Source organism: Lactuca virosa, chromosome 1 (genome assembly GCF_052849685.1).
Source record: "Lactuca virosa cultivar CGN04683 chromosome 1, Lactuca_virosa_CGN04683_v6, whole genome shotgun sequence".
NCBI classification, from domain to species: Eukaryota; Viridiplantae; Streptophyta; class Magnoliopsida; order Asterales; family Asteraceae; genus Lactuca; species Lactuca virosa.
Window position 1 is genome coordinate 125,469,250 of NC_136426.1, and position 72,089 is coordinate 125,541,338.

General features: G+C 38.3%; 5 protein-coding genes across 5 annotated transcripts; 4 read left to right on the top strand and 1 right to left on the bottom strand.

Annotated features, from left to right (window-relative positions):
* Window positions 1–27,093: 27,093 nt before the first annotated feature.
* EMB1379 (embryo defective 1379) lies at window positions 27,094–29,316 on the top strand. Its single transcript, XM_079076788.1, has 5 exons — window positions 27,094–27,426; window positions 27,965–28,161; window positions 28,304–28,597; window positions 28,697–28,774; window positions 28,848–29,316. The coding sequence occupies exons 1-5, from the start codon at window positions 27,312–27,314 to the stop codon at window positions 29,139–29,141; spliced, it is 978 nt and encodes a 325-aa protein (XP_078932914.1). The 5' UTR covers window positions 27,094–27,311; the 3' UTR covers window positions 29,142–29,316.
* A 552-nt stretch (window positions 29,317–29,868) lies between these two features.
* Window positions 29,869–33,707, top strand: LOC145120191 (uncharacterized). Its single transcript, XM_079056006.1, has 3 exons — window positions 29,869–30,250; window positions 30,412–31,377; window positions 32,086–33,707. The coding sequence occupies exons 1-3, from the start codon at window positions 29,869–29,871 to the stop codon at window positions 33,705–33,707; spliced, it is 2,970 nt and encodes a 989-aa protein (XP_078912132.1).
* A 7,146-nt stretch (window positions 33,708–40,853) lies between these two features.
* On the top strand, window positions 40,854–43,309 carry LOC145157802 (E3 ubiquitin-protein ligase SINAT2-like). Its single transcript, XM_079076796.1, has 4 exons — window positions 40,854–41,281; window positions 41,665–41,907; window positions 42,188–42,574; window positions 42,751–43,309. Exons 2-4 carry the CDS (start codon window positions 41,704–41,706, stop codon window positions 43,072–43,074), a joined length of 915 nt encoding a protein of 304 aa, XP_078932922.1. The 5' UTR covers window positions 40,854–41,281; window positions 41,665–41,703; the 3' UTR covers window positions 43,075–43,309.
* A 1,764-nt stretch (window positions 43,310–45,073) lies between these two features.
* Window positions 45,074–47,162, top strand: LOC145157809 (P-loop containing nucleoside triphosphate hydrolases superfamily protein). Its single transcript, XM_079076801.1, has 3 exons — window positions 45,074–46,365; window positions 46,452–46,619; window positions 46,742–47,162. The coding sequence occupies exons 1-3, from the start codon at window positions 45,139–45,141 to the stop codon at window positions 47,111–47,113; spliced, it is 1,767 nt and encodes a 588-aa protein (XP_078932927.1). The 5' UTR covers window positions 45,074–45,138; the 3' UTR covers window positions 47,114–47,162.
* A 527-nt stretch (window positions 47,163–47,689) lies between these two features.
* On the bottom strand, window positions 47,690–49,332 carry EDA3 (DnaJ/Hsp40 cysteine-rich domain superfamily protein). Its single transcript, XM_079076806.1, has 6 exons — window positions 49,195–49,332; window positions 48,800–48,900; window positions 48,539–48,692; window positions 48,324–48,416; window positions 48,105–48,235; window positions 47,690–48,015 (listed from the first exon to the last, which is right to left on the bottom strand). The coding sequence occupies exons 1-5, from the start codon at window positions 49,274–49,276 to the stop codon at window positions 48,105–48,107; spliced, it is 561 nt and encodes a 186-aa protein (XP_078932932.1). The 5' UTR covers window positions 49,277–49,332; the 3' UTR covers window positions 47,690–48,015.
* Between the last annotated feature and the right edge of the window lie 22,757 nt (window positions 49,333–72,089).

Sequence of the window (72,089 nt, forward strand, 5' to 3'; positions counted from 1 at the left end):
GATACCATATCACAATTGGTCCTCTAAAGTCATCTTAGTGCATTCTTATGACTAAGAAGAGGAGTCATGAATTGTTGAAATGGTTAAATCAAAAAGATGAGTCATACTTCGTTCCAAAACAATTCTTAGAGTCATACTCCAAGATTGTAACTTGAGTGACATATCTTAAAGAGGGTTTGTTAACACTAGTCAAATGTAAGAGTAAAAGGTTATCTACTCTTGTACATTTGAAATTGGTAAGTTGTGATGTTTTGGATAAAACAGAGACCAACTTAGGCCAATTATGTAAAGTGTTAGTCTTGATAAAGAATCCGCACTATCTCTTGAATATTTGACAAGGGAGTCTTATATGTCAAGAGGACAGTGGGAGTCTTAAAGCTCTTGAAAGTTTCAAGACTTAATCAAGAATAAAACCTAAAGTCCTTCACTAGCACACGACTTGAGGTTTATAACCTATCGTGTTGAAATTTTTGTGCCTATTCAAGTTGGCTTTACATAGGAGTTCTGAGAGTTCTCAATTGGTTGCACAACTACTTGGAAGCAATGGCAGGCACCTGGGCTGCGAAATGGCAAGAATTTAAGATTGCACAAGTTTAATCAATATGAGTTTGGATTTGTCACTAACCTTGTCTTGAGATTATGGTTTTGACAAATTCACATGGATAAGAACACATACACTATTAAATCTAAGTGTCATAAGGTTTCTCTCCGATTCATGAAAATGATGGTGAGGAAACACTTTCACTAAGTAGATTTTAGCTAGATAGCAATTGTGATATTTGCATTCTCAAAGTCGTTAGTGGAGCGTGTGTGGTTTACCGGCACACTAACATGGACTTGTGAGAAGTGGCAAAGGTCTAAACAATTGAGACTATGATTACGACATCCCTTTTCATAGTTCTAAAATTGTTTAGACACACATGTTAAGTTGGAAAGATGAGCTATGGGCTAGATCTGAAGTTGTAACCTCAGATATGGACCCTCCTTGGGTTTTAGAATCATAAAGTTGTTGTATTGGTTGTGATTGAGGTCCCTCTTGGACTTGAAGCTCCATTAAGAACTTAAAATGGACATTTAGAGCCTTTATAGTCATGCATGCACGTAAAGTTTGTAACTTTACGTGATAAGTGTTGGATTAATGTCTAAGTCCATAACTATAATTGGTAAGACTTGACCCGACCCGGCATGGTCCATTTGGGTTGCATGGCATCATGCATTTGGATAGACTATAATGAGAGAAATAACACTTAAGGTTGGTTAATATATTATAAGTTCTAATATATTAATAAGGTTATTTAATTAGTATTGATCAAGAATTAATTTGGAATTAATTAAGTGATCAAAAGGAGACTAATTAAATATATGGGTTGATTGTGTAAATCATTCATTCTTATATATGTGGGCTTGTGATCCAAGATTCCTTATGTTGGACTAAGTCTATGGGGTGACCCATGGATACTCCATGGAGGTTAAAATCCATGGAGCATAAGAAATGAGTAAAGTTATGAGTTACATGGTGTAACCCTAATAGCCACCATATAAAAGAATCTCATGGCTCAAGAAATCGTGCACTAATGTGTGAGTGTGAGGGCTAGACGATTTCAAGGAGTGTTCAAGTTTCTCTCAAGTTATTCCAAGTGTATTTGGTGTTGTGTGAACCATTTGAGGTGTCACACTTAGGGCACTAGGCACTCAAGCTTCATGAAGACATTCTACATCAAAGAGGTATGTATTCTATCTTGTTATATTTATTATTTTGTATGCTAGATTAGGATAATACCTTGGATGTTCATAATTGTATGTATAATAGAGAAAACATAGATCCAATGTATTTAGGGTTGCATGTACACTTAGGAGTGTTAGAATGCTCATAACCCAACAATAAGTATGCCCTAGAAGCTTGGATCTGTGATTTGGAACCGGTGCATGGCTCAAAACAAGTCTGTATGGAAAGAGGACTGAATGGACTCGGCGAGTCGCAAGGTTAACTCGGCGAGTCACATGAAGATAGTCGTGAACTCGACGAGTTGGATGAACAACTCGGCGAGTCCGATGAAGATCACCATAAGACTCGACGAGTTGAAGAACAACTCGGCGAGTCGGATGAGTTTTCCCTAGGATATGTATGCGTGTGTGCCCATCGAGTGGCAAGGAGGGAACTCGACAGGTGGCCTTAGAGTTTGAATGGGAATCGAAGGAACTCGACGAGTCACCCCGATGACTCGGCGAGTGGAATGTGCTTCGAGGAACTCGGCGAGTAGCCAAGGGTACTCGACGAGTTGGGGGTCAACATGGACTGTTGACCTTGACCGAAGACTTTGACTTTGACCAGGGGTTGACTGGTGGGTTATGGAGTACCTTATAGACTTAAGGACTTATGAGTATTTTGTACTATGGTCATAGGTGGTGGAGCCTGTGTCAAGTGATCCGAGAATTGGAGTTTACCTTTCGAGTCGGCATCTGTGAGGTGAGTTATCCTCATCATATCGATAGGGTCTACGGCACCAAGGCCGGCCCTTTAGTTGTTATTGTTATGGTATGCTACATGGTTTGGTCTGCTAGATCGGAATCAGAGTAGACAGTATGTTATGCTTTATGATCCGTAAGGATTGGTATGTTATTGACCTGCTAGGTCGGTACTCTAGTTATGAGAGGATTCTATGGTTGATGATCAGTATGACATATATGTTTGATGTTTGTATGTGTCAGTATATGATAGTTATGCGAACTTGGTTATTTGCTTATTGGTTGGGATGAGGCGGTCCTGCTTCGTGCTGAAGGCCAACATACCCTACGAGCGGTCCGGGGAGACTGCAGGCCCACGAGGCGGACCAGTCATGCCGAAGGCTCGGGATAGATTCTGATAGACTGTAGGCCCGGTAGGGCGGTCCAGTCAGGCCGATGGCCCAGTATGCAGGGATAGATTCTGATAGATTGTAGGCCCAGTAGGGCGGTCCAGTCAGACCGATGGCCCAATATGCATGTTGAGTGATTGATTGATTGATTGATTGATTGACTGGTTGTTGCTGTCATGGTATTGTCAGTGTAGTATTGGTATTTTGGGGGTAGCTCACTAAGCCCTCGGGCTTACAGTTTTCAGTTTATTGTTTCAGGTACTTCAGGAGATCGTGGCAAGGCGAAGGCGTGACTGTACCACTCCTCATCCTTATGTTATGATTTTGGGACACTCTGATGGACATTGATTTGAAAACATTTTGTAAACAATACTATTTGACTTTTATTTGTGATTTAAAAAGTTTGAATTTGGTGTAAAATTTTTGGACGTTACAAGTTGGTATCAGAGCCTTGGTTGAGTGAATTGGAGGAACACTCGTGTGAATCCAATCTCAAACCAAGGAGATTTTTGGGAAGTAAGTTTTAAAAATGGTTTTCAAAAGAAAGGATGGAGGATGCAGAGGGTACGATCAGCCGGAGCCTGTAAGTAAACCCCAAAATACCATACAGTTATTTGATATTCTGATATGTTAGAACAGCATGCTAGTGTTAGGCTAGGGATCTTCAGGAATCGCATGATAGATTTGCCTGATTATATGATACCTATTAGCCTAGGGTTTCTTGTATATGGGATTGACATCATAAATGTAGATGTTTAGTGTATGCATCACGGCCGTGTATAGTTAAGATCTTATAGCCTGAGAATGTCTGACTCGACCTTAGGGTAGGGTTGGATATTCGAAGGTCTATCGGGTCCAGCGTTATGTGCGGCTAGCATACACTAGCGCTGCATGGGCTGATGGAAGTTCCATGGAGGTGTGAGTTGTGCAGAGCTGTGGGATCAGTAGTGAGATAGGCGATGTTCCCTAGTAGTGAGGGTTGAGCGCACGTTATGTTGAGTATAGTATTAGGGAGTTGTGGTGATACTTGAGACAAATATGGGTAGGTGTGGAAGGTAGTATGAGCCCGTACTACTGGAAGCACAGGACCCATACACGTAGCAAGGAAGTCACAACCCCTAGGATCTGTGAGTTTTGGTATCCCGATATTATGTTGTGTATCTGATGTCTTGAACGTATCTTTCAGTATGGTGGTGACGAGACGTTTTGCTGCCGGGTCCGGATCAGGATCGGGATCCGGATCAGGGTCAGGACAGGGGGACAGATGGCCAGAGGTGCCGGTAGCACCTGCGCCCGTGGTTCAGATGGGGACTGAGGAGCTGGATGCCAGGATCCGGGAGATTCTGCACGATGAGGTCGCTGCGGCTTTCCGGGCGCAGCTACCAGAGATGTTTGGGTCGATCAAGACCGCAATGCTCGAGTATTTTGATGAGCGGTATGCAGCTCTGGCAGAGACAGCAGCCGTTGCAGCCACTTCGGCTGTAACTGCGGCATGGGTTGGAGGAGGAGCCGGCAGGGCTTTCCAGTACCGGGACTTCGATAATACGAAGCCCCGGACATTTGATGGTACTCAGGATGCGATCAGGGTTATGCGGTGGTTTTCTGACGTGGAGGGTTGTTTCTTCACGTGCTCATGTCCTGCTGACCAGAAGGTCAGGTGTGCTCTGAACCTGCTTAGGCTCGGGGCAAAGGACTGGTGGAGATTGACGACAGGTTCATATTCTGATGATCAGCGGGCTGCTGTTACTTGGGAGCAGTTTCGGGATATGTTTCGCACCCGCTACGTTCCGCGCGTGGAACGGGAGCGGCTTGCTCAGGAGTTTTTGACACTGAGACAGGATGGGGAGTATGTGATGGAGATTACCCGGATGTTCACAGAGAGGGCTATGTTTTGCCCGGAGTTTGCGTCGGAGCAGTCTCAGATGACTCGTTATCTGAGTATGCTCAAGACGGATATACGACAGTTTGTGGCTACACAGCGTTGTGAGACCCTCCTGGATCTACAGGAAGCCGCGAGGCGGCGTGAGTTGGAGATAGAGCTGCAGCTGAAGGAGCAGCATCAGGCACCGGCACAGTCTCAGCCGGCGCCTAAGCGGTCTAAGACCGCTGATCTAATCCATCTGGGAAATTCCGAAATCCAATCCGTGGATTTCCATATCCTCACTGCTACACCCAAACTGGTGGGTACTACTGTTCCTCTCGCGTCCTAACCAGAACTCTAACCTAGTTCCCGAAACCTGTTATCACGTGACCCCACTGTATCAGTATCGCACCCATTCCCGTGATCAAAGCGTCACAGCAAACCACGAAATCATCTACACCCTCTGGCAGGGTGAGAATCGGTGCCTCGCACCACCGCTATCTGAGAGTCTCGAAGGCTGCCTGCTGCTCAGGCCCCCAGCGAAGGGCCACTGATTTCTTGGTCAGTCGGGTCAAAGGAACCGCAATCTCGGAGAAGTCCTGTATAAATCTCTGGTAATAACCTGCTATACCCAAGAAACTGCGAATCTCATATGGAGACCTCGGAATCTCCCATTGCATCACGGCCTCTATCTTGGCCGAATCGACTAGAATACCCTTCTGGTTGACAAGGTGCCCAAGAGATTGCACCCCGCGCAACCAGAACTCACATGTGGAGGACTTTATAAAAATCTCTCTCCCCACTTAGATTCAACTAAGTCTTCACGGCACGTGAGAATTGAAGGATTCCCAATCCTTCTCGCTTTCTAGTATTCCACTGATGACAACCTGAGCTTACCAATGCTAGCGATTAATCGCTGGTTAAACCTTAAGATCGCCCATACTCGGAAATCTTGATGAGAAATCTTGAAATCTGGTCCAGTCTGACACCTCAATCCACCTCTTATGCTAACAACTAGAGGCCTTAATCTTTACTCTGGCTGACGAATCCTCGTCCTCACTTCCGATCTTGCAGCACTAATGAACTCTAACTGACCACAACCCATGCGAAAGTACATTCCTCTTGAACATCCACATCCGAACACTCATGCATCTGACACTCGCAACTGGATTCACTATCTTCATGCTACCGGTCTTTCCCTAGCAACGGTAGTGCCTTGAACTCCAAAGTTCATCCATAGACAATTATCGACCACACCTGAACAATGATAGAACCCCTGAACGCTGACTTCACTGGAGAACTATCACTCTAACCCTGACCGAGTATCCTCTAAATAGTACTCCTGCACAGATCCCGACAAAATCCGGAATGATAACGATACACGCAAAACCCACTCCGCTAGGTACGTCCCTCTGTAGGTTCATCAAGGACCTTTCGGCATGCAGGATGGCATATAAGATCCTTGATAACCCAAACACTAATAGAAAACCGACCCGAGATCTGACTTATCCAAACTCACTCACAATTCCAAAGCGATACGTATTCCCAACATCCATCTAGCAGCAGTAGAAGATGACATACCGCACATCTGGAGGAACACTGATCACCTTCAGCTGACATGATCAACCCCGCTACTCTTGTAGTAGCCTAAATCCTTGGAATGTCAACTCCCTTGTGCACTTTCTCGTGCGCGCTGCACTGACTCCGGCCCTCCTGGCCTGTCACCCGCTGATCAGAAGTCATGGGTCTCTTCCCGAGACCCTTTACTATACGCACCTGTCACGACCCTCTCTTCACAAGGTGCTCTAAATCGATCTCGCATCTGCAACTCTTGGAAACCATATCCTTCAGGGTCTGACACCCTGTCACACTCATTAGCTCACTTGCCAATGGCTAAGCTGCAACAACTGGAACATCCTCTGTCCCCAAACCAGGTCACAAACTCCTCCCATAAGCTTCTCAGATTCTCCAAGACTCTCACCGATTCGAGTATGGATCCTGTGCTTTTAGTAGTATGGGCCCAATACTACCTTCCACACCTATCCATACTTTCCTCAGCAATCCTCCCGAATCCTCCAAGTCACTTCCTCAAACTGGTACACCCAGTCTCACTAAACCTCACTACTAACCCACTGAAACATATCCTAGGATTTCCTAGGTTCCCGTACTCACCCAGTCCTCAGCTGCTGAAAGATTCCCAGTAATGTCAACTAGCTACCTCATGAATATATCTAGCTCAAATTACTAAGAGTCCCACAAAGCACAAAGCAAGCAACATTAATACAATGGAAAATCTAACCATCATATTCCAATCAAACCATTCTATCCTCTACTCAGGGATCTGAACATGCAATTCAAAGGTTCATACAATCAGGCATAACCTAAACATGCTATACTATCACTGACTGATCAGTACTATCATGCAGCTCCTTAAGCACATACAGCAGGCATATAAGGCATCCTTCCTAGATCCTTAGCCCTAATCTAGCATGCAGTTCTCATACACATACCATATCATAACATGTATGGGTATCTTGGGGAAAACTTACTTGAGCTCGGCTGATTGCACGCATCACACATCTTGTTCTTTTCTCTTTTCAGATTTCTTTCAAACTCCTTTTTATAAAATGGTTTTACTTTTGAAATTTTTCATACCAAGTCCTCAGTTTGAGTCCAAACACACCCGAAAGTGTGTCTGAATCCCTCAAAACAAGGCTCTGATACCAACTTGTAACATCCCAAAATTCAAGGCCAAGAATTTCATTTTAATTAAGTTATTGCATAAAACCGATCAATATAAAAACTTTCATAATAATATCTCATGTCAAAACCAAAGTGTCAATAATCAAAACATAGTATCATAAAACCATATCAGAGTGTAATCCCAAAGATCCCATGTGCGGAAAACATAGTGTGATGCGCTGCGACCAAGCCGACTCCTCTCCTTTGAAACAAAGTACCTGAAACCAAAATTGTAAACTGTAAGCACGTAGCTTAGTGAGTTCCCCAAAATACCACGTACACATAATTAGCCACTCGAGGCTGTAACTTTACGAGACCTTCCGGTCAATGTGTCTCAGTGGAGCCTTCCGGTCCCACAACTCTGGTAGACCTCCGGTCCTACCCATGATGACCTTTCGGTCCTAAATCTGTAGACCTTCCGGTCCTACTCTGTTGACCTCCCGGTCCAAACTCTGTTGACCTTCCGGTCCAAACCATGCAAACTCAGGATATAACATATACATATCACATAAAAACATATATCACATAACCCTTATAAGCACATAAGACCTTCCGGTCACACATAATTACCACTCTAGGTAAGGTATAGTGAGAAGACTCACCCCACACTGCTGAAGTCCCGTAGACTCAACCCCAGCTGCTGGATGACAGATTCCCGAACTGTCAACACCAAAATAACACCCAATTAATAATTGGGTTCAACTACATAACCATAAGTAACTACTTTGGATAATTACTACATTACCCCAAGCTTGGCTTATTCAAGCCCAAGGCCCAATCCATAGGCTCATAGTCGACTAGGAATTAAAGCCCAACATATGGCCCAATTTTCCAAATTGGGACCAAGCCTTTACATGGTCTTATTCTAAGGCCCAACATCAAATTATCATTAAGGCCCAAACTATGGCCCATCTATGGCCTAATTTTCCAAATTGGGCCCAAACCCCTTACGTGGGCCTTACCCTAGGCCCATTAAATTATTATAGTTCAATTGCTTGCTCTTGGATGGCCCATTATTATCCCAATCATCTAGGCCCAATAGAAAGGCCCAACTTAAAGCCCAAGTGAAATTAGGGTTTCACATAAAATGATGATTAGGGTTAAGTTTCCTACTTATCCCATTAAGGACTTAATCCATTAAGTTAAATATTGCTTAGATTAATCTTTACCAATGATTATTATTCAATATTTCAAGCTATTAAATAATTCTTGTGTGTGTCCCCCCAATTAATTCTCAAAATTAGGGTTTTATTGGCATTAGGGTCTTCCAAACCCTAATTAGGGTTTCCAACCCAAATACTAGCCCATTTATCAATTTGTTGGGCTTTTAGGTCAAATAGGGCTTTATTGGGCCTATTAGGCCCACTAGAATATCATTAAGCCCATTAGACTTCATTGGACCCATTATGGCTTACAAGGCCCATTAGGGTTTCAAGCACCCCAAACGAATCAAACTCAACGAGGTAAGCACACCGCCACCCAACGCGGCGGCCGGTGGCGGCAGCCACCACCTCACAGTGGTGGTTTTGAGTTTCATTTCATTATTCTAGCCACTATTACAATTTTACAATGCTTAGCTCAAAATAACATATCAAAAATAACATGCACGAACAGCCACCTTGCGGTGGCCGGCGGTGGCCGGCGGTGGCGAGTTGCGGCTGCCACCATGGCGGCCACGACGGTTTCTCCTTGAGCTTCTCCGATCAGCAACAACACACACACTCGCTCCAGGAACACGACACCACCAGTTCATGTACTCGATCGGCGAACTTGTGGCGGCGCATGGTGGTTGAAGATGACAGCCACCACCCTACGGTGGTGGTGGCGGGTAATCTTGCTTCTCTACCCAAAATAACACCCATACACCATTGTTAGCACCATAAGCAGCCCATAAAGGCAGATACGCACACATTCAACCACCTACAGGGTGGCGGACATCGTCGGAACGCCATAGAAATGGCGAACAACGGCGGTTACGACCCCAACACGACGATTACAGTCCCGGACAACTAAAAGGGATGAAAGAAATGAGAGATGGCCTCACCGTGACCATTCCGATCGCGCACGACTCGTGTTTTTTCCATTCACAACTCCGTCTTCATTCTTGGTGAAGTTCCCGGTCGTTCACAGCTCTCCAGGCGGCATCAGGTGGCGGGACGACGGTGTTCGTCGACAAGGCAGCAGGCGGAACCGGGTTGTCGGGTGTCGGTGACGCAAACGGTGGCTGAGGAGCTTCAATGGTGGCAGTGGTTACCGAAAGTGAAGAAGGATGTGGCGGCTACAGTTGCTTGTGTTAGGGTTAGGGTTAGGGTTAGACGGGTGGTGATAGCTATATACCCCCGTCCCATTTCATCTTTTTCCATAATATCGCCTTTAGTCTCTCCCTTCCCATATTCTTTCAAAAGGGAGCCCATAAATTACGATTTAAACCCTGCCTCTTGAAAACCTTTACAAATTAAATCCAATTTTTACCAAGTAACCCCTCCCTCTATATTTATCTTCAAATGAAGTCCATAATTTACTCTTTAGCCCCGGACTTCAAAATCCTTTATAAATTAATCCGAAAATTATATTGTTAACCCCTTAAACTTTCAATTATAACTTTTTAACCAACGAAACTAACTCCTTGCTACATTATTCCTCTTTTAGGGCCATTATACATTCATTAATTTACTTATATATTTATTAAATAAATGGGGTGTTACACCCCAATTCGATTCATCTAGGAAAACAGGTGTTACAACTCTCCCCCACTTAAATTAGATTTCGTCCTCGAAATCACTCCTTACTATCTTCCTGCCACGCCAGACAACTTGAACACTTCTTCCATAATCCAGATACGAGCTGAGGAAACAACTCAATCATACAACATTCCAAAACTGCAACCGAACCCAGCCTTAGCAGGGATCTCAAATCCTTACGACGAATGGATCCTTAACCTAGTAGCGCTAACCACTAGAGAATAACCATTACAATGAGATCCTAAAACCCTGTCTGACTCACCGACAGACAACCCACTCTGAATCACTGTCAATTCAAATCCACTTCGTATTCCAATCCGATCATAACACTTCCAACCCTTGATTATCTTGTTGTTTCCATTGGAAAACAGAATCCCTGGCCATTTATTGTTGTTAAAAACTTCTCACTTGGAAAAAGGCTTAGATAATCCTTCGAGTAAAAGAATCATCCCTACAATGGTTAGATTCAAACGAGAGCTTCACAGTAAGGTTAAATCAATTACTCTGAGATTATTTAACCCATACAACAAGTGACTTAACATATTCACTTAATAACAAGGCAACTCCCACTACGAGTCCCAAACACTAGTACCACCTTAGGCTCAACTTGTTGCCCCATAATTACATTCCAGATGCAGCCGAGACCCCTCTCCCCTACTTGCCTACTAACTAACCAATATACCGGATTTCCATCCAGTTGTTGAGACTAATCGTCTCACACCATCGCACCACACGACTTCTGAACGAGGGTCTTATCTGGAAAGAGTTCGTCACAACTACCATTTTAGCTAGGAAATTCTATTCTCGTGTAATCATTCAACTATTATAAAACATGTACTCTAAGTAAATATCACTCAGTGCTTATTTAAATGCACCTCTCATGTTCAACAAAGAGTCTGAAACCCTAAGAACCCTGGTTTAAGTCCATTATGGAGTAGGATCTCCTTATTGGGCCTAAGGGACCAATGAGCTTCCAATTTGACTATTTTGGTCTTAGGACCCTTAAATGGGCTCTAATTGGACCCATATTCATAAAACTTAACATTTTGGGCCATAATGGGTTTTAAATGATTTGGTTTACCCTTAATAGGCCTTATTGGGCCATAAATAAATAAATTACCTTAATTGACCGAAAACCCATCCCTTATCTTATGATTGGGCCGTAAGTACTTCCAAGGGCCCAATGGGCCGAAAAATTTATGATTAGGTTCCCAAAAAAAATCCTAACTAAAGTTTAATGGGCTCAAACTATCCCATTCCTATTTTCTTGGCCCAAGCTCTCGGCCCAACACCATTTATCAAAAAAAAAAAACAAGATGAATTGTGCACTTGCCACCTCATTAGTGCATGGGGGATATCCATGCACAAACCCACCATGTTCCTAGGAGACTAATACTCACCAAATATCTAGGAAACATCCTCTCTTCTCTCTCTTTATTACCCTCGGCCGAGAGGCAAACCACCTACACACACATAAAAATCAAACACTCTCTAATAACACCCAAGAACACCCCTTCCTTTCCTCTCAAATTTTCGAGATCCTCTAAGCATTTTCAAGAAGGGTTATCAACAAAAATCATCCATCATTGGTAAGATCTTGTACACTTAAGTTAGGTTACTTCATTCTTTAGCTAAATCACTCATTGTCAACATCTATTTTGTGATTTTGCTTCCTATAACTTCTAAATTCGAAGTCCACTCAAGAAAGCTTGCTAGGATAAAAAATCTTCTTCCATTCTTCTTCAAAACCGAAACAACAACCCCAAGGTGAGTTCATACCCCCTTGTTTTCGGTTTTTACATGATTTTTTGGGGGATAATACAAGTAAAATGTGTAGATCTATGTGTTATATGTTGGATTAGGTGTCTAAGCCCATAACTATAGTTGGTATGTACTTGAATTGATAGCAGCACAGTCCTTTTGAGTTGCCCTCAAACCTAGCAATTGGACAAGGAAATTATGAAATGAGAGATATTGATTTATTATAGGATTAATAAATTAATATAAATGATTTATTAATATTTTAAAAGATTAATATATTAATTAGAAATCACTATGTCTAATTAATAGTTAGCCAGAAATTAATCAGAATTAATTTTGGGGTTAAAAGTATTAATTATAAAGTGTAGGGACTAGTTTGCAATTATCTAATAGTTGAGTGGAAGGCTCCAGAACCTCCTTGGAAGGAGGTGGACGAAATCTATAGGGGAAACCCTAAGGATTTCGTCCAAGGGGCTTTGGATAAGGCCTTTGGGTTAGCTTAGGCCCTAAGCAAAGGAGTATTAGGGTTTTCCCTAAATCCTAGATCCCTCAACTATATAAGGAGCCTCCCAGCTCCTAAATTCGGCCACTCCTTCCTTGGAAAAACCATAGGGCCGATTTTGCATACCCTACTCTCTCTCTCTCTCTCTCTCTCTCTCTCTCTCTCTCCTTCTAGTTTCCTTCTTGCTAGCTCTTGGGTGTGATTCCATTAGAGGCATTACAATTGTGGTGCTAGGCTTCTAAGAAGATCAAGTTCAAGAGGATTATCAATTGTTTACTACAACAATTGAAATGTATGTAACTCTTAAACCCTAGTTAGTTATTTTCGAAAATAGCCTCTCTCCTCTAGGGTTCTTGTTTTGCAATTCAAAGTTATATGTTCAATAGTTAAAACATAGATCCAAAGTAGGTTGCATGTGAACTTAGGAATTGTTTTCTAGTTTATTTGTTTTACCTAAAACCCATCAGTGGTATCAGAGCCATTGTTTGTTTTAAATTGAATTGCTATAATAGTTGAATTGCAAATTAGGATTTATAGCCTCCATAAACCCTAATCGAAATTAGGGTTAGGGTTTTGGAAACCCTAGCCTCCTCCCTTGATTTTCGAAATATGCTAGTCTTTTTAGGGTTTTTTTTGTTTTGGATAATAGTTGCCTTATTGGATAATTGAGAAAAATAAGGAAATTATCCTATCCCCTAATTTTCGAAATCTAGAAGGGATATGGATTAGGATTAAATTAATTTTTTAATTTAATTAGATAATCCTTACAAGATTTAATAAATTAATTAAAAATTAATTAATAGATAAATATTAAATCTATTTATTTGGTTTATTTTAAATTTAAAATTAATGGCTTAATTTTAGAAATTTATATATAAACCTTAAAGTTTTAAAAAGTTTAAAACACACCTTATATATGTATTATAATTAAAAGTTTAATATTGAATATGTATAAGAATATGGTCAGTCAAATCGCTAGTATGCCTCATTCACGAAGCTAGTCTATAAGGGGGTATAAGGAAACTGTCTATAAAATGGTAGTTGAATGGGTGTCCACTCTCACCCACCGCTTCCTTGATTAGTGGAGGGTCGTTAGCAGAACGGGTTTGATAGGACAACTACATCTCATTAAAAGTATAATTTTATTAAAGAAAGTACTAGAACATTATTTTACAAAATCCCAACTCTAGTTACTTTAGGAAAAATGTGAAAAGTATGCCAATCCATGAAATTGCACATTATGCTTTATTGGTCGTTAGTGGAGCGTGTGTGGTTAACCAGCACACTAAAAGGCACTAATAAAGAGTAGTAATGGGTATCTCATAATTGTCATTTTGATGGAGCGTGTGTGGTTTACCAGCACATCAATAGTTAATGATAAAGACAATGAGGTTACCAAGCACATTTGCATGGTTATTTACATCTTGTTTGTGATCCTCGGCATCCCAGTCACAAATAGAAGAGCATAATCCGAGATTAAAACATGCCATTGAATAGTTTCAATGTATCTCAAAAGAATTAGGAATTTCACTTCGTTTATTTCGTCTAATGGTGGAATTGGTGAATCGTCATTCACCTACCTTTATGAATTTTACAATTGGATCTCGGCATCCCATTTCTAAGTTGTGAATCTTCATAGTTGGATCCTAACCTTAATATTATATCTTTGGGTTATTATATTGAGGTATCTTGAAATCTAACTAAAACTTTCTTTCTTTTCAGATGTCTACTCCTGGAAACACTTCTGCTTCATCATCCTCCAACCACAACTTCTCTTTGCTCAACATTTGCTCCAAAGTCGTTATGGATGGCTCTAACTATAACGATTGGATGCGCAACATCAAGATGGCCCTTCGTTTTAAGGATAAAGAATATGTCCTTGAAAGAGAGCTCAAAGAAATTGATGAATCTAAAGCTACTCCTGAAGAATATGCTGCTTACAAGAAGCACTATGACGATGCCACCAAAGTGGCATGCATCATGGTCGCAACCATGTCCCCAGAACTGCAGAGGTACTATGAGGACTACTGGCCCTTTGAGATGAACAAGGACCTTATGGAGAAATACCATGAGCGAGCTCGTCAAGAAAAGTTTGAGGTAGTCAAGTCACTCATGGCTTGCAAGATGAGGGAAGGGGATTCGGTTGTTAGCTTAAGCCCTAAGCAAAGGAGTATTAGGGTTTTGCATACCCTACTCTCCCAGCTCCTAAATTCATCCGCTCCTTCCTTGGAAAAACCCTAGGGCCGATTTTGCATACCCTACTCTCTCTCTCTTTTTTTTTTCTCTCTCTCTCTCTCTCTCTCTCTCCTTCTAGTTTCCTTCTTGCTAGCTCTTGGGTGTGATTCCATTAGAGGCATTACAATTGTGGTGCTAGGCTTCCAGGAAGATCAAGTTCAAGAGGATTATCAATTGTTTACTACAACAATTGAAAGGTATGTAACTCTTAAACCCTAGTTAGTTATTTTCGAAAATAGCCTCTCTCCTCTAGGGTTCTTGTTTTGCAATTCAAAGTTATATGTTCAATAGTTAAAACATAGATCTAAAGTAGGTTGCATGTGAACTTAGGAATTGTTTTCTAGTTTATTTGTTTTACCTAAAACCCATCATTATATGCATGTCTTGTGTGATTTCTTAGTTTATTTTGTAAAAATATGTTAGATCTTAACATATCTCGACCTCTTAAGCAACTTTAAGTAAAAAGTCTATGAACTAAGACATCTTATACATCATATTATCATGCTAAAAGTGTTTATATGTTTAAGACATATAAACTTAAGGCAAAAACTTTGTTAAGGGTCAAAATTGTCAAGAAAACAAAAGATAAGGACAAAAAGTGACATTTATGTTTTCATAAGGATCAAACAGGTTCTACTTGTGTAAAAATGGATTTTTACGATAAACATGCTTTCCAAAGGGGCAAAAATGTAAATTTTAGCTTAATGGGCCAAACATTCGGGCCTCACGGTTTTGGGGCCAAATTTGCGAAAAAAATGAAAGTTTTGGGATTAAAAATGTTATTTGACCAAAGTTTGAGTCATAAATGTAAATAAACCAAATTTAGGGGTGAAAATAACATTTATTTCTAAATGTGACCAAAAATGTAATTTTTATCAAAATTGGGCAGAAAGTGTCAATTTTTACAAACAAGGGGCTGAAAATGCACTTTCTACAAAACTGGGCCATAAATATCAAAATATAAATTTTGGACCAAACCGAGAATTTCTAAACATTTGGAACGAAATTACAATTTTTTATAAGTTATGGACTAAAGTGTTAATTTTTACAAAACTTTTGGCTTTAATTGAAAACGTGAGGCTTATTGGCCAAGAACGTCGTTTTTACAAATAGAGGACTTTTTGTAATCAATTTGGCAAACTTTGAGCTAAAACAAACAACGAAACAATAACGAATGAACGAAATACGTCGATAACAATTTTATTGGGTTTAATATTCACATTACATGGCCAATGGGCCTTAAGGGCCCATTCCATTGTATATTGAGCCCAATATTTTCCATGACATGTTTATTGGGCCTTGCAACCCACTTACATGTTAATTTGGGCCTGAGTTATGGGTCACATGTTTGTTGGGCCTTAGTGGTCCATTTACATACCTATTGGGCCTAAATTACCCTCTTTCATGTTATTGTGCCTTTGTGGTCCATTTACATGCTAATTGGGCTTGGACTGAAATTCACATGTTTAGTAGATCGTAACTATACCTTTACATAATTATTGAACTTCGTATACTTATATATGTACCTTTGGATTTGATATCATACAACATACATGTAAACATTAAACATGGTACGAAAGGTTGAGAATCTAGTGAGACGTGTCGGTTGGCACCTTTGAGTGTACAATCGTAGCCTGTAGTTATAACCAGAGTTTCCTGGAGGGAGAGCGGGAGTTTGTGTATAGATCTATACGGGGTGACCCCCCACGCCTTAGTTGTTCGCTACAGCTAGACTAGGCCAGTCTAGGGCGACAAACCTTACCTACATCAAAACCGGCGCCTGAAAACGTCAAGACAGGGGAATTAGTCATTATCAAGCATGGTTGTAACGGCTCACTTAGAGACTAACTTCATCAAAGATTTTGGTATATTTATACAAATATAGACGATACTAAAAACATACATACATCGATACTCGGTCATGGGATTTTATGATTACGATACTTTTATATGCAGAAAATATCGGATTTTCTGGGATAAATACATTTATACATTACCTTCCACTTACAACAGAAAAATATAGGGTTTCTATCTGGATTACATTTTTGTTTATTTATACATTTCAAAAGCAGTAAACACACATGCATTAATACTTGATTTTGACACATTATTTTCAAGCCACTTAATAGAAAATATCGGATTTTCTGGTGCTTTACGAACCATACAAAACTTTTCAATCAAACATGCTAATGAACTCACCAACATAATATATGTTGACGTCTTCAAAATAACTTGTATTATCAGGGACTCGTTAGGCAGAAGAATCATCAAGAATATGGGATTTTGTTTTGTGTGCTATTAAACATCATTCAGTGAATGTTTTGGTCATGTAATTTAAAAGATTGTACTTGATTTACACAATGGCAGTTGTATTAAAATATTCATGGTGATGATGATGTTATGTTTCATTTATATTCAATGTAATGATATTTCAAGATGAAGTCACGCACAAGCCCCTGGACGTTTACGTCGTCTGGTTCGGGGGTGTGATAGAGTTGTCCTAACTTGCTTGTCATAATGGTTGGAACAGTCCTCCTGATCCAACCAAACATAACCAATCATCAACCTTATGCAACCAAATTCCTCCTGCTATAAATGAACGTTACATGCCCAGCTGTAGTCTTATATCACAGTCGGCCTCATACGACTCACAACCTCCCTTCATTTCACAAATGTTGCGGCCTTCCTTCAGACTCACTACTTGTCATGTCATTGACTAATCCCGCCTAGAGGAAACTACAAGCCAAATCATAGATTTACTATGCTCTCACAACTACAAAAAGAACCTGGTGAATGCTATGGGTCACCCTACAGTCTTACAACACTATCACACTACCTGCCAACTTAGTGAATGCAACAGTCACTCCCGCAGTCTTACATCACTTCTACCACTACTTTCAATTCTAGTGAATGTTACGACCACCCCACAGTCCTACAACACTTCTATACAGCCATGGTCACCGCCCATGGTATTGCTGTTCATCTACCATTCCAACCATAATCATCCTGAGTCGAACCCACATCCGACTATATCCCAACCAGGTGTTTGGGTTATGCTTTGAACCCCAAAGCCTTCATCAGACAAGAACAAGCAGAGAGGCTCTAACACAACCCTCGACCTGGATCCATCCGCATACCCTTCATGCATTACTACTGATGTTAAATGAAACCCGAATATCCATTCTTGTGCAATCCCTTATACCAAATGATTCCCCCCCCCACTTGGATTCAACTATGCTCTTCCAGTCTGCAAGATTTGATGGATTTCCAACCCATCTCGCAACCTTACTATTCAAATTGTCGACAACCCGGACCTACAAGAACTAGCATTCCATTAATAGCCAATCTTCGCGATCACACGTGCTCCAAATCGGATGAATCTTTACTGAAATCTCAACGAGCTCTACCATCTCAGATACTTCATGTTGACCTCACTACAAGTCCTTGGCGAATTACCGTATGACAAAGAATAACACCTCAAATATCGCAACGGGTGCCCCAATCGATTCCACTACTGATACTTTATCCCTTTTGTAACATGCTGAGCATAAGGGAAGTTTTTAACATTCAACCATAATTGCAAAGTTTTCAGTACAATACATGAATCGAATACATAACATACATGCAAACTATAGTATGTATAGTTTAGGATTCAACGTACAGTTTTATCAATTCCAGAGCTTATACATTAACAAACATATAAACTATGATAGATATAGTTATGGCATACAAAACTAGTTTCTGAAAACAAGAGTACAATACTAAATAGTTATTTAAGTATAATTATTTTTACTTACAAGTATACATACAGTCTCAAGTACAAGAGAACACTACAACACTACACGTAAACTAGTTAATACCGGGTTGTGAGGCACTACTTCAGTTGTAGCCCTTCGGGGTGCGGCACTAAATCCTACCACAGTATAACCAGAGTCTCCTGGAGGGAGAGCATGAGATTTGTGAATAGATCTATTCGGGACTGACAATCCCACACCTAACCTGCTAGCTACAGTTAGGCAGACATGCCTAAGGTGACAGATGTCATAACATCTGACGCCTGAAGAACGTCGTAGAGGTCACTAGGTCATATCAAGCATGGTTATATCAAACTCACAACAGTATAAACTAACCATTTGTTTACGGGATTTCAAATCTTCAAATAGTTTTATTTTCATTAATAGAACTATCATACACTACAACTGGAGGATTCCATGGAATACAAATACATAGTTTTATTTTAAGTAATAAAACTACTATGCATACTGGTGGTAGCCAGTGTTTTCATACAGACACATTATACATTACTAGTGATAGCTAGGGTTTTCGTACAAAACACATTATACATTACTGGTGATAGACAGGGTTTTCCATACACAGGTTTTCGTACAAAACACACTATACAATACAACTAGTAGTAACCAGGCATACAAACTAACATTATCATATACTAATACAGGATACAGTAATGAACGTACATTCTGGTCTTAGGTTTTAAGACTACTTTTCAATACTAAAGAAAATATTGGATTTTCTTGAAAACATGCAAACATTTTACAGATTCACAGACAGGTTTTCACTGCAAAAACATACTTATGAACTCATCAGCTTAAATGTTGATACTCTTTCAAAACCGCTTGTATTCTCAGGGAACCGGTAGACAGGTACACCCGTAGGCTTTTGAGAAGACGGAGCTTTTAGAGTCGCGTCTTTTATATTTTTGTTATACTTTTGCTGTATACAAACTATGTATCAAACAGATGTAAATACCTTATATATTCAATGTAATGGTTGTGTTTACTTTGGTTACTATGATGCAATTGTTGTGATACTGTACATGACGTCCTCCACCCCCGAACGTTTCCGTCGTTCCGGTTTGGGGGTGTGACACTGCTGGCCCCTCAACTGTCGGTCTGAAGTCTTGGCTCTCTTTGCAGTACCCCCATCTGTATGCACCTTCTTTTGACTCCTCTTCCCCAGGTGCTCCAAATCAATCTCCCGTTCCTTGGCTCTAATAATCATATCATTCAGAGTCTCGCCCTGACATACTCAAAAACTCCCTGATGTCATCCTTCAACATATCATGATACCTTACCTTATTCATTTCTTCGTCTGTTGCATACGGCGGAACCAACAAAGCCCTCTCTCGGAACTTGGAAGTGATCTCTGCCACAGTCTCAGTTGTTTGGCGAAGGTCCTGAAACTCCCTCGCCAACTGTTGCACCTTAATAGCTGGTGCAAACTCGACCCTAAATCGGGTCACAAACTCATCCCAAGTCATCGTCTCCAGGGCTTCACCTCCCAAGGAGAAGTCTACCTCCTCCCACCAATCTCGAGCTCTGTCTTTCAGTAGACAGGAAGCAAATATGACATTCGACCACTCGGGGCAGAAACTCGTCCGGAAAGCGTTCACTATATCCGCTAACCACCTCCTACTAGTAATAGGGTCCTTCTCCCCAAAGAACTCATGAGCTCGACAAGCACGGAACTCGCGGAAGGAAATAGTGCAAGCTCCAACAATAGCCATGATCTGAGTACGGAATGCGCCCAGACGCTCATCCAATATTTCCATAATCCCCTCCATGACTAAACTAAAGATCACCGGAGTCTGCTCCAAAATATCGCGAGTAATCTCCGACAAGATGAAATCCCGCATCCGCTCATCAATCGGCTCAGTACCTGCACTTGAGACTGAACCAGAACCCGAACCTCCTCCACATGTGCTCATCACCATTCTGAAAAACAATCATACAATTAATCAACACATACCCAAAAATCCTCACCCCATAAGTTTCTTAGATTCTCCAAGTATGGGCCCAATACTACCTTCCACACCTATCCATGCTTTCCTCAAGGATCATCCCAAATCCTCCAAGTCACCTTCTCAAACTGATACTCTAGATACCTGCTAATTAGCGCAACCAATCCACTACAGTACGTCTTAGGCTCTCCTAGGTTCCCGACCTCACCCTGCCAACAGCTGCTGAAGAACTCCCAATAATATCAGTTAACTACTTCATGAATACAATCACATGTAACAAAGCTTAGATAATCCTTCGAGTAAAAGACTCATCCCTACAATGGTTAGACTCAAACGAGAGCTACACAGTAGGGTCAAATCCGTCACTCTGAGATTATTTAACCTATGCAACATGTGACTTAACATATTCACTTAATAGTTATTTCACATCATCAAGAGTCCCACAAATCACAAAGCAAGCAACATTTATGCAGTAACACTCCAAGCCACAAAATAACTAGAGAACATCCAAGCTCACATACTACAACTCATGCTAGGAACTTCCACTCTAACTGCCGGTTGCCTTATGCATTCAAATTATACACAATACAAGATCAAATAGACTGTCGAATAAAAGACTCTGCCCTAGGACCACAACCAAACGAGGAACATGGAATAAGGCCAAATCAGTCATTCTAAGGCTATATGATCCTAACCGAATATAATTTTTAAAGCATACACTTAGCAATTACTTCTACCAATACATATTTCCAAATCTAGCATGCAATTCCATAAGCTCAAACAATCAGGCACATAAAGGCATCTCTCCTAGTATTAAATCATGAGCAGATCCTTAGCCCTATTCTAGTATGCAATTCTCATAACATATAATAATAACAAACATGCATGAGTATTCTGGGAATCACTTACTTGAGCTCGGTTGATTTCACGCACCACCCCTTTCTCTTATTAGAAAATCCTTTATTAAAACATTATTTTATGAAAAATTCACCAAACCCTCAGTTTGAGTTCAGACACACCCGAGAGAATGCCTAAATCTGTCACACCCCCAAACCGGAACGACGGAAACGTTCGGGGCGGAGGATGTCATGTACAGTATCACAACAATTGTATAATAGTAATCAAAGCAACAACAATCATTGTATTAATAACATAAAGTTTACATTGTGTTCAAAACATTGCCTAATTTACATTAAAGCTATAGCAAAAGATAAGATGTAATACTACTATGCTCCGTCTTCGCAACACCTGAGAGGGTACCTGTCTACTAACTTTCCTGAGAATACAAGTGGTTTGAAAAAGTGTCAACATTAAAGTTGGTGAGTTCATAGACATTTTTGTTATAGAAAGTACATCCTTTGTTCTTTGAAAAATGTTACTGGGTTCCTCCAGAAAATCCTATATTTTCTTATTAGTTGAATGGAATGTAGTCTTAGTACCTTAAGACAAAAATTTGTATAAGTTTCTCACACTTAAAGAATGATGCTTTGAAATTATGTAAGTAATCGTATCTATTTTCAGAAAATCCTATATTTTCTATAGAGGTGAATTGTGGTCTTTAATGTTCCAAGACCGAAAGATGTAAGTATAAATGCCATACTTAGTTTGATAACATGTAGTTTTATTAATTAAAACTAGTTTGAATACGTGTTTGCCCTGTAAAATGATGTATATCCTGGAAAGTCCTATATTTTCAATGAGTTGAGTTGTAGTCTAATGTGATCCAAGACCGAAAAGTACAAGTATTTTCAATACTTAAAATAGTTATATCTAGTTTTATTTATATATAAAACTATTTGAAGAGATGTGTTTTCACATAAAAATCCATGTATAGTCGTTTATCATGTGAGTTTTCATAACCGTGCTAACAAATGATTTGCCTGTCGCGACGTTCTTCAAGCGTCGTTATGTTTGATATTTGTCACCCATAACCTGTCGGTCATGCTGTAGCTAACAGCCAGGGTGTGGGGTCATCAATCCCGTATAGATCTATACACATGTATCACGCTCTCTGGAAGGAGACTCAGGTTATAAAACAGGACTTGCTGGTATACCTTGATAGGTACGACGAAGACATTGGCTCACAAATTTACAACGAATTTACGTGTTTTTGACCTGTAAGTGCTCGTGTTACCTTTTTTGTTGTGTTTATAAAATATAAAAATAACTGTATTTTATATAATTGTTTCTTTGACCCGAAAGGGTAAAATGATGTGAATGATTCTCAAACTATACCTAATATAGTTTAAAAGATATTATTCCGTTGAAAATGATATTTGTCTCGTTTGAACGTGTTTTGCATGTAATCGTTTATAAATAACGTTGTTTCGCATATTTGATGTTTTCACGTAATAGATACATAAAACGTAAGAAAACATAAACAGTGGGTTGTATTTTAACACAAGTTTCCTTGTGTTTTACCTGTAGTCCCCCCCCCCCCCCTTAAAACATGGAAAAAGTTATAAAAAGTGTAGGGGTATAAACTCACTTGATAAGGTCGTGATTCGGATAGCATTTCGTTTCTAGAAATGATTTTTCTTGACGAAATCGTGAGTTTCTGTTGAAAACCGGGCTTTACGCGGGCCGAGTTTCAAACCGAAAAGACTCTTTTCTCGGGGACTTCAGGTGCTCCCGGGCTTGCTTCGGGTGTTAGGGAGGTTCCCTAGGCTTCGGGGGGGGGGGGGGGGGTGTTACGATAGCTTGAGAAAGAGTTTAGGGTGTAAAAGTGTGAAATTTAGTAAACAAAATTGGGAGGTCTCGCAGGGTATTTATAGGGAGGCTTCTGACCTCGGTGCGCAGGGCGTTCCTGCGAGGAGCGCAGCGCGTTCCGGAACGCATGGTGTTCCTTCGGGCGTAGCGCGTAGGAGCGAGGCGCGTGTCTGGTAATCTGAGGCTCATACGTGTCGTTCATGCGAAGGTGCTAGGTGGCTGACTCCGGACAAGGTGGACCCGCGTTCCCTTCGGATAAGCTTCAAAATGTGTGCCACAGACTTCAAAAATTCATAACTTTTGCATACGAGCTCCATTTTCGACGTTCTTTATATCCACACGTAGGTGAGACCGTACTCTACGACTTTCGTTTGAAATTCGTCGGCTAATTTTGAATTTATTTTTAATGTTATATTTTTAATTGGCCGGGATAGGAAAAGTCCGTTAAAAATTCATAACTTCTTCATCCAACATCCGTTTTCATCTGCCTTTTTTACCGTTGAACTACTATTGACAAGATTTTCGATTCTCGTTTAGGTTGTGCTGACTAAAAATCGCTCGATCTATAATTTGAATTTTTGGTTGTTCTTTTTATGCACGCTCTCGGTTTAACGTATGTTACAACTTTTGTTTAGATACCTAAGGCTAAAAAGCATTCGATTGTAAAATCACTTTTTACGTCACACAGCGTTGTGTCGGTTCTGTCGCGAAACTTCGATAGGTCATAACTTCTTCGTTATAACTCGGATTTGGTGTTCTTTATATTTCTGAAATCCTTGTCACGACCACTATCACTTTATTCATACAAATCAAGTTTATCTAACATTTTATTTTTGACGTTTATTTTCATCTTATTTGTTTGATATCTTTATTTCTTCAAAACGAGTTACAATGGTTGATCTAGACTTTAACATTGAAAATTTACAGGTACATGATTGAAGTTTGGACCTTGATTGTTTTAGAATTTTTCCAGTTGTGACAAAATCTCTCAAACCAAGGCTCTGATACCAGCTTGTAACGTCCCAAAAATTATGAGGTAAAATTTTTATTTTTAGTTCAACCAAAACACCAATTATCTTTTATTTAAACATTTAAAGTGTAACATAATAAAATAGTCATCAGAGCACAATCCCAAAATCATCATATTGCGGAAACATGGGTGGATGCGCTACGATCACGCCGGACCCTTCTTTTTCGAACCGAAAGTACCTGAAACCATAACCATAAAAACCGTAAGCATAAAGCTTAGTGAGTTCCCCAAAATACTAAATAGCATACATACAATAGAGAATGATATGTGTCAACCATGGTCTTGTCATTATGCCACGAGTTGTATCATGGTCTTTCCTTGCCAGGGTGGGGGCCAAAACCATGGGTCTTACAGACAGGTGCCAAGAGCCACCTCCTGGTCTTCCATGCAAGTATCACAAAGACAACTAACATACTATTTATATATAACTATCAACCTATCTGCCAGGGTCTAATCTCTAGTCTTGCATACAATTTGCTAGGAGCCGCCTCCGGGTCTTCCATACAAATGCCAAGGGTCACCCCTAGTATTGCTATAATATATAAGCCAATGGGTCGACATTGGTGCCTTCGACCCATCATACAGTTAGGAGGCTCACCTCAAGCTGCTGAATATCTCAGATAAAAGCTCAGACTGTTGATCCAGAAAATCCCCGCACTAGCATCATCTAATAATACCCAATTAATAATTAGTCTACAACCCAGAAGTTAAAATCCTAATCCGATTGTCCAACACTCATGGTAAAAGTCCATTTTACCCTTTCCTCACTTGGTCCAAAATTTGAGGCCCAAACCACTAACACTAAAAAGCCTAATACGACCCAACTTCCTAATCGGGCCCAAACCCATCATGGGCCTAATCCAAGAAGGCCCAAATTCCTAAAAGACACCCAAAGCTCCAAACGGGCCCAAGCACAAGAAGGCCCAATGACAGAAACTACAGCCCAACAAGGCCCAAAAGCCCAAAATCACATCTCACGTCGTGACCAGTCCTTGGTCACGTGGTGAGAGCTTAATCGATCTGATCCCAACTCATCATGACTCAACCTAGCCAACTCAGTCAATGAATGACACCTGAGCTAACCTCACGACGTGGGCAGCCTTTCCTCACGCAGTGAGCCCCAATAAGCTCATCAGAAACAGGATCAACCACTCCTCACGTCGTGAGACCTTGTGTCTCACGTCGTTAGAACAGTCTGAGGCCAAAATCCAACTTTTAATTCCTTAATCCATTAAGCATTGAACCCTAACATTCCAGAAGGTCTTATAACCTCTTGATACACTATAAAGTCGATGCCTTTAAGACATATATGTCCAATACATGTCTAGATCTCATTTAGATCCAAAGTTGAAGAAAAAGGCATCAAACTTTCATGCAAGGTTCCAAAACTCAACCATTCCCTAGATTTGAATTCCAAGACATCCCTAAGGCCCTCATAACCCATAAAGTTGCCAACTTTATGGTTTCCATTCATTCAAACATGCACATCTAAGAAGAAAAGTGAGACTAAACTTAGATCTAGCCGTATATAACCATAAAGTTAGGAGCTTTATCACTTACAATGGTCCAGAAACAATGTAAGACGTTGTTGATGATGATTCCTTGCAAGCCACAATACAAGACCACCTTCTTCTTCTTCTTTCCTCCTTCTTCTAACCCAAGAAAAGCTCTAAAACCACCAAAGATCAAGCAAGGATGGGCACTAGGGTTTTTCTGAGGTGAAAGAGGGTTTGGGGCTGATAAGAAACCCTAACATGAGGTTAGAGATGCTTAAATATGAAGGAAACCCTAAAAGATCATGGGCTTGGGCTGCATCGCTCCTCACGTCGTGAGCTCTTATTGCTCACATCGTGAGCTCAGTCCCGTACAAAGGTCTTCATGCAACCCATCTCACGTCGTGAGCCTCTATGTCTCACGTCGTGAGGCTCCTTTTTCTCCAAAACTCAACCTTTTGACTCCTTGAAACCCCAATCTGATTCGTTCAGGAAAACAGGTGTTACACAATTGTCTTCTTCGGGAAAAATGGGTCATCATGTTGGAACCATCATTCACATCTTTTCCTCCCTAATATCTTTGGTGACACCTCTGCCACCAACCACTATTCACTTATGGCTAGTCATTGTCGTTCGCCTCCGACCAGCCACCACCGTTCATCACCTCTAACCAACTACCATCGGTTACCATTAAATCAGATGAAAACATAACCAAATTTTAAAACAAAGCAAATCAAATCAAAATAGAAAAAACAAACCCCATGTAATCTAAATTAGAACCCCTTTCAAAAAATGGTTCCACATTTAAAGGTGGACTACAAAACAAACTAAACCAAAAAAACCCCTCCAAACAATGGTTTTAAGAATCAAAATCAAACCCCCTTTTCGTAGTCTAGGCTTCTTTTTGCCGGTTATGTTTAGGTTCTTCTTCAAGTAGATTTGAGATTGATGGCAGTGGTGTTGTTAATAGGGCTGGAGCTGGATCTTAACAGTGGCGACGATGGATCTTAACATGGGTGATGTTGTATCTTAGAACAGTGGAAAAAGAAAAGGACGATGGCGGTGATGTTAGACAATGATGAATAAATGGTGGCTTGCTCGTTAGAGATGTCGTCGACGAGTATGGCGATGGTGATCGGTGGCTGCTTTTGCCATGGTAGGTTTATGCCATAGAGAAACACGAGAGATAAAGAGAGAGACGCTGAGAGAAGATGATAAAGGGTGTGAGGTGAGGCCCACCCTAATTTGGTCTTTTATCAAGGACAAAAGACACAACAAAATAAAACTATAGGGGGCATTTGAAATGCAAAAAAAAAAAAAAAAAAAAATTTGACCAAACACACAATTTTGTCAAACGAGATGATTTTGGATAATTTTTTCATTTATTATACATACTTCAGCCTTGTTGAAGCCTATGCATGTAAGAATGTTTGTGTTCCCCAAAACTATAGAAGATGCGAGATGGTTCTCCATTGTAAATTGCCTATTTTCCCGCCAATATTTCCAAATCTTCACTTCTCCCAAATTCGCCTGATTGTTCACGAAGAAATCTAGGGTTTTCCTCACGGTTGTGCTCTTCTTGTTCAAATTAGGGTTCCAGGAATTGTTCTCCTACTGCGGAGAAATGCCGCCGTTAAGCTGGAGACACCATACGCTGATTCAAGCTCTGCTATCCCGTGGTCCACTCAAGGAAAAGGACTTTGACGCCATATTTTCCGATGTCACCGGCAAAAGCTTAGGTTCTTACACTGTTTCCCCTATATGCGATATCCTTTTTACTTAATTTTTGATGGATTTCTATCTTAGGTTTACGCGTATGTTTACTTGTGTGTAGGAGGTCATTTTTTTGATTTGTATGCTCACTTTATCGGTATGAAATAAACAGAATTAACACTTTCCTACTACCTACAAAGTAAATTTATAAGAAAGTATTACCTTCCTGTAGACGTTATCGACGATTGAAAATCTCTTTAGCAGAAATGAACAGGACACTTTCTCATTTGATTGCGAAATGTTTTGTGTTCAAGTTCAAAATTGTTGTGGCCTTTTAACTCTCTAGAACAGATTCTTAACTACTTCAAACATTTAGTATGGACAGACTAAGAATTTGCAGCAAAGTTCATACCAAGTTTAAGGTTGATTTCAAAAATCAAACTACTGTCTCTTCTGTTGATAACAGGAGTTATAATCATCCCATTTTCAGATTTCAGATGTGTGTATGGAACAGAATAATAACTCATCTGCTATATATAAATCACCTATTCATTCTTCTTTCAGATTCCCATCAACAATTGTTCAATGAGTATCTTCGAAAGATAAACATGGAGCTATCTTATGTCCAGTTTGAGCTACGAGCATGCAGAAACCAATATGACAGTGGTGTATTTTATGGAGTGGTCAACACTGTTGCAGATGAGCAGTCAAAGCTTGGTTCAAAATATACTGTTCCTCAAATTGCTTTCTATAAAGCCATTGTAAGCTGCCTTTCACTTCTAAATTCACCAATTTCCATTGCTGAATCTCATGTATACTTCATTGCATCTTGTGAATTATAGTCTTTGGGAATTGTGTATGAATCATGAGGTGAAATGACATGTAATGATTGGTTTAAAACAGATTGAAGCCATTGTTCTAGATCACACAGCTCAGGGTACCATTTCCAATATCAAAGCCCTCAATATTCAGCTAGAAAATCAGGGTTCTTCTTCATCTCAAGTCCCTACAGCTTTCAAGAATTTTTCTATGACACAAAAGGAAAAAACCATACGGGAATTGGTGCATGACCAATGGTTATGTGCCACGTCAGATGGTGATATTGGACTTGGTGTTAGATCATTTTTGGATCTCAGGAGTTGGTTTCATAACAATCAAGTTCCTCCTTGTGATGTTTGCAATGAATCTGGAATTAAGGTTTGTTTATTCATTTATTTAATCCCTTATTCCCTTTTTTATAAAATCATTATACATTTCTCATAATGTAAAATTTTTTATTTTTTTTTTAATCATCAGGCTGATTTGTGTCCGAATGAAAGCTGTAGTGTTAGAATTCACAAATACTGTCTACAAGCAAAATTCTCTCAACAAAGGGTATTTATAATTTATTTATTTATTTATATAATTAGTTTGGTATATTAATATTAAGTTATTAATATTAATTCAGATTGAAAAAGTTTGCCCTGGATGTGGGACCCAATGGCCATATGTAGTAATGGCAAAAGCAGAAGTTATTGAAGAAGAGGAGACAGCTGTCAACCAGCCTCCTCCTCGTGGGCCCCACATGCGAAAGAGGCAAAGAAGCTCGAGACATGTTGAAGAGGGAGAGAGAGAGTCAAATAGTCAACCCTCCGGGAGACAGGTGGCTGTGAAGGTTGATTATGATGACAATGGGTTTGTTCCATCTCAGCTGCCCGGGACAAAGCGGGCAACCCGAAATTCTGCCCGGTTACATCGGTGATTAGTTTGTATGAATGAAATGTGTAGTTTTTGAAAGACTCAAAAAAACCATGTCAGCTTAAGGTCTTGTTGTTCTTTTTGTTCTCTATTAAGTGCTGTGTGGATTAATTGTTGAATGGGTAAATGATGTCTTGTGTATGTTTGTAGTGAGTACTTATGGATGTGTTTTTTTTTTTTTTTTTTTTGTATATTTTATTTAAGGTTTAAGATTGTTTTTGGGAAATGTATTATTTCAACTGTCTTCGTGTTGTCAACAAACCTAAAAAGTGTTATAAAAAGGTTAACAATCTATGTTTTTTTTTTTTTTTTTTTTTGTATTTCATATTTATATTTTTTGGTCCAAACTTTAAATTTTATTACAGATATGGTACAAGTTATTTCATGGGTCGTATATAATAATGGTTACCAACTATTTCCTCCCATTTTTGGAAGTTTTGTTGTTTCTTTTATCATCGTAAATAAAGGAAAAATTATTAGTCGATATATATTAGATATATATTATGTTTTTATTGTAAATATCTTTTATTATTTTGATGTATACGTGTTTCCATAGTTATAGATATGATTGTATTGTATATATCCCTTATGGGAAATCAATGTAAATCAAGGAAAGAGAGTTTCTGACTTTCATGGTATCAGAGCGCAGTCGCCCTCTACCCTAGGAAACACATTGCCGCTGCCTGTTCGCAAGCCGCCACTGCTACCTTTCCTTCCGGTTCTTGATATCGATGGGTGATGGTTCTAAATCACAGCCGTTAGCGGCTACTCTCCACCCTGTCTATTCTGTAACTAATATCCAACATAAAGTCAGGATATTGGATGGATCAAAGGTTTCTTATGCTACATGGGTGAAGCTCTTTCGCCTCAATGCTACTGGGTACAAGGTACTCAATCACATTGATGGAACACCTTCACCAGCTCCCACCGACCCGAGTCACACATCATGGAAGGAGATTGATGCAATCGTTTTACAGTGGATCTATGCTACACTGTCAGACGAATTGCTTGTACGGGTGCTAAAGACTGAATCTACTGCATACCAGGCCTGGAATAGAGTGAAGAACATCTTCCACAACAACAAGGGATCAAGGGCTGCTGCACTTGAACAAAGTTTGTCAATCTCACGCTCCGCTCCATGCCCTCCCTCGAGGCCTATTGCCAACGATTGAAGGAGATTGCTGACAAACTCACCGACATAGATAACCCGGTTACCGAGACCCGATTGGTTCTTTAACTTGTTCGTGGTCTTCCCCCTGAATTTGATGTCACAGCCTCTCAAATCAATCATGAATTGCCTTTATGGGAAGATGCTTGTGATATGTTGGACCATGAACAACGACGCCAATTGGCCCGTGACTCTGCTCATATCCCATCACCTGTCATCGCAACCGTCTCGCGGGACCAACCGACACCGGCTCCTGCCCCTGCTCGTCGTGACTCAGCTCATCGCAACAACCAGCGCCGCCCCTCCGGCCGCCGCAATCAGCCACCATCAAACCAATTTGGCTCACGACCTTCAGGTCCCAGGTCTGTTGCTCCTTATGCAGTATCGCCACCACCTTGGGCAGCCCAGTACTCCCAACACCAACAGTGGGCCCCATGGTGGGCAGCTCCACCACCATGCCCATATACTACTCAATCGGGCTGGGCTCAACCTCCTTGGGCCGCAAATGCTCCACCACCTCCGCAGACCGCAAATGCTCCACAAGTTAATCTCACTGACCTTAACCCCTTGGATGTTAATGACCTGGGTCAAGCTTTCGGGGCTTTGAATGTTCAACCAGAAACCTATAATCAGTGGTTTATGGATTCGGGAGCAACAAACCACATGACATCTCATGCAGGTATGGTTACTATTCCTTTCTCTGTTACTTCTACTAAGTCTATATATGTTGGTAATGGTCAGTCGCTGCCAATCCAAGGATCTGGCAACACCTCCCTACCATCATCTTCCAAACCATTGCATCTCAAAAACGTGTTGTTTTCTCCTCAAATTATCAAAAACCTTATTTCTGTTAGACAATTTACCACTGATAATTGGGTTTCTTGTGACTTTGATCCTTTTGGCTTCTCTGTGAAGGACAACCAAACTGGGAAGATCCTCAGCAGACATGATAGCACAAGCCATCTCTATCCGTTCACCTACACTTCCACTGCTTCCGCCTTTGTTGCTGATAACAACTTTCCATGGCATGCTCGTTTAGGACACCCGGGACATCATGTTATGGATTATCTTCGTATTTTTAATTTTATTCCATGTAATAAGACTTCCAGTTCTACTCTTTGCCAATCTTGTCAACTTTCTAAGCATAAACGTTTACCTTTTCATGAATCACAATCTATCACCTATTTACCTTTTGATATTATACATTGTGATCTATGGACCTCCCCCTTGTTAAGCCATGCTGGTTACAAATACTATATGGTACTCATTGATGATAAAACTCAATATACATGGGTTTTCCCCTTAAAATACAAGTCTGAAACATTCACTAAATTCGTCGAATTTCATAAATATATTCAGACACAATTTCATACCAATATTAAATCATTCCAATGTGATTTAGGCGGAGAGTTTGATAATATACAGTTTAAGACCTTTTCTAACAGGCATGGTCTTCAGTTTCGGTTTTCCTGCCCACAAACCTCACAACAGAATGGCAAAGCGGAACGCATGATTCGTCGCCTTAATGAAATAATGCTTTGCCTTCTTACTCATGCTTCGATACCTCCATCTTATTAGGTCGAAAGTCTTTTCACAGCCACCTACTTACATAACATTCTCCCTACCAAAACCTTACAAAACCACACACCTATCTCCGCTCTCTACCTTCGACACCCTGATTATGAACACTTAAGGGTCTTCGGGTGTGCATGTTATCCAAACCAAACAGCTACCAGACCACATAAGCTAGCCCTTAGATCCACACCATGTGTGTTTTTAGGTTACCCAACCAACTTTCGTGGATACAGGTGCCTTGACCTCACTTCCGGAAAGGTCATTTTCTCGCGCCATGTCACTTTTGACGAATCTATTTTCCCTTTTGCAACTACACAACTTGCTAAAGACTACACTTTCCTTGACACCGAACCCTCTCCTTTCTTCTTTCCAACCACCATACCGACCCATCTACCTCCCACTGTCCCAACTCAGTCACCACCTTCATCCCCTCAACCCTCTCCCACATCCCCCACTTCTCCTGCTACAGACACCCAACACAGTCCCCCAACTCCTCCTGCCAACACTAGCCAACCATCTCTCCAACCTCTAAAATTCACCTACCATCGACAACCTAGAACCGGTGCCACCCTTATTCCACCCGTCAACAGTCACCCTATGACCACCCGTATCAGGGACGGTACCTCCAAACCCAAACTACCCTTAAATCTTCTTACTCACAACACCCAATCCATTTCTCCATTACCTAAGACATACATTGCCGCACTCAATGATCCAAATTGGCGCAACGCCATGACCGACGAATATACGGCTTTATTAGATAATAACACGTGGGAATTGGTACCTAGACCTGCTAATACTAATGTCATAAATTGTATCTGGTCGTTTCGTCATAAATTTCATGCTAATGGTACTTTACAAAGATATAAGGCTCGTTTAGTCGTAAATGGAAGATCACAACAGGTTGGTATTGATTGCGATGAAACTTTTAGTCCGGTTGTGAAACCCACTACCATCCGGACTGTTTTGAGCCTGGCTGTTTCAAGATCTTGGCCAATCCATCAATTGGATGTCAAAAATGCTTTTCTGCATGGAGATTTAAACGAGACGGTATATATGTCCCAACCTCCAGGTTATGTTGATAAAAATAATCCATCATATGTGTGCAGGTTACGGAAGTCTCTATATTGCCTCAAACAGGCCCCCAGGGCATGGTACCAAAGGTTCGCTAATTACATTACTAGTTGTGGTTTTCAAAGCACTAAAAGTGATCCTTCATTGTTTGTCTACAACCATGGATCCGATATGGCTTACCTTCTCCTATATGTGGACGACATTATCTTAACTGCTTCTAATACTCGGCTCCTTCAACAGTTAAATTCACTTTTATCTAAGGAGTTTGCTATGACTGATCTTGGAACGTTAGATCAGTTTTTGGGTATTGCGGTGCATCATACGCCACATGGTTTATTTCTTTCTCAAGAATCTTATGTTGCTGACATCTTATCGCGTGCAAACATGTTCGATTGTAAACCAAGTGGCACTCTATGTGATACGGATTCCAAGCTCAGTGCTACTGCTGGTGACTTACTTACAGACGGTACTCTCTACCGCAGTCTTGCTGGTGCTTTACAGTACCTCACCTTCACACGTCCAGATATTGCTCAAATATGCCTTTTCATGCATGCTCCCCGCGAACCACATCTTGCATACCTCAAACAGATTTTGAGATACTTGAAAGGTACTATTTCTCATGGTCTCCCAATAACTCGCTCCAAATCTACCAACCTGGTTGCTTACTCTGATTCCGATTGGGGGGGGGGGGGGGTTGTCCAGACTCCAGACGATCCACATCAGGATACTGTGTCTTTATGGGAGATAATCTAGTCTCTTGGTCTTCAAAAAGACAAAACACAGTTTCTCGCTCTAGTGCCGAAGCTGAATACCGAGGCGTTGCAAACACTACTGCAGAGACATCATGGCTTCGGAATCTCTTGACAGAACTATTTGTATTTACTCGGGAAGCCACAATCATATTTTGCGACAATGTTTCTGCCGTTTATCTTACAGGGAATCCCGTGCAACATCAACGAACCAAACATGTGGAAATCGACATACACTTCGTCCGAGATAAAGTGCGCATCGGCTCCATTCGAGTTCTTCATATTCCTGCTGACTATCAATATGCGGACATTAAAGGTCTACCTAAGCCTCTATTTCAGAAGTTCAAGTCCAGTCTTCGGATTGCTACCATCGCTCAGACTGCGGGGGTGTATTCGTCGATATATATATATATATATATATATATATATATATATATATATATATATATATATATTAGATATATATTATGTTTTTATTGTAAATATCTTTTATTATTTTGATGTATACGTGTTTCCATAGTTATAGACCTGGTTGTATTGTATATATCCCTTATGGGAAATCAATGTAAATCAAGGAAAGAGAGTTTCCGACTTTCAAAAATGTTAAGATGGTTGAAATTTTGTCTAACGATACAACCCATGAAATAGGGAATGCTTTACCTTTAAAATGATATGTATTTTTATAAGGAATTTAATCACAAAAATGGTCGGTTCATTTAACAAATAGATTATCTTTTTGAATTTTATGAATTGTTACTTCTAAAAGAAAACCTTAAAATGATCAAATTTATCTTGAAATGATATCGTATTTGTTGAGAAATAACAATAATTATTCTTCAATCATAAACTTGTAAATATCGAAAGTAGAGATTCTAACTTGGTTTGTTTTTTAATGTAGAAAAATAAAAAACGATGTGTATTCGAGAGTAACAAATTAAGTGCAAGGGCTTAAAAGTTTAAATTCAGTTTGAAGCCTATTATTGTAGCTGTTAATGACAAGTAACCAAAAGTTGGAGGGTGTCGGGGTACTCTACAAATGGTTACTAGAGTTTTTTTTTTTTTGGAACGGAAAATACCAAGCGGAAGCCCTTCCGCCTTTTACAGCGGAAGCCCGGGTTCGAGCTCCTTTACAGGGCAAACCCTCACCATTTTTAATGGGATTCCAAAGGAAAATTCCCCATGAGTGGCCACCAACGGGAGTCGAACTCCCCACCTTGCCCCTCAATGGTTATAAACCCAACACCTCTTTCTCAGCTGGGTTGGGCTTCATTGGTAAATGGTTACTAGAGTTATAAAGGAAAAATAGAAGATGTGCTTAGTAAAAATATCTCTTTCAGTTTAGGGTTTTTAGGGTGTGTATCGTCTCTTTCATACAAACCCTGAAGTATATTTTTTTTCTCTGTAAATAGAGTTTGAACAGACTTATCTTGTTTAATCTGTTATATGTCATTTGTTTGTATATGTATAGAGTAATATAGATAGATTACCTGGGTGTTTGGGATAACTTTTCAAAAAAGCTTATTAGCTTTTTAGCTTTTCAAAAAGCTAATAAGCTAAAAAAGTGTTTGTGTATTTAAAAAACGTTTTTTAAAACAGTTTTTTGGATAGGAAAAAGTAAAGATTTAAAAAAACTGAAAAATCCTAGCTTTTTAGCTCCTGAAAAAACAGTTTTTCTCAACCAAACACTTTTTAAAATCAGTTTTTCCTAAAAGCCATAAACTAATAAACATTTTTCTTAAAAATCACTTTTGAGATAAAAAAAAAATCTAACCCAAACATACCCTACATCTATGTGAGTAAGAGTAGGACTATATTTCTATGTGAGTAAGAGTAGGACTATATTTATGTATAGGGCTAGAGTGAGGTTTTGGATCTGTAAAAGTACCAGATTTGGTTCTTCATAATTTTTTAGAATGTTTTGTTGTGGGACCATTCATAAATCAATATGGATGATCATTTTGTTAAATAAGTATGTATGTATAATTTTTGAACAATCTTATTGTACTAAACTACAAATACATTATGAAAATTAACTACAAATACATATCTATTTGTTGTGATATTCATTTGTCATTTTTGTTACTTCCATCCACGTTATTTATAATCATATTATTTATAATTTTCTTAAAGATTAGTTAATGTACTTGTTTTAATACAAAAAACAAAAAAACAAACTAGAGAGTATCAAATAAATGATTCTAATAATCTTGCTTATAGTCCAAGTGTAAAGTAATTATTAAAAATGGAAGTGAAGTTATTCGAGAAGATATTAAAATTATTCAATTAAATTCTCCACCCACGTCTCATACAAAACAAAACTAACAACTAAAATATAAATGGAATTATGTAAAGTAATTAAAACAATATCATCATAGGTGGAGAGTTTATCAATAATATACTCATGACAATCAACACTAATATTAGTATTAACATCGATCACATTAAACAGATTTTGCATCACTTTGATTATGGACATATTTAGCAAAACTAGATGGTAGATAGCAGGTGATACTTGGAAGTCGAAAACTGTAGCTTTTATTTGTACATAATAGTTCGGTAAAAATAATTGTTAGCTTTTAAAGTGTAAAATTATATAAAACCAAAAATTAAAAGCTTCAAAAAGTTAAAAAGCTCGCAAAATTATGTTGGATTTTTTTCCTAAGTTTTTTTTTCTTAAAACACAATGCTTCTAAAACCATGAAAAACTCAATGTTGAACAGGCCTATGTAAATATCATTACATGGTCGATTGATGTTTGATTATGCCTTTTTTTGTAATTGGAAAAAGTTGTCACTTTCAATGACGACATCAATGGCTTTCAATGCTTTAAAATTAGAACTAAATCACAATTTGGCTATATATGATAAAATTGTCTCCATATAGTCTAAGTTTAACTAGTTTATGTTAAAAAAAAAACTCATTACAAGGTAGCAAATTAAAACTTCTGTGATTATATCTCTTAAAAAATATGACAAACTTAAAGTAATTTGAAACTTACTTATTATTTAATAATATTTTCCAATATATATATATATAGGAGGGTTCAAATGAAAAAAAAAAAAAGGTTGAGAATGGGGGAATCATTCTCAGCCAATCATTTAATTAGCACCTTAACATAAAATACATGGTGACAAACTTGTATATATGATATGATATCCTTCAATCACAGATACGTAACTGTGGATAATTTGATAACAATTCAAATTCATTACTACTCGATTGTTCATCATCCAAATTTCTTCTCCAACCTTCAACGATCATCCAAATTTCTTCAATTAAATCCCCGATCAACATCATCCAGTGTTAATCAATCATCCATCTTCGACAAAAACACGTTCATCAACGTCATTCAACAGTAGACAAAAAAAAGTCGTTTTTGGTTCTTTCAATCCAACCTTCAATTTTGCTTGAATACGAGCATATCTTCAACATCTACGATTAATTATACTCCCAGTGTCATTAGATCAACATCATCGATAATCAACAACAACTTCACTTCATATCATTCATTCAACATCGATCATCAAACAAAACTTCGAAATTAAGGTTAGAAAAACATCAAATCATTTTTTTTTTGAAAAATTTTATATAATTCTCTATCAATCTACTATTTTGTAAGTTTTAAATAGTCAAAGTATCATGTTTTTAGCATTTTTAAAAAAGCTTACTTGTATGCACTCAAACTGTTTGATGAAATGCATAAACTAAATTACCACGTTATATTCACATATGAATATGTTTTCGCACCTTAATCAGTATATGATTATTAAAACACAAAACAAATATACAATTTTATATGTTATTCATATGTGAATAACATATAAAAGTTATATATATTTGTGAATACACCTTGTAATATTCATATGTTAATATCCTGTGTAATATTCATATGTGAATAAACTGTGTAATATTCACATATGAATATATCATCTAATATTCATAAGTGAATATATCATATAATACTTACAAATGAAAATACTATGTAATATTCACAAGTGAATGCATCGTTTAATATTTAAATATGAATATATTATATCATATTCACAAGTGTATATATTGTATATTATTCATATGTGAATATACCGTGTAATATTCATGAATGAATATACCATGCAATATTTAGATGTGACTAGAATGTGTAATATTCACAAGTAAATATACCATATAATATTCACATGTGAATCTACCATATAATATTCATATGTGAATATACTATGTAATATTCATTTGTGAATATACCATGTAATATCACATGTAAATATACAATATAAACAATATATATCATATAATATTCACATATGATTATACATTCATGTGTGAATATACCATGTGATAATTAGAATGTGATAAATCGCTATTATTATGAACTAAAAGTATATTTTTAACATTTTTTATGTGTATTCACATGTTTTTCAGGTATCGTTATAACTCAATAAAAGAATAACATTTCAATCAATGGTTTGTTCATATCTTGGTGGTTGACGATTGGTTGACGTATTTGAGAAGATATCATTGACGAAGACAATATGTTTTTATATTCACATGTAAATGTTATACAATTTAATATATTCTTCATTTTGATCGTGTTAAATTCAAATGCAAATGATATTCATTAACCAATACAATGTTGTTTGTCTTAGTATAATGTTGATTTTACATGTAAAATAATGTTGTTACAATATACAAAAAAAAAACTATTCACAAACCAATTCTTATAGTGTATTATTTATTTTTATATATAAAGGTTGTATTCACAAAATAAATAAATATACATGTATAGTTTATTCACATAAATACAAATAACATATTACAATGATGTTTTTACTAGTGGGATGGAAGTTAGTAACATCATCAGTAAATATGTCGTAATGATTTCTAAACTTTATTCGTATATGAATAAATAGCATGTCATGATGATGTCATCACTAGTAGGAATGAAAATTTAGTGACATCATCAAAACAATTTGCCGCAATGAAGTTTAGTCTCGGAATTGGACGAAATTCGCATATTTGATGTAAAATGGTGCGATGTACAAAACTCACCACTTCGCCGTGACGTACGGTGTTTTTCGGCCATTCGGGACTGTTTAGGGCCTCAAAATGACGTTTTTCTATTTTTATAATTTTCCGAAAAAAAAGTTATCATTTATTCACAAATGAATACAACATTAATAAAAATATATATGCTTATATAATTATTTTATTAACCTAAAAAGATTAGTTGTATGTGAATAAATATATATTTTTATCAAATACTTTTTTTATCTTTAATTTTATATATTTTGTAGTCCTCGGTTTTATTGATAGTTTTATTCATTTGTGAATAATACATATATATTCACATTTGATTATTACATATATATTCATTTGTGAATATTACATATGTTCACATGCTGATATAATTCTTATATGTTATTCACATATGAATTACAAACTTGCTTAGGACCTCAAAACAATGTTTTTTTTTTCGAAAAAAATACATTATCATTTATGAATATTACATGTATTCATTTGTGAATATTACATGTATTCGCATGTGAAAATAATTTTTATATGTTATTCACATATGAATTACATAGTTACTATGTATTTTTAAAAGAGATACATTGATTCTCGTGTAAAGACATATTCACTTGTGAATATTACGTGATATATTTAGTTTATGCATTTCATCGAACAGTTGGCGTGCAAATAAATTAACTTATATAATTATGGTGAAAAATTAACAATTGAAGCCAATAATTACAGCACAAATCAAATCCTATAAAATTGATCAATAATCAGTAGGTTTAGATCAAATATTTTGAAATTTTTTATGAAAAACGAAGTTTTTCTAGCCTGAAAAGCGATTTTAAAAAAAAAATCTTCAAATATATGGTTTTGTTGATGTACTTTCGATTGCTATCTGTTTTTTGATATTGGTGAAGGTTCGATTGATGAAGTTTCGATGACTGGTGATCGCAAAATGATGTGACATCGATAAGTATGGATTATGTATATCGATTTTGCTTGACATCAATGAAACTGGACAAGATTAAATCACGACTTACACTTAATAGTACGAATAAATGTTTTTGATGATGAATCACAACATTTTGATGAAATAACGAAGATATTTGATGAAGAATTGATGTTTTATGAAGTGTCGATGTTTTTTGATGATGAACATGTGACATTGATGTTTTTTTGATGAAGAACAGATGACGTTGATGAAGAACAGAAGATGTTGATGGAGAAGATATGATGTTGATGAAGAACAGAGGAACGATCCAGATGAATGCATAACAGATGTTGTTGATGAAGAACGAATGAACGATTCAGAAAAACAACATGTCTTTAATGACTTAATCTAAATGTGTTTTACATATATAAAAATGATTGGCTGAGAATGATTCCCATATTCTCAACCTTTTATTTTTTCTCAATTGAACTTACCTCTATCTATCTATATATATATATATATATATATATATATATATATATATATATATATATATATATATATATGCAATAATATAAGTATATTAAAGTTTAATAACGTCGATGGAAAAGCAAATAGAGATATGGAAGAAAAAAAAATCATGAGTAACATGATCATTACTTTGTAAATGATTTTCGTGTACTTTTTATATACAAACATGGATCAACATGATGTAAAAATTAATTGAAAATTTAGTAATAATAATTTGTCGAGCTAGTGGTTAATTATTGAGGTTCGGTGTTTCATAAAGTATATGTTAAGCTTCATTTTTTATTAGATCTTATTATTAACTCCTTATAAGTAAAATTTAAAGTTTGTTAAATTATATTAAAAAAATATATTTTGTCAGGGTCATGTGAATTGGTCCAATCAAATGTATAAGATGTTTTATAAGTTTGTTCAATTATAATAATGATATTTTATAAAATCTAACATTGATTTATATACTATTTGTAAGGGTGTTGTATTTTATGTAGATGAATACAAAATTCAACTGTCTTTGTTACATTTTTTAATAATTCCAACACATTTTATACAAAAATTTGATAAAATGTCGACATGTCGTTTTTGCACACCATCCGATAGTACTATGATAAATACAATACATACACATATATAAATATATAATAATGTTTATAAATTCAAACAATAATTTGTTAGAAGCCAACATTTGCACACTATGTACGCAAGAAAATGACAACACAAAACAACCATTAAACTTCGAGACATGAAACAAGTTCCCCAAATCCTTAGCTGTACACCCATCCATCTATGATTGAACAACCCCAATTTTAATTTCGATCCTAAAAGCGCCACTGTTCCATTGGTAGAAATTAGAATAGAAGCGCGATTGATTTCGGGAAATCTTGACTTTCTGGACATCTTCAATTCATCCGATTATAGTATTCTTTATAAACAAACTCCGGCTTCAACACGTCAATCTAGTCTCCTGCTCTCACAGTTTAGCTTCCACATCACACCTTCATCGTGGCTCATTACATCAATTTCACAACAAGAAAAATTCCCCTAATTATTGATGGGTTGATTGATTGTATCTTCTGCGAGCTGAATTTCTCATCTGGGGTTTGCAGTTCTAGGTCAGTTCTTTCTTACCTATTTTTTTTTTCTCCCACTTCCTTTATCAATCGCAAGTGTTTTTGTTTCTGGGTATGTTTCAATTCTGCAAATTTGAGGAAACCCGATAGTTTTCTCAAGGGTTCGATGAAAAATTACTTATCTTTCATGGTCGTGAGTTTCTGAATTTGCAGTTTTGTAGACATCTTAGCTCCCATAGTTACCGATCACTTTCTCATGAATAAATACATCATTTTTGTGTCGATCATGCTTAGATTTGTGTGTAATAGCTAAACCTAAATATATATAGTTGATAACAATTTGGGCATCTTTTCTTCTGTAGCATGCGAAAAAGAGTGGAATTGAGACTATGAGACGTTAACTTTTGTTTGGTTGTTCTTGTCAGGAGGAATTTCACAAACAGAAACTATAAACACCATTAATTATGGGCCCTGGTGGTAATATTTTTCAAGATGTTAGTGAATCGCGTGCTGATTTTGGTGTTAAATCTGCAAATATAGAAGGAAGAAGTTGCCTGAGATTATGCGGATCTGCTGGTGGTAGGCATGGATTGGCTTCAAACAGTGCAGTCCATGATCTACTCGAGTGCCCTGTCTGCCTTGGCATAATGCACCCTCCAATTCATCAAGTATGTTCTTCTTACTCTGGTTAGTAACCATAACCGGTTACTGGTTACTAAGTTAGTAACCAACCAGTAACCGGTTACTGTATGGTAACCGGTTAGTAGTAACCGATTACTGATTAGTTTAGATTTGGTTACTAATTAGTAACCGATTACCAGTAACCGTTGTTTTTAGCGGTTACCGGTAACAGTAACAACGGTTACCGGTAACAGTAACAACGGTTACCGGTTAGTAACTGGTTTATTGGTTATTGGTTACTGATGTATTTGTTATAACTTTATGAAGTGTCCAAATGGCCACACGATATGTGTTGTATGTAAATCAAAAGTGCAAAATAGCTGTCCGATATGCCGACAAGAGCTTGGGAATATACGATGTTTGGCATTGGAGAAAGTTGCAGAGTCGATAGAGTTGCCATGCAAGTACCATTATTTGGGATGCCATGAGATTTTTCCTTATCATAGTAGGATAAGACATGAGGAGAATTGTAAATATCGGGGGTATAATTGTCCATATGCGGGAACGGAATGCTATGTCACGGGTGATATTCCATTCCTTGTTGCACATCTCAAGACGGATCATAATGTTGACATGCATGATGGGTCCACATTCAACCACCGCTATGTGAAGCCTAATCCTCATGAAATTGAAAACGCCACATGGATGTTAACGGTATGATCTTTCTCTATGTGTGTGTAGGTAGTGTTTGGTATGATGGAATCACACAAGGAATGGAATGGAATGGTTCATTCTATTCCATTCCTTTATGTCTGATTGTTTCTTTTTACTTAATGTAAAAAGAACGACTTACTGACATCTAGTTTCTTGATTTTTTTTATTGGATGTAGATTTTCAACTGCTTCGGGTATCAATTTTGTTTGCACTTTGAGGCGTTTCATTTGGGCATGGCACCCGTTTACATGGCGTTTTTGCGTTTTATGGGGGATGAAAATGACGCGAGTAAATTCAGTTATAGTTTGGAGGTTGGTGGGAATGGAAGAAAGCTAAAATGGCAAGGGGTCCCACGGAGTATCCGTGATAGTCATAAAACGGTTAGAGATAGTCTAGATGGGTTGATCATAACAAGAAATATAGGCTTGTTTTTCTCCGGTGGTGATAGGAAGGAGCTCAAGTTGAAAGTGGCCGGACGGATTTGGAGAGAGCAGTCTTGATTCTTGAAGTTGAACCACCACCGCCACTTGCCGCCACTCGCACCGCCTTACACAGCCTTGTTTTTTTGTTTTTGTGAAATAGAAAGAAAAAAGGGTGGTTTTTAGGGTTTATAATTATATGCAATATCTATGTAAAGGTTTAGATTGGGGTTTGAGGGGTTAGTTTTGTTACTTGAAACATTTTTGCGTCGTGGATGATCTTAAGGCGAGAGAATGTAAGCTTTCTTTTTGATCATTTTTCTGTAAAAATGGTGCAACTTTAAATCGGTTATATAACGGTCTGCTAAGCTCTATAGGAATCTAATCTATATTAAAATTTAAACTCACATGATATTTTTGATTTTTTTTTAAGTATTCCATATAGAAACCAACCATGCCACGACTTAAGTTTTCTGATCATTTTCATGACACCTTGAATTCAAATTGTAAAATTCATTTGGAAATGTTAAAAGTTTTAATACCCTGATGTTTTTAACCATCGTTTTTAATAATTGGGAGTTAAGTAGTTGTATTTTCATAAGCAAGAAAGAAACTCACGACTTGAACTTTAAAAAAAAGGTTATAGCATTTAATAATTGATATTTAAATAATGGTCGTATTTGGAAAATATATAAATACAATGATTATTAAATAATCAACCTAATAATTAAATTAAAAAAAAAGAAAAAAAAACTTCACCAGGCACCAAGTCAAGTTTTCACAAGAATAACTTCTTGTTATCTAACTGATAACATAGCCATAAAAATATATAAAAAAATAATAATGATTTGAGATTTACTTTTTCACCGTAGTAACATCACTAGTAAATTAATTGTAATATACATTTTTATTTTATTTTATATTAAATAACATACTTAATTAAATTTTATATTATATATTAAATACTATATTTTTTTGATTTTTCTATAAAATATTATATTACATACTTAATTAATGTTTCAACATTTTATTAAGGGTAAAATATAAAATACAAAAAAAAAAAGAAACATAACATGTATATATATACAAAAAAGCTCATATGTAATTTGTTTGTTAAGGAAAAATATTAATTTTTAGTTATTAGGATTATCCAAATTTCGGTACAACACTCTTAGTAGAAGGCCGAGTTGAAACTCCCTCTATTCGTACAGGACAAGCAAGTTATTGGGGGCTCTTTATGCCAAATACTTTGACACTATAGGGGAGAAAACCAGAAATCTCCTAAGAATAAAGATCTTCCTATTGATACTAGTATTAGTGCGCCCGACTCCCGGGGAAAAGGAATTACACTAGATCTTGGCAATGTCACTCCAACAAGCTTGACAGGGAGAGAGTAGAAGTAGGCAAACGGATGTTTTGGGGGAACTACGGGAGACGGAGACAGGTGGTTAGGCGAGATTCTAACTTCTGGCTCATCGCAATTCCATTTCTTAAAGTGCAAGTCCTTCTATTAATATGTCTCATTTAATTTACATGACAACTAGATGTGATGTCAATAATGATAACATAGGTGGTACATGTGTCCTTTTGATCTCTTATAACATATCAAAATATAAATCTTGATCTTCAATCACATTACATTTCTATGAGTTTTATCTATTGATACATTATAAGATGTCAAAAGATGTGGTGAGTAACTTAATAACCAATGTTCAACTCACTATTCAGTCATGTGGCCATGGAGATTCGTTTGTAATGGATGTTCGTCTGTGACTTCAGAGTATGACACATAAGTCTATGTGGCCACAGAGATTTATCTGCAATGACTCTAATGTATGTGAGAATCATCTTCACGACAAGGGTTAATAAGTATACGAAAACGGGCATGAATACCTTCGTTAAGAAAGTTCCATTTTCTAAAAAAACGGTTTTCTTAAAGTTAAATTAATCGCTCCTAACAAAATACCAAGTAAAAATGAACCAAAAGGGAATATTTTTTAATTCAAAATAACTCGACGGACCATTATAGGATTATGCCCAAACTTAAGGGATCTTAGTGGAAGTATTCACTATCATTCATTACTCACTAGTCTGCCAAACCCTAACTACCAAAACCTCCATGGAAGTAGAGCTTCAAACACAGAAATGATTTCTCGAAAATTAACTCCATCAAAGCTCAAGAACCTTCTTGCCCTCTCTCCCTTCACTACCTATGCATACACACAATCTGTATCCAACTCCAATTTCACCTCCATCATAAACCCCCCAAAAATTTCAGATCTCTTAAACCCTACTAAAACCCTAGCAACGCCAAACCTCCATTTCAGAATCTTCTCTTCAAATCACACTTCGGTTCCACCTCCGACCCTCTCCAGAGACGGAAATTACGATGAAACAACCTCCCAAAGCCGCAGAATTTGCCCTGGATGTGGAATCCAAATGCAGGACTCCGACGCTAACCAACCTGGGTTCTTCATCACACCCTCAGTCAAAGATCCAACTTACAAACAACAAATCGACAAAAACCCCTTAGCAGACGAAACCCACATTCCAGATTCTCTCAAAAAGGGAATCTTAATTGAACCCGATGAAACCCTCGAAAACCCTACCCCCAAATCGCCCGAGAGACCAGTCGTTTGCGCGAGGTGTCACAGCTTGAGGAACTACGGGAAAGTGAAGGATCAAACCGTCGAAAACCTGCTACCCGATTTCGACTTCGATCATACAGTCGGAAGGAGGTTGAATTCGGTTTCAGGTACACGAACTGTCGTAGTAATGGTGGTAGACGCCGTCGATTTCGACGGATCATTCCCCAGAAAAGTCGCAGAGTTAGTTTCCAACACAATCGACGTTCATTCTAGATCTTGGAAAGAAGGGAAATCAGGTAATTTACCTAGAATTGTGTTAGTCGTTACAAAAATCGATCTTCTCCCTTCATCTTTATCCCCAACTGGATTCGATCACTGGGTTAGAACTAGGGCAAGAGAAGGAGGAGCTACCAAATTAACCAAAGTTCATCTTGTAAGCGCTGTAAAAAATTGGGGATTAAAGAATCTTGCAGATGATATGGTGTCATTAGCTGGACCACGAGGGCATATTTGGGTCATCGGTGCACAAAATGCTGGAAAATCAACACTTATTAATGCAATGGGGAAATCCATAGGTGGTAAAATGACCATTTTGACCGAAGCTCCAATACCCGGGACTACATTAGGGATTGTTCGGGTGGAGGGTGTGCTTCCTGGTGGAACAAAGTTGTTTGATACACCAGGGTTACTGCATCCACACCAGATTACCACGCGGTTGACTACGGAAGAACAGAAGTTAGTCCACATCAGCAAAGAGTTAAAACCAAGGACTTATAGGATCAAGGTGATCTTCCAAGTTCCAACTATACCCTTTATTATGTATTTTTGTGATCTTTGTGGTGATTATTGTTGTAATTTGTTATGAATTAGGTTGGGCATTCTGTGCATATTGGGGGACTTATGAGGCTTGATATTGAAGAATCATCGGTTGATTCTATATATGTAACTGTTTGGGCATCTCCTCATCTTCCTCTTCATATGGGAAAAACAGAGAAAGCATCAACAATGGTGGAAGATCATTTTGGTCGTCAATTACAGGTACAATAATAATTCAAGATTTTGTGTTCATGAATCATGATAATCGAAATGTCATTTTGTCATGGTAATTGTAATCGTGTAATATGGTAATAAGATGTTGTAATTTCCGATTTTACCCTCAGCCGCCAATTGGGAAGCAAAGAGTGGAGGAGCTTGGAAGATGGGTAAGAAAGGAATTTTGCGTGCGTGGGAATTGGTGGGACTCGAGTTGCGTTGATATTGCATGTGGTGGTCTTGGTTGGTTTGCAATTGGATTAAAGGGAGAAGCGGTTGTTGGTGTTTGGACATATGATGGTGTTGATGTCACCCCTCGCAATGCTTTGATTCCTCATCGATCACATAACTTTGAAGTCACAGGGTTTACTGTTTCAAAAATTGTGTCAAAAGCTGATAAATCTTTGAATAAGCAAAAGCAAAAGCAAAAGCAGAATGAGAATGAGAAGAAGAGGAAAGTTGGGGATTTGGAAACTAATGTAACAAGTGCTGCATTGTGATTTATCATGAGAATTATTTATTATATAAGTGAAGATTTATTTATAATGAGATTTATGTTCTCAACAATTTCAATGCACAATGCAAAAGGGATGAAATGGTTTAGGTAAATGGAATGAGTTATTCATTTGAATTTTGGTAAGGAACTATTTGTTTCTCACCTTTTGGTGTTTTTGAATATCTCAAATAGTTAGTTACTCAATTATGACATAAACCCAATGAATTATTATATAAATTTTTTATATTAAATACAATGTAATTGATGACATTACTTGATTATTGGTATAGAATGTATTATTTACAAATCTACAAAGTTAAATATAATAAAAGCTCACAAAAATCCAACACAAAAAATTATTATAAATTTTTTTTATCTAACTATCTAAAAATAGTTATAATTTAACAAAATTATAAAATCTTAAGAAAAATTGTGTCATTAAATTTTTTATAAATAATAATGGGTTATAGTACAATTTTTTTTATGAAAAAAAACACACATTGTCTAAGGAATAAAATTTAACAAAGTGGAAGTACATTTCCATTCTATTAAAGATTATTGCACAAAATGGAAAAATCCATGTAATAACCATAAACTTTCATTCTTGTTAGTGCAAAATTTGTATCCAATAAGCTACATTTTAAATTCTATAGAAGGTTTCAGCAGATTGCTAATCTATCTTCCTTTCATCATATCATAATCATAATCATAATACATGATAAAATAGTCGTTTCATCTTATTTTATAGATGAACAAAGCTGAAACCTGTATTCAACCTCTCAACAGCAGCTTGAACTTAAAGACAATTACGTTTTTGCCCTCAAGCCGCTTCTATATAACAAACAATTTTTGCTCCTCTATTTACCATATTCAAGAATCACCCCAAAACCCAACTCCCAATGACACCTAAAAAGCAGAAACATTAAGATTAACATTTTGACTTTTTAGGGTCACATATAAAGTTGAATAATGAATATAGAAATTTGGAAAATGACCTAAGAGTTTGGAAGTAGGCGCCCATTATACATCTTTTCAAGCAATTGTTTGGCATCAGGCCTCCTAAGAAGACCTTTATTGTTGGGTAAACCAGTACCCAAACAAACAGGACATACAAGTTTCCCTCTTCCTGTTTCCAAAATCAAGAACATAAATTATCAAACACTTGTAATTTCAATGAATTAAATACAATTAGTATGAATGAAAAAGAATTATACCATAGCAATTAGGGCATTCAGTAAACTCGTATGTATCTTTAGCTCGTTTTCTGTTCAAAGCTTTCCATTTTCCTGTTCCACCACACATTTCACCTAGATACAAAATCAACATCTCATATACCAATTAAAAACCCAAAATCAACAACATTAATCTTTCAATCATATCAATTTAATCTTCCATCTTCCAATTGTTATGAACAAAAAGCAAAACTTACATATAATAGCACCACTACCCCCACAGTTCCGACACCCTGGTTTCATATCAGATGCAATTGCCTTTCCCCGGGGACTACTTGAATTGCTAATTAAAGCTATTGATGAAGTTAAACATGCTAGACATCTTCTTCGTGATGTCAAATGGTTTTGAGTCTGTGAAGATGATGATTTTGATTTAGATTTAATAATCAATCAATCATAGTTGGAATCGGAAATATCTAAAGAAAAAAATGAATAGATACAGTCTACAGAGTACAGACCTTTGTCGTGATAGGTTCTGGTGAGGTGTCTGGAACATCTGCTGAAGAGCTCTCTGATTCTAAGCTACATCTCACGCGATAGCGCACCAACTTCAAATTAGCTAATCATAAAATTAGAAATGTCAGTTCACCTTAGAAACTGAAATTCCGACTTTTAAAATTAGCTAGTTTTCAATGTTTAAACTGATGAGATGAAATTGTTTTGATTCAATCAAATAAAAACTTGAGTTGGAAAACGTTCTGATTTATTCAGTTGGAGTAAATATCAACGTTATTCACAAACAGGCAGCGGAAATCGCAAACAATCACAGAAGCTGAGTAGAATAAGAAAGGTGAGAGTGTTTTCAGAAACCCTAGGTTGTTCAATTTGGTAAAGAAGAGAGCGAGTGACTTACATTGTAGAGCATGTCGAGGGTTTGAATGGGCAGATAGAGGTGTAATTGCGGAGGGTGAAGGAGAAGAAAGGTTAAACGCCATTTTCGTCCTTCTCGACAGAGGCTCTGTTTGAAGAAGATGAGTAGCTATGGAAGACCGTTTATTGATGGATATGATAGGGGTGACGTGGCCTATGACCAGCCGTCAAATAAGTTACAAACTTAACGTTTCAAATGACTCGGAACTTGTTACATTTTAAAGCAATAGAATTTGTATAAAAAAGTTAAAAGTAAATTACACAAATAGTTCCAATGGATTTGAGGTAATCTGTGTCTATATTTTTTTTTTCTTATTCAGATTATTTATATTGTATTGTTTTGTCACGGTTTTTACCCATGTAAGGTATAAATTAACGTATTTTCCTTTACAACACTTTACAAGTAACCTATCTTTGTCATTCTTCTCAAAATAGAAGTCATACCCATATGTGCTATTGTATAGTTACTAAGAGATGTCTTAAGTTCAACATGAGAGGAGAATCACATACCTAGTTCAAGCTTTATCTTCTTTCATTCTCCTGCGTAGCATCATACGGTAGACAGCTGGTTGTTCATTAAAGTCTTCATCATCATGTTCTATCGGACATAACTTGTTCAAAAGTGACAATTTACTGTTTTTTTAAGGTTCTTTTGCTTGATATAACTTCATCGTCCTCTTCGTGCTCACACTTCTCACTATCTGCTATAATGGGGTCAACATCTTCATATTCATAATGAGGTTCCTAGGGCTTGACTCTTCCTTCTCAATCCCCTCAAACAGAGGTTTATTATCGTGATCAATATACACATTCACATGTCTGTGAGCATTTGCAACCTCAAGAAACTCAGAGTAGTCACAATCATTTTGTATTGTATGATGCCCCTCAGTCAACTGACTTCATATAGACGGAAATACACATACTTGCACTAAAAATCAATAAGCTCTTCAACATATTTGATGAAACCAGAGAAATTCATACCATTCATATCTTTTCTTAGTCGTACTATGTCTGGAGCAAAATACACTAAGGGATAGGGCACAAAAGTCACATTGTAGTGTACACCGACTATTGGAAAACCTTGATTTTCTTTCATGGCTTCCGAATGATATTTTAAGAGAACGGGAGGGTGAGTAAATGAGGTGGTGATCGAGAATAGAGGGTCAATAATTGAACCCTAATTGTTGTTCTTGTTAAATGAGGGGTAGAAAGAGGGTTATTCCGCGTAAGTATTTTTTATTTTCTTAAAATCATGTAAAACCCTTGATGACCGCCTTAACGTGCATTAGCCGGTCATAAGGAGTAAACATGTATATGAAGACAAGTTCAAGGGGTAAGTGTGGACAAAAAAAATCAAGGACCACATATGTACAAATCAAAAAATATGTTACTCTATTAGACCAGCTCCAAGGCTAACACTAAAAATCATATTATTTTTGTGTAAAAATCATACAAAAATCATTTTCAATTCCAACCAAACACTAAAAATTAACACTATAAACATATTTTAATATTATAATTATAAAATACTATTTTCTTTAACATTATATGATTTTATTTAACTAAGTTTTATTATAATATATTAATTAATATATATATTAAAGGAGGTCACTCCTTGGAACAGTAAAGTTCCTAAAGAGTTGGCAGAAATGGTCCTCGTTTATAGGTATGGGTGCAATTTGGTCTTGTTGTTATTAATAATAGTATTAACTGATTTTCCAACATAAATAAAATAAAAATTACATTTTAAAAGTAAATTGAAAATATTATATAACTACATTGGAATACAATATAAATAAAAACTAGTTGTATTTTATTTATGTTTTTCGTTTACTATCTATGCTATATTTATTAAGTTTGTTATCTAATAAAATCATTTTGTATTAATTGTTTTATTTTGTTAAATCATCAAAACTATAAAATATATAATAAACGAGTGTTTTGTATAGGTTCCATAACAAATGGATAAAAGTAATGTTTTCTTTTATTATTAAAAAAGGATAGAAAAGAAATATATAATATTCCCAATTTATATTTTAAGCAAAGAAGAAAATTTTATATAGACGTAACGGATAAACGAACAAAAAGTTGTGCCGCAATTATAATATTATAATATGTATATAGATTTAGTGGTGATGAAGAGTTTCACACCAATTTGATGGGATGGTGTTGCTATATATATAACAGTTTCACACCAATTTGATGGGATGCTGTTGCTATATATCAAAATGCCGGCAATAATATATCAAAATGTCGGCAAGAATAAAAGTCCATTGGAGAAATATGGGCCTTCAAAACACAAATTTTTAGGTCCAATGGAGTTAAAATCATTATCTTTATGGACAATGTAATTTTTATTTTATTTTCTAGTTATTTAAACCAAAAAAAGCTTATTAGTATTATTAATCTCAAAGAATACCAACTAAAATGGATTAGGGAGAAAATTAGAAGTCAGTTAGATGAAAAGGAGACCACTATCAATACAACTATCCAAGAATTGCAACTGACTGAGAATCCTATGGGCAAGATTCCAAAACCAACACCAATAACACTCGTAAACAAATCCACCGGAAAACTGAATCCTCATCCATATCCATTCCCCTCATTTAAATACTCCCACCCCTATAAATAATTAAAGCCAGACATTCGGGTTCATCCTCCTTACATCCATCACACCAAAATTAATTGAGAGAGAATGACGGATATAGCAATATTAATGGCGGAAGAATACGAGAAGATGATGATGATGAAGAAAATGTCGAGTGATCATGAAGATCTGGAGTTACTTCCTTTATCTACTGTGGGTTCTGGACTGTGGATAAAGAAGAGGCCTCGTCTAAACAAGTTGGTTCATGAGCCTAAATCGAAGATCGGGGTTGCAACCATTAATGGTCTCTTCTCTTCTTGATACTTGGAAATTGAAATCTGTCTGTGTAAAGTTATGGTAAATGTTTGTGTAGGCTTCTTTTTCTTGTATAAAGGACGCGATTCCTTTTGTTTTTGTCTTTTTTCTATATGCAATTGAACTCTATATGATTTGTAATTGCAAGAGGTTTTCAAGTTCACGTATTCAGTTGAATCAATTTTATGATCCTTGATTCAAGACTCGATTTAATAGCTGATAGCGTCACAACGGAATAATATATTAAAATATAATGTTATTCGAGATATTTCAATTTTAAAAGAAGAATTGAAAAAAATAAATAAATATAATGTTATTCGAGATATTTCAATTTTAAAAGAAGAATTGAAAAAAAAAATTGTCGAGATAGAAGCTTCATCGATCATTATAATAATCAATATTTAAAAATTTTCAATAGACCATAAACATTGACTCATATTTTTTTTTTATTTTGAAAAAAGAATCAATCATTTTTTTTCTTGCTAATAATTTAGCTTATGATTATAATAAATCAAATTATCAAATATAATTAAATTATTAATTATAAGTAACATAAAATAAAATATACGATAAGAATCAAAATTTACCTTGAAATTGTGTTGACAATTTAGCCGAAAACAATATCTTAATTGAAAATTAACCTTGTCGGTGTTTTTGAGAAAAAAAAGAAAAACGACGTGAATGGAAGATGGTGGTGGTAACGGGAAGCAACGCGCAGACGTATAGCGCCTAATAACGGGGAATGGGCGGTGTTTGCGTGTTATAACGCCCAATAACGCCCCAAGGGGCATTGCCCATACCCAGCAGACTAAAGAAATGGATATATAATTAATATAAGATAAATAGGATGGAGTTTGCGCGTTTGCGCGTTTGGTTCCTAATTTATTTTTTTAACTCGGAAAGTCTACTGTTTGTTTTTGTTACGCACTTGGATTCTGTCTTATATAAAAAGACTATTTTGCCCTTGATTTTTTAATTTATTTAAATAAACACACCCCCAACTGTAGCACCTGGTTCCTGGTATGTATTTTATTTAAGTATTTTGCATTTTTGGCCTTGGACTCGACGAGTTTAAGGACCAACTCGCCGAGTAGAAGCGGGATGAGACGCGGGATTTAAGTGATGGACTCGTCGAGTCGGGTCCCGGACTCGACGAGTAGGCTCTCTGACTGGACAAAACCCTAATCTGAGGGTTTGTACCCTATTTAAACAACCTTATGCAGCCTCCATCGCCCCTTTATGCTCCCAGAAACCCTCCATAGCAAACCCTAAGTGTTTTGGTGCAAGATCTAAGGCTTTTGAGTGATTCTTGTGGGTTTTGACCTCAAGGAAGAAGGAAGAGCATAGAAGGATCAAGAGGGGACTGAAGGATTCGAGTTTGGTTCATCATTTGCAGTCTTTGAAAGGTATAAAGTCTGTACCTTGCTCTTTCATTTGATAGATCCCTTTTTGGGGAGATTTAGGGCTTTTATAAGCCATTTTTGGTAACCAACCATGATTGCAAACATGGTTGGGGGTTGAGGCTTTGGAATCGGGTCTTTATAGGGGTCACAAGGCAGATTTAGGTTGCTTTTGCACCCAAGGAAGGCCCCATGCAACACTAAAGCTTGTTTTATGTCCTTTTGAGCTCAAAGTCCCATGCATGCACGTAAAGTTTGTAACTTTACGTGCTAGAACGATTGAAGGAGCTTAGATCTACCTTTTGGTCAAGTGTTGTACATCAGAAATCGAGGATTTAGGGTGTGGATGTTATAGACTCGGCGAGTCCGTTCTTGGGACTCGACGAGTCCAAGGCTTTGAGTCCCATATCTGTTGAGGGTCAGAAGGACTCAGTTGGGTGTTAGAAGGGTTGTAGCAGGACAGAAAGAGTGACCCAACGCATTGGACTTAATTTTAGACCTGGAGTTCATGGGACTCGACGAGTGCTAGAACAGACTCGGCGAGTCCAAGGCAATCTCCTTATGTTTGGAGATGAACTCGACGAGTTGTTCGTACAACTCGGCGAGTCAAGGTCAGGACTTGTTCATCAGTTGAAGGTGAACTCGGCGAGTGTTCATCCGACTCGGCGAGTCGGATGAAGGTTCATTGATATTCGTAAGGAAGGGGAACTCGTCGAGTCGTTGCCAAACTCGACGAGTCGAGTCGTGGATAAGGATGAGTAAAGGGAAGGGACTCGACGAGTTGACGGACCAACTCGGCGAGTCGGGTCAACTGGAAGTTGACTTTGACTTGGACTTGGTTAGGGGTAAAATGGTCATTTTACCCTAAGAGTAGATATCAGTTTTTAACTGAGTGTTTTGTGGGGATTGTAGCCGGAGGATTTCTGGAGCAGCAGCGGACGGAGGTTTCCCGCACAGATTATCAGCAGTTTCTCGTACGAGGTGAGTTACCTTCCAGTAGGGGTGGGTCTAAGGCCACAATGTCGGCCCACCAAAGAGGAGTATTTAGAAGATGATTGTCTTTGTGATAATTATCTTGGTCCGGTTACATGCTTTGGTCATGAGTTTTATTTGTATGATATGTTACGTGTATGATAGGGATTGGTTTCCCTGATAGCGGTCCTTAGGACCGAAGGGTAGGTCAGTACCCGGATATGCCTGACCGTATGTTTATATCATGTTGTTGTATGCTAGTGGTAGGGGGTGGAATAGTCCCCAGTTACCGGTTGAAAGATACCGATGACAGTTAACGGTTGAAAGATACCGATGATGATTACCAGTTGAAAGATACCGACGATGATTACCGGTTGAAAGATACCGAGGATATTGTATGGTATGTGATGATTACCGGTTGAAAGATACCGATGAGGATTACCGGTTGAAAGATACCGACGATGATTACCGATTGAAAGATACCGAGGATATTGTATGGTATATGGTATGATGGGGGAACTCACTAAGCTTTGTGCTTACTGTTTCGGTTTTGGTTTCAGGTACCTCTTCGTCTAAGGGGAAGGAGCCGACGACGTAGCATCGCATCACACACACACATGATTTCTGCATGGAGTTTTCTGGGATTGTACTCTGATATGTTATTATTTTATGACTTGGGTTTTTAGACATGTTACATTGTTTTATGAGATGATGTGTTTTCACAGTATTTTCTTATGAATGTTTTATGAGTCAGTTTATTAAAAAGAAATTTTTGGACTTGAAAATTGGGTCGTTACACCAACCCACCTCCCTCACTTTACCTTATCTATCCACCATTTTTCCCTATTGAAATAATAGTCTTTTTAGGTAAGACAAGGACCAAGCGCATAACAAAAACAAACAGTAAGGACCAAGCGCGTAACAAAAACAAATAGTAGGACCTCCCGAGTTAAAAAAAAAAGTTAGGGACCAAACGTGCAAATTACCCCAAACCATTGGGACCATTCATGTAATTTACTCTAAAATATAATAAATAGGATGGAGGCGGTAGGATTTAAGTTAGACATGGGTTTTAGTTTTGATGATAATAATCATATCCAATGTTTTAAAAACTGGTTTAAACTGGACGGTTGAACCGGAAACCGGGAGAGTGAACGATTCAACTATCACTGATTTTATGTCGATTTCTGAACCGGATTGAACCGGCCGGTTTTTAGAAAAATCCGGTTGGACCGATCAAAATAAATCGGTTAAAACGAATAAAAACACTTGTAAAAGAATTATTAGCATAATAAATTTTGATGATTTTTTTCAAATCTATTTAGTTTTCTCTAAATAAAATATATGGTAAATGTTATAAAGTTTTTTTGATGTGTTTGCATTCATCTAAAACTATATTTTGTTTCGGTATTGTATTTTATTTTCTTCTTGATGGATATGGATTAATGTAAAACACTAAAACTTCTAGTTATGTATTATTTTAATATACTTAGATTGATCTACAACTTATTGTTATGTATATTTTTAATGTTTGAACTTGTAAACGTCAAATTCATGATTTATATTTGTATGTATGTTTAGGAAAATAGAAAAAAAGATGAAAATTATAGAAACCGGTATGGTGACCGCCGGCGGTCACCATACCGGTTTAACTAAAAAACTGATTTTTAAAACATTGATCATATCCTCATTGTTTTTTATACATAATAATTGTTTTTTTTAATAATTAGGAGGGGTTCAGTATCAGTTAATTGCTATGGACTTAAAGGTAACTCATGGACTATAATTTTGATGAAGTCTCCGCCTCTGCTTAGAAACAAACCAAGTGAGATAGAAATACAAAGCTTGTTCTTTACCTCAAAATGGTCAATGAAAAATTCTATAGAATCTATTGAAGTGGGTCCTTTTCAAGTCGTGATACCGATTTACTAGCTTGAAAGTGAGGTCTTAGCATGGAAGCCGATGACCTGAGGGGGAATAAGGGGGAGGCTGACAGCGGTTATGTGAGGTGATGTGGTGGTGGAAATCTAGGACTTTGGGAGTGACTGAGGGGAGGGTGTCTTCTTTGGTGAGAGGACTAGAGGAGGAACCAAATAGGAAAAATGTCAAATGAGGGCATAAAGGTCATTTTACTAAGAGTTTATCGGTGAAAATAGATGGTGTGTAATTGTAACGACCCAAATTTTACAAAGAATTTTTTCATTTTTAATTAGTCAACCATTTTCATAAAGATTCCAATAATCGTTTTCAAAACCATCAACATTACAACATTATTAATTTCAAAACATCAGAGTGTACCCCAAACCAGATCGGAAAAGAGAGATAGAGTGCACGCCGCATCATCACGTCTTGCCTTTACCCTTGGACTCCGATGTACCTGAAATCCACAAACGGTAAGCTGAAAGCTTAGTGAGTCCCCCAGAGCATATCCCACATGTGAACCACATAACACATATCGAATTAGCCATACGCTACATAAGTCACAAAAAGTCATGCATTCGACAAATAGGGAAGCCCTGGAAACCCTCCCAGATCTTATACCAAATGCCACGAAAACCCCCACGTGGTCTTTATCTGCCATGGGAACCCCCACATGGTCTTCCTGCCTTGGGAACCCCCACAAGGTCTTCCTGCCTTGGGAAACCCCACAAGGTCTTCCTACCATACAAAACATAATGCAAAGTATACAAGCAAATAATTTAGGATGCCATGGAAACCTTCCAAGGTCTTACACCAAAAGCCACGGGAACCCCCACGTGGTCTTCCATGCAAATAACATACTACCATATCGCACATTCAATCAATAACCGTATCTCATAAAATGGGTCGGCCTTGGTGCCTTAGACCTATTGATATGGTGAGAAGACTCACCTCTCACAGGCTGAACCGGAAAACTGTAGTCAGATATATCCCACGCTGCTCCTCCCAAACTGCCTATAGTCAATGAGTAAATAACTCAGCATAATCCCATAAATATCCCCAGGGTCAACCTTGGTCAAAGTCAAAGTCTATAGTCAAGGTCAACAGTCCATATTGACCTTGACTCGTCGAGTACAATCATTCACTCGTCGGGTTCCCTGCTTAACTCATCGACTCGCCGAGTCGCCCGAGGGACTCGTCGAGTTCATTGGTGTTTACGGCCGTAAACCACCAACCGTACACCTTTGACCGTAAACCCTTGGCCGAACACCCTTGACCGTACACCCTTGGCCGTAAACCCTTGGCCGTAAACGAGAAAACCCTCTCGACTCGTCGAGTCACTTGCACGACTCGTCGAGTCCCCCAAAGTTCATCATGATTACGGTCCTTTCCAGTGGGACTTATGGTCCCAAACTTTAGATCCATCATCTCCTATTGTAGATTTCACGTAAAGTTACAAACTTTACGTGCATGCAGGGCCTTTCATAACCATAAACACCAAAACTAATCCTCCAACAAGGTTTTCATTCATGGGGAGGGAATAAGCTTATAAAGCATGCAACTTTATGATATTTGGGACCTAGTGAGGTTTAGATCTGGAACCATACCCTTGTGATAGGTCCAGATCTAGGCTTGCTTCCATTTCCTCAAAGTTTGGTCATGAACTCCCAATTAGAATATAGGCTTAAGGTAACAGATTCATACCTCAATTTGATGCCCAATACGAACTAGATGCTAGATCCAGTGTTTTCCCTTTGATACTTCTTCTTCAAGCTTGGAATCCTCCCTAAAATCTCAAGGATAAGCTCCCAATTGATCTTGCTTCACTCACAAGAGAGTTTGCAGCCGTAAACATTCTTCTATGGTGCTAAAGGAGGCTACTGGGGCGGATAATGACGTTTATATAGGGGTCAAACCCAAAATTTAGGGTTTTCTTTAAACAGCTTGGACTCGCCGAGTCGGTCCCGATCCGCGTTTCATGATCTCACGACCCTACTCGACGAGTTGACCTCCCAACTCGCCGAGTCCATTCATAAGTCTCGATCGGGTGTGTCTGGACTCAAACTGAGGGGCTAAAAGGTTTTTACAAGGAAAAATGGTTTTCTAAAATCTAAATGGAAGGATTTTAAGAAGGACGAAGTGTGTGATGCATGCGACCGGCCGGGCTCAAGTAAGTTTTCCCCAAGATACCCATACTTGATATGTTATGCTATATGGTTTTGATTCAGAAAAATGCATGCTAGAATAGGACTAAGGATCTAGGAGGATGCCTTGTGTGCCTGATATATGATTCTGAGAATTGCATGCTAGTTAGGGCTAAGGATCTAGGAGGATGCCTTATATGCCTGTTATATGAGCTGTATGCTAGGACTGTTTAGTCAGCAGTAGGATGACCTGTGTAGGTTATGCCTGATTTGGTTACCCAATACACGAATGTTGCTTGCTTTGTGCTATGAGGGTTCTGGCCACCTTCAACTAGCTAAGGAACGGATATGTAACAGTATCCGCAAGTTAGTTAGGGGGAAGTGGTGGGCACTCCTAGTGCAGCTGATGGCGGAGGGTAAGTCGGAGAGTGCCCTAGGAAAGCCTAGGATGAGGTCAGTGGAAAGGGTATCGGTAAAAGGGACTTGGTGAAGTCGAAGCAATCCTTGAGGAAAGTACGGATAGATGTGAAAGGTAGTATGGGCCCGTACTACTGGAAGCAGAGGATCCGTACTCGAAGCAAGGAGGGCCTAGATGGAACCGGGAACCTTGGAGAGTGTGTTAGACCTCTCGGGAGTATGTGTGATCCTGACATTTATGCGTTTATTTTCAGCATGGTGACCACGCGACATGGAGCAGGAGGTTCCGGATCAGGATCAGGATCAGGATCGGGTGCAGGATCCAAGCAGGTTGATGACGGGCTGCGCCAGTTCATCGCGTCTGAGATCACGAGAGGCATTCTTGAGTCGACCCCTGTCATTTTCGGGTCGATTAAGGAAGGGATTGTTGAGCTGATGGAGGATCGCCTCCGAGCATTCAGGAGTGATATGACGTCTAGCCAGGCGGGTACGCACACACTGTCCTTCAAGGACTTCTGTGGGAGTGGTGCGCCGGTTTTCCATGGGGTGAAAGACCCCATTGCAGCTAGGAGATGGATCGCAGACATCGAGTCTGCGCAGCTGACCAGCTTCTGCCCCGAAGGGTCGAATGTGAGATATGCAGCAGGGTGTTTGAGAGACAGAGCTAGAGATTGGTGGGAGTCTGTTGGTGACTCATTGGGAGCCTCGGTTGTTGAGGCTATGACCTGGTCAGACTTTGTGACCAGATTCAGGGCGGAGTTTGCGCCAGCTGTGGAGCTTCAGCAGCTGGCCAGGGATTTCTTGGACATGAGACAGACTACGGAGACTGTGGCGGAGATCACCGCCAAGTTCCGGGAGAGGGCATTGCTGGTGCCCCAGTATGCGGGTGATGAGAACATAAGGAGGACCCGCTACCATGATATGTTATGAGCTGACATCCGGGAGCATGTCAGTTTCTCAGCTTGCCCTACCCTGGATTCCATGATTGCCAGGGGTAGGGAGAGGGAGATTGATCTGGAGCACATCCGAAAGAGGAAGGCAACGGAGGGGCTGACGACGGGGGCTTCGGGGAAGAAGCCCAAGGGATCCGATGGTAGGCCGAAAGGCCAGTCAGGGCGGAACCGCTGTGGGAAATGCGGTTGGTTACACGAGGGAGCTTGTCGCACTTGGCCGGGTTCAGGCTGCTATAAGTGTGGCAAGGTTGGGCATTTTGGCAGAGATTGCACTGCCCCTGCTCCTGCGATTCAGATATCAGACCTGATTTGCTTTCATTGCAATCAGAAGGGCCATAAAAAGGCCAATTGCCCTAAATTGACAGCAGCAGCGGCGCCGACAGTGGCGCCGACTCTAGCGACAGCACGGGTTGTGGATGGCCGGAAGGCCAAGTTGGAGGCTCCAGTGGTTCGGAGCCGAGCATTTCAGCTGACAACTGAGGAGGCACGCGCTGCAGCAGATGTGGTGACGGGTATGATTTCTTATTGTTATGCTTTTATGTTATGTCGCTGTGAGTTTGATATATTATGTGCCTTGCTTAGGATCGTTCCATGTGAACGGTATTCCAGTTCAGGTGTTGTTTGATTCGGGTGCCACCCGATCGTTTGTCTCTCTTGCGCTTAGCAAGAAGTTTCCAGAGTCTTCGGGCATGTTGGATTGCCCTCTAGAGGTCGAGATTGCGGACGACCGGTCGGTACGGGCGTCAGAAGTCTACCGGGATTGTGTTTTGAGGCTGTTCGAGGAATGTTACCTGGTGGACTTGGTTCCCATACCTTTGCGGGGGAACAAGGTTATTATTGGTATGGATTGGCTGAGTTCCAATGGGGCAGTGATTGATTGCGCGCAGCAGTCAGTGCGGATTAGGACCCCTAGTGGGGGAGAGTTGGTGGTTCAGGGCGAAATGCCACAGCGAGGACCAGCTTTATGTTCGGCAACGAGGGTTAGGCGCTACCTCCATCAGGGTTGCGCATGTTATGTCGCCTATGTTATGGATACCCGGGAGGCGGGTAGGGCGACGGTGGGCGATGTGCCTGTTGGATTAGGTGTCTAAGCCCATAACTATTATTGGTATGTATTCGACCCGAGAGTAGCATGGTCCATTTGGGTTGCATATCATCAGGACAATCTGTTAGGATGGACTTTTGAGAGAAGGTTATTTATGGTTTATTAATATATTATAAGTTATAATATATTAATATGAAATCATATGTTTTAATTAGTATTGATCAAGAATTAATTTGGAATTAATTTAGTGGTCAAAAGAGACTAATTAAATCTATGGGGACTAATTATGATAATTAGTTATATTTATATGTGTTGGGCTTATGATCCATGTTGGACCAAGTTTATGTATGGATACATAAAGAGTTGGGCCACATGAACCATGGATCATAAAACCCATGGGTATGGATTTGGGTTATATCCATGACCCTAGAAATCTCACATATAAATAGATACTTCATTGCCCAAAATCGCCACTTGTATCTTCTTGGAGTTCATGGTGTCTTTTGTGTGCATGGAATTCTCTCTTAAGTTCATCCTTTGTCCATGGTGTGTTGTGATTCCATTTGAGGCTTTCACACTATTGGGGCTAAGCTCTTTAAGGCCAAATACACCAAGACTTCAAGCTCCATCAAAAGGTATGTTATGCTAACTAGTATCTTATATGGTTTATGTTAAATGCATGCTAGTTGTAAGATAAATACCTTGGAAACCATTTGCATGTATAATTAGTAAAAACATAGATCCAAGGTATTTAGGGTTGTATGTGCACCATAGGATGTTGTAGTATACCAAAACCCAACAGTGGTATCAGAGCCATGGGTTGTTTTCAATTATACTTGATGCAAGTTGCTGGAAAAAACTGAAAAAAATCAAAAATTTTGTTGTCTGGACAGGAGACTCGACGAGTCCAGTGATGGACTCGACGGGTCCATGAACAAATTCATCCAACTCGTCGAGTTGGTTCATGCACTCGACGAGTTGGACCCCCTGACAGCATATCTTCGAGTTTTTTGGCCTGTTTTGGATTAGAATCATTACCACAAAGTGTTTTTGTTCATAAAATTTGTTTTTTGATACTATGGTAATGTTTATTCTCATCCAAATAAAGGATAATAATCAAAGTTTCAAGTTTTATACATGTTTATATGATGCTTGAAAATTGTTGATTATGAATGTTCATGTTTATGAGTTTGTTTAGATTAATAGAAAAAATTATGAGATAGTTGTTTTCAATCCAAATTAATCTAGAAGTTGGTAATAATATGTGTTTTTGTAACTTGTCCTCAAGTTACTTGAAAAGTCACATTTATGAATTTTAAAAACTCATAAAATTGTCATAGGTTACAAAATGAAGAGTCTTTTTGTCATAAATAGTTTATGAACTCCATAACTTGTCCTCAAGTTATGGATGTTCAAGAGTCTCTTCATTAATGTTTTTTTAAGACCTTAATTAAACTCATAAGTTATGAAAATCCAAGGGTTTTGAAAAGTTTCAAAACTTGACCTCAAGTTTTGGAATTTGTAAAGTCACCCCCCATATACACTTTAATTCCAAACCCTAGAATTTTAAAAGTTAAAGTTCAAACTTTATGGACTTCATTAAATTAAATAAAGTGTTTAATTAAAAGAGTTAATAGTTCCATAAAGACATGGTTTAAGTTTAATTAAATTAAGAGTATAGTTTAATTAATAGATTAAACCACCAAGTATTTTAAATGTTTAAAATACACCCTTATACTATTATAATATTAAAAGTTAATGATTATATATACGTATAAGAGTAAAGTCAATCTTACCGTTAGTCGGCCTCATTCACGAAGCCGGTCTATAAGGGGGGTATAAGGTTACTGCCTATAAAATGGCAGTTTAATGGGTGTCCACTCTCACCCACCGCTTCCTTGACTGGTGGAGGGTCGTTAGCCGAACGGGTAGGACAAGGACTATAATTCTCCCATCATTAAAAGTATTAATGATAAATACTAAGTAACTAAACCTTTTATAAATACCCAATCTTAGTTACTTAGGAAAATATGAATTTGGTGCTAACCCATGAAATTCACACTTTGTACCTTACCAAGTCGTTGGTGGAGCGTGTGTGGGTAACCGGCACACTAACTTGGACTAGTAAGGATAACAAAGGGTGACTTAATGTTTATCATAGATCGGTGGAGCGCGTGTGGGTAACCGGCACATCGATTAGATGATCATATTAAGGGTACCAAGTGAATTTGCATGGTTATTCACACCTTGTTTTGTGATCCTTGGCATCCCAGTCACAAAATTTAAGAGGGCACACTCGAGATTGAAACATGTCATTGAAAAGTTCAATGAATCTCAAAAGATCTAGGAGTTTCAGATCCAATTAAAACCTAATAAATTATTTCGTTTTTCATGGTGGAAATTGGTGAATCGTCATTAGCCTACCTTCAAATATCTTATAGCTTGGATTACGGCACCCCTCTTCCAAGTTATAAAATATTGTGTTGGGTCCTAGCCTTAATATTTCATATTGGGTGTTATATTAATGACCTAAAAATCAACTAACTTGAATATCTCCCATTGTAGATGTCTAGTTTAGACATCTATGATCTTCCCAAATCTCTTGGAATTTCACTTCCTCCACCCCCTCCAATTATTCTCCCTAACCCACAAGTTCAAGGTCACTCAAGCCCTATTGGCAAGCAAGGTCTATGTGTGATCACATCTTGGAGATGAAGTCACATATTGACAAGTCGGGAGAGTTGGGTGTCAAAGTCTTGAGAAAGTTGGATGTTCAATCACTTTCTAAGTCACATAGTGAGTTCTTTTGGGACTACTATATGACAGACCACGACTTGACCCTTAATGATCTTACCTATTTGCTTAGTGCTGCTGAGTCAGCAATGATTTTGAGCACTGGTGAAGCAAATTTGAATGAAAGATCGACTTCCCAAACCTTCATGGACATTGACAATGGTAACATTGGAAATCCGGAAAAGCTTTCTCTTCCCAATGGAAAGGGATCTGCCATAGTCAACTCGGTTGACCAAATGGTAAAGATAAAGGCTAAGTATGAGATAGACTTGTGTACCATTCCCAAAGAGTCCATATGTTTATGTTGCCAATGGAAGGGGCATTAGTTGCAAAGCTGCCTATTTACCTGAAAGATCATAAGGATGGTAAAGTCAAAAAGGTTTGACTCTACTTCGGGTAAAATCCACTATCTAACTCTATTAAATTCCTATTCCGAGATTCTTATTACATGATGTGACTGGGTCACATGTTGATGTTTTAAGAGTCAAAGAAAAGAGAGGAAGCTTAAAGAAAGTATATGCTGATTCTGATTGCGAAGATGGATTTCGATCGCATGGTTCGGTGATCAGAATTTGAGCTGTTACTTAAGAGTTGTGACACATTGCTTAAGAATAGATAACAACAAGGTTTTCATATGGATTGTAAGGATAAGTTTTTCTGCAAAGTTTTAAAATAAAAGAAAAGGGTTTTGATTTTATTTATTTTAAAATATCCTTACAATGGCATTTGTGAAAAAGTGTTGCTTATATGATTCCATTGACAACAATATTAGTAAGTGGATTTGAGTCTTTCATTTGTGGTAGTGTCTAAATTTACCAAATAAGGAAAGATTCTCATCACCCAAGTTTCAAATGGACCGAAACTTGGAATCATGCAAGTTGTATAGTATGATGAATGAGAATTCTCGACTTTGGAAAATTAAGACTAAGTCCTTGGTCACATGTATATGTGAGTCAAGTGAAGGACAAAGGGATTGGGTACACTTGGGTGTGCGCTGATCAGGTCCACCACAAAGACTATTCGTCATGATTAACTAAAGTTTAGTAAATATGAAGAATCAAATTAGGAAGAAAGATAAAATTTTCTCAAATCTGAAAAGATGGGAGAGTACTTTAGTATAATGTTTTATGATCATCTTAATGATTAAGATACCATATCACAATTGATCCTCTAAGGACATCTTAGTGCATTCTTATGGCTAAGAAGAGGGGTCATGAATTGTTGGAATGGTTAAATCAAGAAGATGAGTCATACTTCGTTCCATAACAAGTCTTAGAGTCATACCCCAAGATTGTAATTTGAGTGACAAAATCTTAAGAAGGTTTAAAACACTTGTCAAATGTAAGAGTAAAATGTTTTCTACTCTTGTGCATTTAAAATTGGTAAGTTGTGATGTTTTGGATAAAATAGAGACCAACTTAGGCCAATTGCGTGAAGTGTTAGTCTTGATAAGAATCCGCACTATCCCTTGAATATTTGTTGTGTCAAGGAATAGTTCTTGACAAGAGAGTCTTATATGTCAAGAGGACAGTGGGAGTCTTAAAGATCTTGAAAGTTTCAAGAACTAATCAAGGATAAAACCTATAGTTCTTCACTAGCACATGACTTGAGGTTTATAACCTATCGTGTTGACATTTCTGTGCCCATTCCAGTTAAAGTTGGCTTTGCATAGGAGTTCTGAGAGTTCTCAATTGATTGCATAACTACTTGGAAGCAATGGCAGGCCCTTGGGCTGCCAGGTGGCAAGAAGTTAAGACTGCACAAGTTCAATCCATATGAATTTGGAAGTGTCACTAACCTTGTCTTGTGATTATGGTTTTGACAAAATTCATATGGATAGAAACCCATACACCATAAAATCTAAGTGTCACAAGGTTTCTCTCTGATTCATGAAAATGATGGTGAGGAAACACTTTCACTAAGTAGATTTTTAGTAGATAGCAATTGTGACATTTGCATTCTCAAAGTCGTTAGTGGAGCGTGTGTGGGTAACCGGCACACTAACATAGACTTGTGAGAAATGGCAAAGGTCTAAACAATTGAGACTATGATTACGGCATCCCTTTTCATAGTTCAAAAATTGCTTAGACACACATGTGAACTTTCTAAGGAAAGGTGTATGATTTTGATAAAGTTTTATCAAAGCATCTAGTATCAGAAATCTGAACTTTGGTAAGAGAGTCAATAAAGTATTGATTTCTAGAAGTCCAGCTAATTTCTGGATACATGTCAAAGCTAGTGGGAGCATAAGTGTTATGCTAATAATTATCATGTTAGTGGGAGCATGATTATTATGTTAAGTGTTAATTATAGAAAACAAAAGGGTTTCAATTGGGAAAAGTTGTTTTGCTATAATTAAGGGAGAGGAAATTATACTTCATTTCAATTCTAAAAGCTTAGATTGAGATTTTGATCATCTTTAGTCAGGGATATATATATATGAATTTTGAGTTGGAATGGTTCAACATAAGGAAGTTCTATATATATATTGCGTTCTCAAAATTCGATTATGTTTACGACATCCCTCTTCATAGTTAAATTTTTAGAACATGGCAAATTAAAAATATTGTAGCAAAAGATTGGTCTAGTATCATGTCTTTATGTGAGACATCATGAATCGTGTCCCATATGCTTCGGATATAGGATCGATTGCATGTGCTGTAACATTCATCCTTTCTAAATTTTCCAAATGCTCAGGGCATTAAGAGGGGAAAAGTCTAGAATTGGATATGACTAAAATGATTAAACAATTGTCGAGGACAATCTAAGGTTTACCAAAGATTGGTTGCTCAGGGACAGTTGGAAGTATAGTGTTAATTTCTGGAAAGGTTTCCATAGGTGGAAGTTGATCTTTCAAATCTGTGTAAGATTAGAAAGCTTAATGCAAGAAGGATGTTCAAAGTAATGTACTTTGAATTTGAGACTTCGTTTCCATGGAATTGATCTCCATAGGAATGCCCTGTAATGTCTGTTGACAAGTCTTTGTGATTTTGTGCATAGTCATTACGAGAGGGTCAATGCATATAAGTTTAGAATCTAGCAGATTTTGTTAAATGGTAGGAATTTGGAATTCTTATATTTACGATAAAGATTTGGGAGTGTGAAATGAGCATCATTGGAATCATGTTCAATTGATCTATTTCACAAAGTAAAGATCATAGATAAACATAGTGTGCATACTTGTTGTATGGCATGACTAGTGTTTAGAAAACATAGTTTACATGCTTGGAGCATGGGACAGCTATTGTTTTAATTCAAGTATAAAGTTGATTATTTGAAACATTATACAATGAATAATGAGTAATCAATATGGTGTTTAAATAAAAGGTGTTTTATTTACTCTCAAAGGTGTTTGGGACCATAGAGGGTTAGTATTATTTTTGTGTTTCACTTTGCATGTTTTGACTTCCAGAATAACTAGGTTATTCTTTCCGAATGACTAAGTTATTCAAACCATCCACAATCAATAATACGTTGGAAGTAGGTATTAAGGCAAGACTGTCATGAATCGGGTTTGTAGATGTCCAAGGTAGTGGACATAGTAAGAGTTACTACAACATTCATGAGTACTCCTGGAATAGGGATTCGAGTATTGGATTCAACCCACGCTCATTTGAATCACTTCATGGATTTTATCACGAGTGATCATGAGACGATAATATCTTATATTCTTCAAACCTAGAGATATGAGTTGTTACTATGAGTTGGTTGTACATTGATTGCACGAAAACGCGTTCGGTAACTCGATGTTATAAAATGTGCCTTTATGTATGATTCAACAAGTAGTAGAACAAGCCATATGAGTCGAAGTTTATCCATTCCTTTTACCTTCAGGATAAAAGCGATATCTGTGGGCCCCTCGATGATTTGGTGATGACAAAATGTAAGTGCTCGGCCGGGCCTGGACTAATTTGATTTGTTCAATTAGTCAGTCATCATAAATCGGAAATCGAGAAACAACAAATGGACAGAGAGAATGATTATAATTCATGTCTCAGTCCATATGATATCTAGAATGGAGGAATATATGATCCCTTATCTAATGGACATGTCATTGATTTGTTCAGAGTTCGACAACGGCTTTTAAGAGCTATGATTGCTAGTCGGGATCTTGGATTCATACTTGAATAATAGTTTTAGACTTATGCAAGTGGGAGACTGTTGGATTAGGTGTCTAAGCCCATAACTATTATTGGTATGTATTCGACCCGAGAGTAGCATGGTCCATTTGGGTTGCATATCATCAGGACAATCTGTTAGGATGGACTTTTGAGAGAAGGTTATTTATGGTTTATTAATATATTATAAGTTATAATATATTAATATGAAATCATATGTTTTAATTAGTATTGATCAAGAATTAATTTGGAATTAATTTAGTGGTCAAAAGAGACTAATTAAATCTATGGGGACTAATTATGATAATTAGTTATATTTATATGTGTTGGGCTTATGATCCATGTTGGACCAAGTTTATGTATGGATACATAAAGAGTTGGGCCACATGAACCATGGATCATAAAACCCATGGGTATGGATTTGGGTTATATCCATAACCCTAGAAATCTCACATATAAATAGATACTTCATTGCCCAAAATCGCCACTTGTATCTTCTTGGAGTTCATGGTGTCTTTTGTGTGCATGGAATTCTCTCTTAAGTTCATCCTTTGTCCATGGTGTGTTGTGATTCCATTTGAGGCTTCCACACTATTGGGGCTAAGCTCTTTAAGGCCAAATACACCAAGACTTCAAGCTCCATCAAAAGGTATGTTATGCTAACTTGTATCTTATATGGTTTATGTTAAATGCATGCTAGTTGTAAGATAAATACCTTGGAAACCATTTGCATGTATAATTAGTAAAAACATAGATCCAAGGTATTTAGGGTTGTATGTCCACCATAGGATGTTGTAGTATACCAAAACCCAACAGTGCCCGTAGTACGAGAGTTTGCGGATGTATTCCCCGAGGAGTTGCCTGGGATACCTCCAGAGCGACAGGTGGAGTTCAGGATCGACCTAGTCTCTGGTGCGGCTCCGATAGCCAAGGCACCGTATCGGTTGGCTCCTCCTTAGATGCAGGAGTTGTCTACACAGCTGCAGGAGCTGTTAGACAAGGGATTCTTTAGACCAAGTAGTTCTCCCTGGGGAGCCCCGATTCTGTTTGTGAAGAAGAAGGACGGGTCGCATCGGATGTGTATAGATTATAGGGAGCTGAATAAGGTAACGGTGAAGAACCGTTACCCACTCCCGAGGATTGATGACCTCTTTGACCAGCTACAGGGAGCATCTTGGTTCTCCAAGATTGATCTGCGTTCAGGGTATCACCAGATGAGGGTCAGAGAGGAGGATGTGCAAAAGACTGCGTTTCGGACGGGCTATGGCCACTATGAGTTTGTGGTGATGCCTTTCGGGCTCACCAATGCTTCTGCCGCATTCATGGACCTCATGAACCGCGTGTGTAGACCGATGTTAGACCGGTCTGTGATAGTGTTTATTGATGATATCTTGGTTTACTCCAAGACGAGAGAGCAGCATGAGGAGCATCTGCGAGAGGTTTTGGAGACTTTGAGGAGGGAGAGCTTGTATGCTAAGTTCTCCAAGTGTGAGTTCTGGTTGCGCGAGGTGCAGTTTCTTGGGCACCTTGTCAACCAGAACGGGATTTCGGTAGATCCGGCCAAAGTGGAGGCCGTGATGAGATGGGAGGTTCCGAGGTCTCCATCCGAGATTCGGAGTTTCCTAGGATTAGCCGGATACTATCGAAGATTCATCCAGGATTTCTCCAAGATAGCCGTACCCCTGACCAGGCTAACGAGGAAGGCTGTGGTCTTTTGTTGGGGGCCTGAGCAGCAGGCTGCATTCGAGACATTGAGGCAGAGATTGTGCGAGGCGCCAATCTTAGCCCTGCCAGAGGGCATGGAGGATTTCGTCGTGTACTGTGATGCGTCCATCTCGGGTTTGGGCGCAGTATTGATGCAGAGAGGGCATGTCATTGCTTACGCTTCGAGGCAGCTGAAGCCTCACGAGGCGAACTACCCGACGCATGATTTAGAGCTGGGGGCTGTTGTGTTCGCCCTCAAGATTTGGCATCATTACCTCTATGGGGTTCGTTGTACGATTTACACGGACCACAAGAGCCTGAGGTATCTCGTGGACCAGCCAAATCTGAACATGAGGCAGCGTCGGTGGTTGGACGTGGTGAAGGATTAGGATTGCGAGATCCTTTACCACCCGGGGAAGGCCAATGTGGTGGCCGACGCGCTTAGCCGCAAGGCAGCGCCGATCAGGGATATCTGTCTGAGGATGACAGTGGTGACTCCGCTGTTGGAGCAGATTCGAGAGGCCCAGCAGGAGGCCATGAAGGAGGAACATCGGAAGATCGAGCGGATTGTGGGACAGGTTTCCTCCTTCGACTACGATAGCCGAGGGTTATTGACCCTTCACCATAGGGTGTGGGTCCCTTATCATGGAGGCGTACGCCAGATCCTGATGGAGGAGGCACACAAATCCAGATTTTCTATCCATCCCGGAGCGACGAAGATGTATAGAGATCTTCGTGCTGACTATTGGTGGCACTGCATGAAGCGGGACGTAGCATGGTATGTGGAGCGGTGCTTGACCTGTAGGAAGGTCAAGGCCGAGCACCAGAGGCCACACGGCAAGATTCAGCTGTTGGATATCCCGCTGTGGAAATGGAAAGACATTACGATGGATTTTATCACAAAGCTTCCTAGGACCGCTATAACATACACGTTTTCAAATTGTGTTATGTAATTCGAAAAGTTAATAATATTATGTGAAATTGAGTGTTGAGTTCTAACAGATAGTTTTTACTAGAAATGAAGTAAAACTATATTTAGAATCACTCATAAAATGTTGGAAGTCTTATGAGATTCCAATTAAAAGCCAAATAGTGAAATTTAGCGAAAATATAAAATTTGAAATAAGTAAATTTTTATTATTGAAAGTTGTAGATAATCTCGTTAGAAACACGTATGCGAAAACCTCGTCGAAATCCGAGTTATAACGAAAAAGTTATGACCAATCGAAGATCTGCGATAAAACCGGCACGGTGCCGAATGACGTAAAAAGTGAGTTTTTGATAAACTACTTTTTAGCCTTAGTGATCTAAATGAAAGTCATAGTATTCGTTAAACCAAGAAGTTCAATAAAAAGAACGCCAAAATCTGACTTCGTATGAGGAAGTTATGATTTTTACAAGTTTCAGCTAAGCAGTAGACAGCTAAAAACTTGAATTTTAGATCGAGTGATTTTTAGCCGACACAACCTAAACGAGAATCGAAGGTCTCGTCATTAGTAGTACAACGGTAAAAAGTCTGACGAAAACGGACGTCGGATGAAGAAGTTATGAATTTTTAACGGATTTACCAGTCCCGGTCTGTTAAAAATAATAATATAAAAATAAAATCAAAATTTTCCACGAAGTCTAAACGAAAGTTGTAGAGCATAATATTCTCTACGCGTGCATATAAAGAACGTCAAAAACGGAGCTCGTATGAGAAAGTTATGGATTTTACAAGATTTGGCACAATTTTCGAGAAAAATCGCATGAATAGTGATTGTCACGTCACCCTCGCTCGGAGCTGGCCACGTGTCCGAAGCTGCTGCGTGGCATGTCCGAGAAGAGACGTGTGTCGCACAGGTGTTCGAAGAAAGCCATGTGATCCGCACATGAAACCCACGTGATCCGACCCGCGTGTAGGCTTCTGATTCGACCGAGGAGGAGGCCCAATCTGAAGCGAGCATGTGTCCGAACCGAGCCTCGCCCTGCTGACAGCTGGTCCGAGCCTCGCATGCGAGCCTCTCGCTTCCCAGCCTCGGATCCGAAGCTCCGGATCTCCTCCCCTATAAATAGTGGCCTTGCGAGACTTCCCGGCTAACTTTGGAAATTTCACACTTATTCACCCTTTTTCAATATTTTTACTATCCCAACATCCCCCGAAGCCCCGGTACTTATTCCAAAGCCCGAAACGTGCTCTGATATTCCCGAGAAGCCCGAAAATTTTATTTTTTCGGTTTCAAAGCTCTACCTTCGCGGAGCCCGGTTTTCAACGACGAAAGTCATATTTAGAGCCGAAGTGCTGCCCAAATTATTATTTTGACCCCCGGTTAATTCACGGTGAGTTTAATATGTAGAAACAATTGTATGTTATGTGTTATATGTGCTATGTGCTTTTCCTTGTTATCATCTCGAGTTGTTGTATCCGCTATTTTTATAGCAAGGTTGTACCTCTGACTTGAAGTGTATGACATAGGCATCACTTGGGTATTGGTATGAACCGTTGACCATGAAGTGTATGACATAGGCAT

Excerpts from the sequence above, each read along its gene's own strand:
- LOC145120191 (XM_079056006.1), top strand. The coding sequence starts at position 29,869 with ATGGGTGATGGTTCTAAATCACAGCCGTTAGCGGCTACTCTCCACCCT. Across the intron at positions 30,251-30,411 it reads GGCTGCTGCACTTGAACAAA|CCTCTCAAATCAATCATGAA; the intron begins GTTTGTCAATCT and ends TTGATGTCACAG. Across the intron at positions 31,378-32,085 it reads TCATGTTATGGATTATCTTC|GTTACCCAACCAACTTTCGT; the intron begins GTATTTTTAATT and ends GTGTGTTTTTAG.
- EDA3 (XM_079076806.1), bottom strand. The coding sequence starts at position 49,276 with ATGGCGTTTAACCTTTCTTCTCCTTCACCCTCCGCAATTACACCTCTA. Across the intron at positions 48,693-48,799 it reads CAGAACCTATCACGACAAAG|ACTCAAAACCATTTGACATC; the intron begins GTCTGTACTCTG and ends TCATCTTCACAG. Across the intron at positions 48,236-48,323 it reads TGAATGCCCTAATTGCTATG|GAAGAGGGAAACTTGTATGT; the intron begins GTATAATTCTTT and ends TTTTGGAAACAG.
- LOC145157809 (XM_079076801.1), top strand. The coding sequence starts at position 45,139 with ATGATTTCTCGAAAATTAACTCCATCAAAGCTCAAGAACCTTCTTGCC. Across the intron at positions 46,366-46,451 it reads CAAGGACTTATAGGATCAAG|GTTGGGCATTCTGTGCATAT; the intron begins GTGATCTTCCAA and ends GTTATGAATTAG. Across the intron at positions 46,620-46,741 it reads ATTTTGGTCGTCAATTACAG|CCGCCAATTGGGAAGCAAAG; the intron begins GTACAATAATAA and ends TTTTACCCTCAG.
- LOC145157802 (XM_079076796.1), top strand. The coding sequence starts at position 41,704 with ATGGGCCCTGGTGGTAATATTTTTCAAGATGTTAGTGAATCGCGTGCT. Across the intron at positions 41,908-42,187 it reads TGCACCCTCCAATTCATCAA|TGTCCAAATGGCCACACGAT; the intron begins GTATGTTCTTCT and ends AACTTTATGAAG. Across the intron at positions 42,575-42,750 it reads ACGCCACATGGATGTTAACG|ATTTTCAACTGCTTCGGGTA; the intron begins GTATGATCTTTC and ends TATTGGATGTAG.
- EMB1379 (XM_079076788.1), top strand. The coding sequence starts at position 27,312 with ATGCCGCCGTTAAGCTGGAGACACCATACGCTGATTCAAGCTCTGCTA. Across the intron at positions 27,427-27,964 it reads TGTCACCGGCAAAAGCTTAG|ATTCCCATCAACAATTGTTC; the intron begins GTTCTTACACTG and ends TTCTTCTTTCAG. Across the intron at positions 28,162-28,303 it reads TTGCTTTCTATAAAGCCATT|ATTGAAGCCATTGTTCTAGA; the intron begins GTAAGCTGCCTT and ends GGTTTAAAACAG.